Source organism: Canis lupus, chromosome 10, assembly GCF_011100685.1.
Source record: "Canis lupus familiaris isolate Mischka breed German Shepherd chromosome 10, alternate assembly UU_Cfam_GSD_1.0, whole genome shotgun sequence".
Taxonomy (NCBI): Eukaryota; Metazoa; Chordata; class Mammalia; order Carnivora; family Canidae; genus Canis; species Canis lupus.
The window spans coordinates 65623077-65693697 of record NC_049231.1 but is presented as its reverse complement, the minus strand read 5'-3'; the positions used below and the strand labels follow the sequence as shown (position 1 = coordinate 65693697).

Sequence of the window (70621 nt, the reverse complement as noted above, 5' to 3'; positions counted from 1 at the left end):
GCACTGAGCGCATTCAGTGTTGTGGAGCCATTGCTTCTATTCACTTCCAGGACATTTTCATCACCATCACCCCAAAAGGAAGCCCCATGCCCATCAAGCAATCACTTCCTATTCCCCCCTTCCTCTCAACCCCTGGCATCCACTAGTTTGCTCTCTGCCTCCATGGCTTTACTGGCTCTGGAAGTTTCATGTAAATGGAATCGTACAACGGGTGACCTTTTCTGTGTCTGGGTTCTTTCACGTAGCATGATGTTTTCAAGGTTTATCTGTGTTGTAGGGTGTTTAAGTATTTCATTCCTGTTGAGGGCTCAATAATGCTCCACCGCATGAATATACCAGAAGATATCAGATTTTGTTTGTTCATTCTTTTTTTTTTTATTTTTTTAAATTTATTTATGATAGTCACAGAGAGAGAGAGAGAGACAGAGACAGAGAGACAGAGACACAGGCAGAGGGAGAAGCAGGCTCCATGCACTGGGAGCCCGACGTGGGACTCAATCCCGGGTCTCCAGGACTGCGCCCTGGGCCAAAGGCAGGCGCTAAACCGCTGCGCCACCCAGGGATCCCCTTGTTTGTTCATTCTTATGGCCATTTGAGTTGTTTATACCTTTGGCTAGTATGAAGAACGATGCTGGGCACATCCATTTATGAGTATTCATTTCAATACCTGTTTTCAAGGCTTGTGGGTATATAATAACTGTGAGTGGGATTGCCCAGCCACACGGTGATTCTGTGCCCGCACATCCCCTTTCTGGTTTAATGGGAAGTGGGTTTCTTCTCTAGGCAAGCAGGGAGCAGGGAGGAGAGAGTGGGCAAGTGGAGAGATGAGAAACAGCAGAGAGGAAATCCATTCTCTAGAGGGAGGGTGACAGGAGAAGGGACTTTCGGGACAAGCAGCAGGGCATACCGTCCCGGAGACCCACAGAGAAGAGTCTTAGGGCAGCAGTTTCGGCAATCCAGGCCCTGAGAGGAAATGCCCCCCCCCTTCCCCTGTTTGTTTCTCCTCCCCTTCTGGCCAATGCCCATTCAGGGGTGAGCCCACAGGGGGTGTTCTGGGGGGGAGAGAACACATTTTCCTTCTAAACATCAAGGGTTTGTTTCACTGGGGGCCCCCCACAGCTCTGGGAGGACTGACTCCTCCACTGGGACCAGGACCACATCTGAGGGCGGCCAACCTCCTTCCCCCCTGGCCACCCTGCCTGGGACTTGGGAGAGGGTGAAGCCTCTGACCTTAGGAAAGAAATCCCTGGGGCCTCTGCTCCTGTTCCTCTGTTCCCATGGACTGCTGCACCCCTGATGTTGTGGGTCCATTCGGGGCCTTGTGTGTGGATCGGCTCACTCTCATTGGACACGTGTGGAGATTCCCTCCAGGGTCAGTCTCGTCCCCACTGTGGGGTGGCCTCCCCGGGTAGAACGTGATTCTACTGAATCCTCTTCATGTTGAGCCCTCTGTGTGTGTGTCGTGTTGAGGAAACCACTTCGGCAACGGGGGAAGGTGAGCTGACCAGGACCACATGATGGCAGGGCGCAGGGAATAGAAGTGACTCGGGGTTCCTGAACCCACGCAGCACCCAGCTCAGCGGAGCCAGGTAGATATGCGCCCCACAGGAGACAGGTGTCCACATAAACGAGTGCTGGCTAAGTTACAGCAGTAGGGAAATTTGGTTTTTTGAGTTTTGGGGTTCTTTTTTTTTAAGATTTCATTTATTTATTTATGAGAGACACACAGAGAGAGAGGCAGAGACACAGGGAGAGGGAGAAGCAGGCTCCATGTGGAGAGCCCAATGTGGGACTCGATCCCAGGACCCCCGGGGTCATGACCTGAGCCGAAGGCAGATGCTCAACCACTGAGCCACCCAGTTGCTGGTGGATATATTAGTATTCCCCTTAGTATTTTAGTTAAATAATTGTTTACTTGGTCAGCCCGGGTGGCTCAGCAGTTTAGCGCCTGCCTTCGGCCCAGGGTGTGGTCCTGGAGACCCGCCACGTCAGGCTCCCTGCATGGAGCCTGCTTCTCCCTCTGCCTGTGTCTCTGCCTCTCTCTCTGTGTCTCTCATGAATAAATAAATAAAATCTTTTTAAAAAATAATTGTTTACTTAATTGTATTAATAATTAACATATACTTAGATTTAATAATAGGAATACCTTCACATAGTTTAGGAGCTGAAATCTCCTCTCAATCGCCAGCATCAAGTCGCCAGCCAGGTAAGGGAGCCATGTTGGAAGTGGGCCCTCCGGCCCCTGTCGAGCCTTCTGATGACTATGGCCCCAGCTGGTATCTCGACTAAAACCTCCACGAGAGACTCTGCACCGGAGCTGTTAAGCTAAGTCACTCCTGGATTTCTGCTCCACAGAAGCTGTGTGAGATAATCAACGTTTACCACTGTTAGAAGTAGCAAAGTTTTGGGATAATTTATTACGCGGCAACGGAGAACTACTAGACAACTTTGCTATTATTATTTTCTTGGGTCGGTGCTCTGAGCAAAGAAGCTGGAGAAGGAGATGTTCCGGCTCAGGTGTGCCGTGGACAGTGTCAGCAGCTGAGGGAGGACACCTTGCTCCTAGGTGGTGTGTCACGTGATGGGCTCAGGACCATCTGGACAAGTTCCAAAGCTTCTTTGGAAATGATATGTTTCACACCCATCTGAGGTGTCCTTCCTAAGCCAAAGGTCTCCGGGAGGACATGCCTGGGCTGACAGACCTCGTTCACAGATGACCCCAAGTGCTCAAGTGACAAACAAACAGCAAAGCAAGACTTCTGGAGCTGTTGACCTAACGCAGCTCCCGTGGTGAGGAACTGAACGAGCACTTTCATTAGGAAAAGCAGTTCCAGCCACAGAATCATCTGAGTCCGGCCCGTGTTGCCAGCGTGTGGAAGCTCAGCTCTTCCCACGAAACCATGGTGCACACCTCTGCAGCATTTCCCAGTGAGACTGGCTTCCTTCTCTGTCACCAGGACAGAGCTGCGGGGCACAGAACGACCACATGTCATCAACTCACATGAGCTCATGTCCAAGAAGTCCCCACCCTCTCCCCTCTTGGTACCTGAGGTTCTGGGAAATCAGCTCTATTTTCAGCCTCTGGGTTTCCTTGTTATTATGAGCACTGAGCTCCTCGGAAACAGGAGGCCACAGGGGAGCAGAGAGAAAGGAAAGTGAGGTGAGACCCACACAGCCCCTCAAGGAGACAGTTCTCAACCTGAAAACTCCAGAAACCTTGGTCAAGGATCCCCTCAGCCGCCACCCCTTGGAGACATCGACTGTATTTGGGGTTATGTCTGCTAGGGCTTCTCTCAGGGAAAGAACGGGCAGCCGATTTGGGCCTCCTTCCTTGAAAGAAGTTTGATACAGAACATTTCAAAAGAGTTTTAACACTTCTGGGTGTTTTTTTTTTTTTTTCTTTTTCTTTTATCTTTTCCTGCTTATTCGTTTCTTCTCTGGTTTTGCTGCTTAGAGACAGATCTTAAATTCAGCAACATCCACCTCCCCATGGCTGCAAAGGGAAGCCGTTGAGAAATGGCCACTTTTCAATTTCCCCCGTCCCTTGGGAAGAAAGAACACTGAACTGGAGCTTGAACCTTTTAAGGACCCAGGGGCTTACAAGTCTTTCCTCCTCCAGCAGAGGCCTAGAGACAGTAGAGGAAACAAATCCAGCCGACTGGTTATTTAAAAGCCTTCCCTTAGCATTCGGAGAAGGCTGCCTTTTGGATTCGCCATGAAAATTGACTTCCAAGGCCCGGCATACAGGGTAAACGAAGGCACCAGTGTTGAGACAGTGAAGGCTGGGTTTCTTAGAAATAACCACGGCTGGTGTAGGTAGGAGGGCTCCTCTGCGGTTTCATTGGGTGCCACTCATGTCCTCTGGGGTGGACATCATCAGTGCCAGAGCCCAAGGGTCAATGGGGTGCGAATCAGGCATCCCTAGCAGCGACTTTGGACAAGGCTGGCAATGCAAGGAAAGCAAAAATGAAATCAAAGTAAAATACTGCCAATGCTTCTATTGCAATTTGCATCACATTACCCATAATGATTTGTAATTTTACATTTAAAGCTATTATCTTTTGGCAGACACCTTGACTTTAAATCAGTGTCTGTTATCCCAAGGGGTACAGCAAACTGTGCCTGGCATCCTGCAATGAGCTCCAGGGTGAGGGGTATCCACAGCCGAGCGCACCTGTCCCGGCAGGAGCCACCAGCCCAAGGCTGCGACTTGCCTTTTGGCATGTGCCTGCCCAGGCTTGGCACTCATCATGGTCACTGCCTTGGTGACTGTCATCCTGCCAAAGGCTTTGAGCTACTACCTTTCATCTACTCCCACTTCTTTCTGCATACAAAGTATTAAGGATCTTTCATTCTTTTCTTGGTGCCCTATGACTGGTGTGATCGGTGCACCAAAGGGTCACCCCTTGGTCCTTGACATCTAGGAACCTACATATACTTAAACACAGTAAGAAAGCTCCAAAAGAGCCCCTTGTAGAATGAGAAGTTGGATGGATTCCAACTGGACTGCCACTTCCCTAACCCCACACACTTTTAAGGGACAGGAGACCAAGGAGGGATAGGGGGTTATCACAGAACATGCCAGTCCGTTTGTCAGAGACTCGAAGCAAATGACTATACAGAAATTCAATCAGAATGGAAGAAGCAAGCTGAGGGGTGGGCTGGGAGCTATTTCTCCCCCCAGAACATTCTACACACTAATAAGCACTAATACGATTAAAAGAAAGAGGGCAATTACATAAAGTACAAAGCCAGTGGCTGGCACACAGTCGGTGTATCAGTTAGCTCTTTCTGTTTAACTGTCCAAAACTAGTGGCTTAAAAACAACAGTTATTTAGCTCATGATTCTACAGTTTGGCATATTGAGGCTGGCTCACTCATGCTCTGCCATCAGCTGCCCCGTCACCTAGGGGCTGGCGTGTCTGGGGCGGCCTCAGTAGGGGCAGCTCCTGTGCACAATGAGGCCCCTCGGTTCACGACAGGCTGGCCTGGCCTGTTCCCGTGAGTGCCCCGGGGAGAAGTAGGTGCCTTCTCCTGAGGCCTAGGTGGGGAACTGTACAAACAGTACCCACCGCACTGTTCCGGGCAAAGCAAGTCACTAGGGCAGCCTGAGTTCAAGGAGTAGAAACATCTGGGGACGGCTGGGTGGCTCAGTGGTTGAGCATCTGCCTTCAGCTCAGGTCGTGATTCCCATCCTGGGATGGAGTCCCACATTGGGCTCCCCGCAGGGGGCCTGCTTCTCCCTCTGCCTGTGTCTCTGCCTCTCTCCTTCTCTCTCATGAATAAATAAATAAAATCTTTAAAAAAAAATGTGTAGAGAAATAGCCTCTCGCTATTGGTGGGAGGGGCTGAAAAGTCATCTTGCAAAGTGGAATGACAAAAGATTGTGGCCATTTTGGCAGCCTACTGCTGTGGATACCAGTACATTCTGTGAGTGTGTGTAGTTTTTCAACCATTTCCAAAAGAAATTACATGGACGTGTCAGTTGACAAGCCTACGCTGAAAAGCTGTTTGGAAGAGCGAGACCGCCAGACTGATTAAGAAGGTAGTCAGAGGGGTGACACCTTTGTTAATGTGCTTGTTTCCCCAACAGCCAACCCCCACCCCCAGGGTCCACTGATCCAGCCCCCCTTCTCCCTCCCGTTGGTGTGAGAACCTGGCTGGGCCTTGCCCAAGTCTAGGGGCCTGCCCTCAAGACACGAGGGTGTGCTGAAGGAGACTTTCTCCATCTCCCCGCTCTCCATCTAGCAGTCCTGTTCCCTTGCTTTCTACTGTCTTTTGGGAGTCGTTTCAGTTTCTCTGGGAGGAATGGAGTCTCTACTCTGCGAGTTAGATCTGACGTGCTTATTTTCCTCTTATTTGGGAGTTAGTCACACATGGCCAGGTCCGTGAGATCATCCTGTTTCTCGAGTTGACTAGATATTTGGAGACAAGTGTGAAGAAAGCCAGGCTTTGTCTCAATGTGTACTGACCAGCTTCTGTCACATTCTCAGGTGAGACAAATCCATCAGGGATTTCCCTTCCAAAGTGGGAAACGTGTCCCCTCTTCCTTCTGAGCCCCACCACCAGCGCTATTACATACATATAGACAGTGCGCTCGTAGAACTGCATTGTTCTGTTTCTTCAGCAGAGCAGATACTGTTGCTTCTCATCTTCATCCGCAATTATCTTTTTCATCACCCTTTCTAGCTCAGCATGCTAGACCTATGAGATGTAGGCAAAGTCAGCCAGGTGAGATTTCTGGAAAAGCTTGTTTCCCTGACTTAAAAAAAAAAAAAAAAAAAAAAAAAAAGCAAAAACAAAAGGACGGATGAGCCCTTTGCCCTTCTTCTTTCTTCTTGCCTGGAATATGGATGTAAGGCCAAGAATTACAGCAGCCATATTGTGACCATGAGGACCAAAGTCATGAGCTGAGTGGAATACTACTCAGCCATCAAAAAAATGAAATCTTGCCATTTGCAACAATGTGGGTGGAACTAGAAGATATTATGCTAAGGGAAATAAGTCAGTCAGAGAAAGACAATTATATGATCTCACTCACGTGGAATTTAAGAAACAAAACAGGATCATAGGGGAAAAGAGGGAAAAATAAAACAGAGGAAATCACAGAGAGAGACAAACAGTAAGAGATTTTTAATCATAGGAAACAAACTGAGGATGGCAGGAGGGGAGGGGGGTGGGATGGGGTAACCGGGTGATGGGCACTAAGGAGGGCACGAGATGTAATGAGACCTGGGTGTTATATAAGACTGATGTGATGAGCACTGGGTATTATACAATAAGTTGGCAAATTGAATTTATTTATTTTGTTTTTAAGATTTTTTATTTATTTATTCATAGACACGCAGAGAGAGAATGAGAGGCAGAGACACAGGCAGAGGGAGAAGCAGGCTCCATGCAGAGAGCCCAACGTGGGACTCGATCCAGGGTCTCCAGGATCATGCCCTGGGCCGCAGGCGGCACTAAACCACTGCGCCACCGGGGCTGCCCAGGCAAATTGAATTTAAATAAAAATTTAAATATTAAAAAAAGATTAACCTCTACTTCTGAAACCAAGAATACATTATGTTAATTAATTGAATTAATTTTTAAAAACAGCGAAACAGCAAAAAAAAAAAAAAAAAAAAAAAGAAAAGAAAAAAAAAGCCATGAGCTGAGAATGGTAGGGCAAAATGATAGAAGAGTCCTGAGTATCCGACAACTTATTTGAGCAGCTGCACCAGCCCTGGGATTAAGCAAGTTAGTGTAAGTCACTATAAGTTGGATTTTCTTCTTATTTGCAGCCAAACTAATTCTTTGCTGATACAGGCAGGATCCTTCTTGGTTTCAAAGGGAAGTAAGTTCAGGATCCCTGGATGGCTCAGGGGTTTAGCACCTGCCTTCAGCCCAGGGAGTGATCCTGGAGTCCTGGGATCAAATCCCACATCAGGCTCCCTACATGGAGCTACTTCTCCCTCTGCCTGTGTCTGCCTCTGTGTGTGTATGTCTCTCATGAATAAATAAATAAAATCTTTTAAAAAAAAGGAAATATAACTGAGAGAGCTGAGGATTTCTAAGGAAGTCCCAGGGATCCATCAGTCAGAGAGATCATGGTCTGTTTGAGGCTTCAAGTTTCTACTGCAACGTGCCTGGAAGGGAAAGAAATCAGTATCAGGGAGGGTTAGGACGCCATCACCTGAAACATATTATTATATTTTATTAAACCTCAGGTGCCATCGATTGTAAAGTGCAGCATTATTTTATGCATCACTATGCAAGAAAAAATGTTCTTAGGACCACCAAGAATGATAAGATGCATCTATTCTGATTTTAGGGATTTAAAAATGCTGGGGGCGGGGGAGGGCATCCTAGAATCAGTGAAATATGGCATATGTTTGCCTCTTTCATGATTGCTTGCCATCTCCGTTAGGTCTGACTTGTTCTCCATACCTGGAATCAGGCCGGGTACAGAACAGGCTTCATAGATACTTATTATTGAAAGCATCGGGGAGCAAGTCCCTGCCTTTCCCATAGCTTCTCATGCCACCCTGGCTGAGCAAAGCATTTCCCTTTGTGCCTCATTTCATCATAATGTGGTTTAACTGAACCTCCTCAGAACAGGAGAAATAAAAAGCCCCACATGGATGGCAAGTGGACCCACACTCCACATCACCATGGCGATGCCTCCCAGCACCTCAGATGGTTGCAGAAAGGCCTCATTCTCCATCATGGGCTGGAAGCCCTGCTTTCCCCAGAGCCCAATTCCTTCTAAGGCTCTGGGATTAACCCTTTCCTGCCAAGACTTTTCCAACACTCTGGGTTATTAAATGTGCTCCCCGCTAATGGACAAGGGCCGAAGAAATAGGCAAGAGCCTTCAAGCACAGAGATAGAGTTTTGCAATTTGCCGGAGTTTCTCTAGGAACCCAACACGCCAGCGTGTCATTGGACACAAAATACTTCTAAGTACCTCAGCCCTGAGTGTCTCAGAGAGATAGTCTTGCCTAAACAAAATTGCTGAGCTGATGAAGAGGAGGGCTAGGCGTGCCCTTCCTGCACCTTATTCAGAAATAACAAGGGTAATAGTAACAACTCTCACGTAATGAGTGACAAGCGCTTTGTGTACGTCTCCTCATTTAAACTTCACCAAAAACTTGTGGGATAGGAAGTATCATTACCCCCTTTTATAGGTAAGGGACATCGAGGCACGGAGATGCCAAGTCACAGCTAGTAGCATAGCCTGGCTTTGACCTCACAGTCTAGGCTCATTGCCACTATGCTCTACCGCTTTGCGGCGGCCTTACCCTGGGCACCATCGATGCTAGGCTCTGCGCCTGGCAGCAAGGCACAGACAACAACGAAGCCCAGCACCTGCTCTGAAAGAGCTCGTGCTCTGGTGGAGAAGACAGACCTGCCGACAGACCCGGGCAGAGAGGGGTACACGAAGGGCCCTGGGAGCAATCAAGGAGGGCGGTGCAAAGGAAGTGGCTTTGAGGAAGGGATCGGAGGCAAAGTAGGAGTCTGCTTGGTAGGCAAAGGAGGGGCGGGACATCCCAGGGAGAAGCTTCAGGAAGGCTAGATGTGGGGAAAGGGTGGAGGCAGAAAGCAGGGCTGGAAACAAGGAAGGGGCTCCACAGGGAGAGTTTCCCTGCCTGGGTCAGGAGGCCTGGGAAGGATTTAATCAGCAGAGGGACAGGCTTGCTTTGTGTTTTGCGAGGAGCTCTCGGGTAGTTGAGCAGGGGCTGGTTGTGGGGAGGAGGGGACTGGGAGTTCTACATTGCGGGAGCAGCACCATGCAGTGGAGAAGGGCGGACACACATTGGGACCAATTCTGGCTTCACCTATAGAAGGGAGGGGACATCCTTGCCTACAAAACCCTCACACAATCTGCGTAAGCCTTCCATTTGCCCACGTGGCATGACGAGGTCTCTACTCCCACTTCTAAAATAGCCCCACTTCTCTCTCCGATGCCTAAACTTCCACCTCCACAAACTACTCCTCGGTGAAACACTGACCTTTCTTTTTCAGAGTTTTTCTGTTTTTTTTTTCCCCCCAAAGTGGTTCTTTTAGTTATTTTTTTTTAAATTTCCAAAGTGGCACACCTTTCTTACAGAAAAAGACAACTTAAAGACATCCCAAAGATGTCCTATATTTCCTTCCCATCTGTGGCTGAGATTCTGAGTGTTCCTTAATGGCTCTCCTTGCTTCTTTTTTTTGGGGGGGGAGCCGGGGGGGGTTGCAGAACTTAGGTTATATTCTGGGTGGCAATGTGTCTTCCTTAAAAAACCCCTTCCACTTCCTAGACTTTGTTTGCAGCTAGAGGTGACCATGTGACTAGATTTCGGCAATAATATAAGCAGGAGTATCATGTGGGCCTCCCAGGAAGGCTGCTTAAAGGGAGATGACTCGGCAGGAAGTGGGAGAGAATTCTAGTCTTTCTTTTTTTTCCTCCCAGCCTGCAGCCCAATGTAATGTGATGATGGGTGCTTCAGCAGCCATCTAGGATCATGAGGTAAATTTGAGGATGGAGGTTCTGGGGCCACCATTTTCGGGCAGCCACAGTGGGGCCAATAATTGAGTGAAGAAAGCTGGCTGCTGGGAGAAAAGGCTGAGGTAGACACAGGCAGGCAAGTGAGAGGGAGTTGGAGAGGGCAGCTATCGAGGACTTTCCCTTTCCCTTGAGGCCACAACTATACTACCTGCAGTCAAGTTTCATGTGAATCCCAGTTTCCTATTATTAATGAGCCTTTTCTCTTAAACCTACATCAGCTTGAATGATGCCCTGTCATTTCCTTTTTCACGTTCCAGATTCCCTTTGAAAATACAAATGCTCCTGAGGAAGTAACACGTACATCACTCACACCTGAGGATAAACGACTTGTGTCATCTTCCCGAGTGGAAGAAGCAAAGGAGGAGGCAGGCAGCTACCAGCAGCTTCCGGGGAGCAGGTGCCCGAGGCGTGGGCCGTGCCCGCGAGCCGTGCTCTCACTGCGCTCAGGTCTGCAGGAGTTGGCCAGAAAGTTCCTGGAGAGAGTTGTTCTAAAACATACGGGGTATAATGCAGAAGGTAAAGAATGAGCTGGAAGTCTTATCTCTTCAGCCTGGATCTGCAGCCCATACCTAATTCTGCAGAAATTCCAGACTGTAAGATATTTTGCTCTGTCTAAAAGGGTAGGAGTTTCTTTATTTTGTTGCACCCAAAACTTGCCATCCCTCAACCTAGTAATTTCTCCCACCTTCTCATATCACAGGCAACAAACGATTCTTTAACAATAAAAAAAAAAAAAAAATCAGCATTCTTAGTTTACCTACCTAAACAAGTGGCTTTTTTTAATGGCTGGCTTTCGGGAAGGCCATCTAAAACACCTACACCCCCAAAGAACCACCAGTAGCAAGTGCCAAAGCCACATTTTCCCTTACTTGAACTTATTTATACCCTTTCTCGTTCCACAAGGGATCTGAGGGGGCTGCGAACTCTCTGTGTCATCAGATCATTACTCTAAACTTACAATGCACGCTGGCTGTGCACAGAGGGCTAGAAATATGACAATGGCAAAGGCGAATCCAACACTCACTGCAGGCAAGACACTGTGCTAAGTGACGGGCTCATTCGGTCTGTGAGAGGGACCACTGTGTTTCACCGAATTGACATCACCATCGATGGTGAGTTGCACCATTACGAGCAGCTAAGAAAGAAAAAAAAATCTCGATTAAACTGGAAGAGCTGATACTGCTCAGGATATGGGAGATTGTGTGGTCAAAACAGAACCCCAAAGTTCAATGGCTAAAGAAGAAAGGTTTATGCTCCTCTCCCCTTAAATGCCCAGGGGCCCCACCTGGTCTCCACCGTGGGACCCAGGCCCACGGAACAGCCTCTATCTGGAACTTCGCTGGCTGCCTTTTAAAGCTACAGCCAGGATGTGATACATGTCACTTCCCTGCACACTCCACTGGCCGGAGCAAGTCACATGGCCACCCCTGAGCTCTGCAGAGGGGAGGCGGGCTCCTGCAGGGAGGGGCATTGCAGCAAATGGTCGTACAGTTCCCGACGTCTGCATTGATTGGAAGACATATCCTGCATCTCCCAGTTTCAGGGATTTTATTAAAAGGTAAACACCTGTACATCCTGGAATGGATGAGATGCAGAAGCTGTCACACCCACTATTCAGGTGAGGGACGGAGGCTTAGGTGGGTCACATGAGGATGCCCTTGAGGCCTTGGAGTGGAAGAGCTAGGGCTTCAGCCCAGGTCTCACCCGCTCCACCTTTACCCTGGCCCCACTGAGCCCATGTGCAGGTGGCCGGATGTGTCAGGTGCTGGGGAAGCCTTGGGGTGGGGGCAGGGGCGGGGTGGCCTAATGACCCTCCACGCTGACTGTGCTAGGTACAACACTGAGGAACAGGTCTTCAGTTCCTTTAAACAAGGTGCCCCAGGTCAGCCAGGGGTCAAAAGGAAGATTCACGGAGGCCAGCTACTGGCTGTGGAGAGACAGGCACGTGCTCAGAGGCGAATACACGTGAGCCCTTCCACTACAGGGCTGGCCGCGGCCCTGGTAAATCAACCCGTAAAGAGATGACTCTTGACTCCAGGCAGAGGCCTGGTGGGTGTGGGTCGAGTGCCAGGAAGCCAGTGAGCTGGCCATTGGAATGTGAGTGTGGGTGGGGTGGGGGGAAGTGGCCACCGGCCTCCACTGAGTCACAGAGGACTGAGTGGGGGAGGGCGGCCGGCCCCACCTTAGTGCAGCAGGAAGGAGCAAGGTCGGAAGAGTCAGAGGTTAGGGGGGTAGACAGGTGGGCTCGGGCCCCAGCGGCACCCTGACGTGGCTGGCAGACAGGCCTTTGGTGCAAGCATTGCCTCAGTGAACACCGCCCCGCATCCAGTTGGTGATCCAGAAGGCTCCTTCTGGGATGTAAATCAGGTTTGCCATGAGAACATCCAGAACCCTGCCTTTGTCTGGGGAGCAGTTCCAAAGCAGCAGGCCAGGGAGTCCCATGCAGATCCTGAGAAGTAGGGATCTAGGGTCCCTTAGCTGCCCTCCTCCCCAGAGCGAGGGTCACAACGAGGAGCAAGCTTTCGGACATTTTCAAACACGGTTACCAAGTAAAGGCGAGGGTTAGAAGCAGGTTGAAAAGGAGAGAATGGCTGGAGGAGATGTGGTCAACATCAGAAGATGAAATAAAGCCAGCTCGAGGCCGGACTGCTGGCGCGTCCCAGCTCTGCCTTCAAAGGGAAGGGGATTAGGGTGCAGGGAAGGGGGCCCCTCTCTCTCCTCTCCACCCCTCCAGGTCCTCCTCCTGAAGGACTCCCGGCCTCGCCGAACAAGGACTGTGTCCCCTCTTCCTTCCTGGGGCTCCTCTGACGGGGGTGGGGGGGGGGGGGGCCTGGCCTAAAAGTAGAACGGGGTGGGGGAAAGTGTTGGCTCACCTGAGGGAGCAAAGACGACTCCCTCAGGCCTCACGGGCCGGGCCGCGGCCGAAAGTTGGGCCCAGAGACGGGCGAGCAAACAGCAGACAGACCCGTTTCATCGAGTGTTTGGTGCCCCACGAGCCTTCAGGAGGAAACGAGGCGGGAAGAAACCGGGGTGTCTTATGCTGGGTCTGAGGAAGAGCTCAGACAAGGGGGAAGGGGCCTGAGGGCCGGCGACCTGGGGGAGGCCTAGCGCGGCCTCTCCGCAGGGTTCCTCTCCGGCCCCTTGGCCCTTGTCCGCAGAGACCCGGAGCTCCCTTCCCGGGGCGGAGGGCGGCCTCACACGGGGTCCGCGGGTTCCGGATTCCTTCCCGGGAAGAAGGGGGCGCCCAGAGTCATCTTCTGGCTTCCGCTGTTTTCTCCAAAACCCTCAGCCTGAAATATTCAAGGTGCCGAGATGCCATATTTTGGGGGCAGCGTGTCCTTGAACCTCATCGGGGAGATGGAGCCTGTGGCCTCGGTGGGGGCGGGGGGCTGACCAACGAGAGACTTAGACCCGGCGTCTGTCTGTCCCCGCCGGTGCTCCCCTGCACCTTTATCTCTTTGGGATCCTTTCCTCCTCTCAGGCTGGCCGCCCCTAAGGCCGGAACATGGCCTTGCCACCCGGTTCCTGCCCTTACATCCTCAAAGCCAGGAGGGGCCGCCTCTTCCTCTGCCGCCCAGCGGAGTGTACCCTGCGGAGTGTGTACCCCAGCAGTGTACCCCGGGGGGTGGGTACCCCAACGGAGTGTACCCCGGGACGTGTACCAGCAGAGTGTGCCCCTGGGGGGTGTACCCCAGCGGATTATACCCCGGGGGGTGTGTACCCCAGGGGGTGAGTACCCCAAGGGACTGTACCCCGGGGCGTGTACCCAGCGGAGTGTACCCCGGGGGCGGGCACCTCAGTACAGTGTACCCCGGGGGCGGGCACCCCAGCAGAGTGTGACCCGGGGGCATGTACCCAGAGGAGTGTACCCCGGGGGCGGGCACCTCAGTACAGTGTACCCCGGGGGCGGGCACCCCAGCAGAGTGTGACCCGGGGGCATGTACCCAGAGGAGTGTACCCTGGGGGCGGGCACCCCAGCGGAGTGGATCCCGGGGGGCGTGTACTCCAGCGGAATGTACCCCGGGGTGTGTGTACCCCTGTGGCATATATCCTGGGGGGGTGTGCCCTAGCGCAGTGTACCCTGGGGGGCGTGAACCCTGGGGCGTGTACCCCTGCGGCCTGCACCCCGCAGCCTGTACCCCGCAGCTGTACCCCAGGGGCATGTACCCCGCGGTGTGTGCCCCATAGCTGTACCCCTGCAGCCTGCATCCTGCGGCCTATACCCTGTAGCTGTACTCCGTAGCTGTACCCCTGAGGCCTGCATCCCGCGGCCTGTACCCCGTAGCTGTACCCCGTAGCTGTACCCCTAAGGCCTGTACCCCGCGGCCTGTACCCTGTAGCTGTACCCCTGAGGCCTGTACCCCGCGGCCTGTACCCTGTAGCTGTACCCCTGAGGCCTGCACCCCATAGCCTGTACCCTGTAGCTGTACCCCTGAGGCCTGCACCCCGCGGCCTGTACCTCGTAGCTGTACCCGGCGGCCTGCACCCCGTGGCCTGTACCCCGGGGGCATGCACCCCACGGCCTGCACCCTGCGGCCTGTACCCCTGTAGCTGTACCCCCGGGGCATGCACCCCGTGGCCTGTACCCCTTAGCTGTACCCCTGAGGCTGCACCCCACGGCCTGTACCCTGTAGCTGTACCCCTGAGGCCTGAACCCTGTGGCCTGTACCCCATAGCTGTACCCTTGAGGCCTGCACCTCATGGCCTGTACCCCGGGGGCGTGCACCCCACGGCCTGCACCCTGCGGCCTGTACCCCGTAGCTGTACCCCCGGGGCGTGCACCCCGCGGCGTGTGCCCCGAGGGCTGGGGCTGTGAGGTCTGAAGGGAACATGGGCACAGCCGGTGCAAGGAAGGCCGGGTGGCCCGAGCCGCTCGGATCCTGCTCACCCACCGTCTAAGGCTGCAGGTGCTAAGACATCAGCTGCACTGTGACTCCCTCACGGGGGCTGTGGCCTGTGCTTGGGCTGCTGCCCTCCCCCACCCCCCACGCCCCTAAGCAGCCCTCAGTCAAGGTGCGCTTGCTGGTGGACCAATTCTTAAAACCAATGAGCCCGCTGGGCCGCTGATCACTAAAAAGAGACCCCACCGTGAAGCCCAGAGTGGATCCAGAATCTTCAGGATCTTCCGGGCTCCTTGGAAATCCAAAATCATCTGGGGGTGGGGGGTGGGGTGGGGGTGGATCCAGACCTCCTCCTGCTGCTCTGCTGCACCCAAGGACAGAAAGGCCCCCCATCCCCCCAGTGCCCCCACCCCTCCCAGGGCCAGGAAAGGCAGTTTCCCTACGGAGGACTCTGCAGCTCTCTGCCCCCCACCAAACATCTCGGCCCCAGGGCCGTGGTAAGAGTGGCCAGTGACGGGGCTGCAGCGGGCGCAGTCCCTCCTGCAGACACGATACCCACGTGCGCCGCCCAGACAGTCAGGGTTATAATTTGTCATTTAACGTGTCCGTTTGAGGGGTGATGATCTCTGTGGCTTTCAGCTTTGTAATCGCTCGTTCCCCACCCCAGGGTCCCGGGGCTGCCCAGCAGGGCCTCTTGGGTCCTCCGCCAGCCTCCGCTCCCACCTTCCCCAGCTGTCTCTCCTGAGGGCTGCAAGATTCAAAAGCAGGGCCGTTCCGCTCACTCCTCCGTCGGTGAGCATTTATTGATTAATCCATCAGTCGATAAGTACTTAGTGAGCATCTGTTCTGTGTATCAGTCATTGTGCTGGGAGCTAAGAGGACCCCTGAGAAGTGTAAAATTGGACCCACTCTCCGGGAGCTATGTCCACACAGGGAGCTCCCTGAAGACACACGATACTGGCCTGGATGGTCTTAAATGTTCTTGAGGGCACTGATATTATGTGGTTACAGACTAAGTGGTTAGGTTCGGGGCAGGCCGTGACGGATGGGGGGGGTCTGGCTACCTGGTAGGAGGTGGTGGGTGGGGGACGCTGTATTTCGGGGGCTGGAAGTAGGAAAGTACAGAGTGTCCTCCAGGGTCAGGGGGTCTGAGTGCTTGGGTGGAGGATTTAGGAAGATACGACAGAAGGTTCACTACAGTATCGGTTAGAGCTAACGGGCACGGATAGATGCATAACGCATCTCAGGCAGGAGAGAGACGGTGAGAATTTGAGCAGGTGAAAATCTAAAGTCGAGAAGAGTTTTTATAATAGCGTTCACACCCCACTGGGCCACTGTCGCCTCTCTGATGGACACTGCCGCCTTTGCCCTCCGCAGCCACCCCTGCTTCTTTTTTTTTTTTTTAAACGGAACGTCTGGGATCCCAGATCTCAAGTGCTAAAACTGGAACCACCCTGGGTAAACTGGGATGGAGGGCAGCCCCGTTAGGGCCTCTTGAAGCTCTTGGGGAAAAGACCCCCGAATGAGCTCACCGGCCGTTCCTGGTGCACCGTCTCTAACATCGGCCAGCCTCCCCTGCTTGGGCAGTCCTGGGCCCAGCCCGGCTCCCCGCCACCCCTGCCCCCTTCTCCGCAGCAGTGGTCTCCCGTCTCACCATGGCTCTCGCTCCAACTGCCTACCCGGCTCCCAGCGCACACCCTTTGCAGCTGACTTCTAATTTCACAGGAAAGAGAGACCGTTGGCCTGTAAAACCCCTCACGCTCAGAATGCTTGTCCTTTCCTGCTGCTGGAGGAAGCCTTTCTCTGTCTCAGTGCGTTACTCCTCAGGAACCCAGAGGCCACCCCCGCCACGCCCCGCCGCACCTGTCAGGATCACCCTCCCTCGCTCCTGCCAAGGCTCACCTCTTTCTCACTATCCCTTCATCCTGGCTTCTGCCCTTACCCTGCTCTTGCAGGACCCGTCCCTGGGCTCCTTGGGGACCCATCCCTGGGCTCATCTGAAGCCACAGCTGCCGGCTCAGGGTGCTCCTGTGGACACCTCCTTTTTGAAGCCTGCCTGCCCTCCTCCCTTGATATCGATATCACCCCCTCCTACCTCTCTGGCCTTTCCTGTTCAGTCTGTTCAGGGACTTCTCTTCCTTTGCACTGTAAATACCTGTCTTTCCTTCCCTCCTCAAGTGTACTGGCTTCTTCTGGATGATTTCCGTCTCTAACAGTGGTTTCGGCGATTATCAGATCCTGACAGCTCCTCAATCTGTAGCTCCAGCCAAGACTTTTGTTCTCTGCCCTGACCTGTACGTGTTATGAAGTCATCAGTGTGATGGTCAAGGCCCGTGATTTTGGAGTCGGACAGATCCAAGTTTGAGTCCTGGCTCTACCACTTATTTACTGTGTGACTTGGGTCAGACGTTTACACTCTCCGTGCTTCGGTTCTCTCAGTTGTAAACCAGAGATCAGAATATACTTACCTCGTGGGGCTGTTGAAAAGATTAAATGAGATTATGCAGAATGCTTAATACAATGTCTGGCTCCTAATAACAATCAATGCACTTATTTTTATAGCATTATTTTTGTGTGTGTGCCTGTATTTCCTGAACTACTAGCCCCTAAGCGATTGAAATCATTCAATTATTAAAAACAAAAAATTTGAAACCCGTAGGGTAGGTGTTATATACTCTCTACAGGTGAAAAAACGGAGGCTGACAGACAGAGCAACTTGAGTCAGGTCACTGGCTGGCAGAGAGGCCAAGCCCAGCTTTGAACAGATTGATGCCGAAGTCCTCCTTCTCAGCCACTGTAAGAACCCACGTCTCGTTGTACCCAAATCAACATTCATTCTCTTTTCTGTGTCCCATGCTTGCCCTTCTGCTTAGAGTCCTGTTGTGCCAGAAGGATGTAGCACTAACCCGGTCAGCAAAAATCAACTGGGGGCGGGGGAGAAGGGTGTGGAGGGTGTGTGGAGACAGTCTGCTGGCTCCTTCCCTGGGGCTACTCCACCCAACCCTCAGGGGTCCCTTCCCGCATCTCTCCATCCACTGCCTCTGCCCTCCTGCAGCCCCTCCACATTTTCGGTGGGGCACTTCCTAAAGCCCCCTGCTAGAGCCAGCACCTACGAGAGTCATCAAATAACCTCTAAGGATCCCTGGCTGGTCTTAGCCTTGCCACCAGGTCCACCCTTTGCCCTGCCCTTAGGGTCTCAGTGCTAACACCTAACCCTGTTCAGTTCATTCTCCTGAGGGTCCCCCATTTCCCCAGGACGAAATGTCAGGGAGATTCAGGCAAAAGAGAAATTCCCGTATGAAAGGTTTTGGGGCCCCTCGTTGGAAAGGGGATTGCCAAAATGTGAGCCTCTGGGGTCTAGGGAAGATCATCCTCCTGCAGACATTGGGTGTAAGAACCTGGCAGTGGTGTCCAGGTAGATGTTTTTTGTCTCGGCTGCCGCCCAGGCCTCCCCGAGCTGTCCCTGTCACCCCAGGAGGGGTCAGTAGCGAGCAAAAGGTGTTGCTACCGGATGGGACTGGTGACCTTGCTTCTGTGCTGCCGATCCAGTTTCCCGGGCAGAAGTCCGAAGAAAACACTCCGGCCACACAAGTGGTCTTTTATTAGCATCTTTTCTGGCAGTCTCGGGGAGAATTTAGGGCTGAAGCGACTGGAAACTAGATGCTCCTGCCCCTGCCCCGCCTCCCCCTCCTGTCCCTGGGGCCACCAGGGGCCCCGGACCGGAGGACAGGCTGCGGACTTGGCTGGCTGGCCGGGCCTCGGGCACAGGCCTTGCGGGAGGGCCTCCGCGGTCCTGGCTCCTCCGGGCATCCAGCCTCCTGCAGCCCCCCCTTGCCGTGACTCACACGGTTCCCTGCGCGGCAGCGGGAGGGGGCCGGGGGGTGCGGGGTGAGGGGGTCCGGAGGTGGCACCGGCCCTGGTCAGGCTGGGTGGTGTGGGGCTGGCTCCGGTGTGCAGGAGGCCTCTCTGAGCTTTCCCTAGGGTGTCTCCCCGTCCCCCGTGCAGGGAGACCTGAGTCTGGGGGAGGCAGAGGGTATGAGGGTATGGATCGGGAGCCCCAAGCTGTTAAAAGTTGGTGGGAAGGGGCGGATGAGAATACCAAACAAAGGGAGAACCCTAAAGACAGAGGCTTACCTGCCCTGCAGCCCGGGGCGTGGCTGGATTGGTGGGGCCCAGCTGCGGGTTGCCTCTTGGGTACTTGCCAGAAGTCCTTGGGCTACTTTGAGATTTATGAGCATCAGCTTCTTACCTACTGGAATTCTGGAACTTTGGAGCCAGAGAAACCAGACAGAGCACCCATAGTTGTCAGTTCCTTACTTTAATGAGGAGGCCTGGAGGGCTAGGTGGCCTGGCCTGGTCCGTGCTGTTCCTGCTGTTAGTGATGAGTCACCCCTGGAACCCAAGTCCCCAGCTCTCCTGACAGCTGTTGTCAAAGGAGCATCTGCTCCTTGCCCTACCTGCTGGGTGGAGGGCTGGTGGCGGGGGGGGGGGGGGGGGGGGGGGGGGGGGGGGGGGGGGGGGGGGGGGGGCTGGTTGGTGTGGGGTACACCGCCGGGAGCTGGCATTAGGGAAGCATTAATCGAATGAATGGGGTCTCCTGTGGGTTAAGAGCGTAGTGGTGGGCAAACGGTTTCGTGTCGCAGCTGGAAACTGGATCATCCGTGCCCCTCGTCTACAGCACAGCCTCCAGGGTCGTGAGATTCAAGCCCTAGTCCCACTCTTCGAGCGGGTTTGCAACTCAGTAAATTGTAGGTGGTAATTGATAGACAGGTAAATTCGGTCCTATAGGTAGAGATTTGACTTCTTCCCACCCCCACCACGTTGGCAGGAAAAAAAAAAAAATCCATTCCAGTCTTCATTTGCAATTCATCTCAACATTCCCTTAACTCCAAGTAGATTTGTGCTGTTTTGACTTTTCCTTTGAACCAGTTATAACATCTACCTGCCTGGCTCTGTCCTATCATTTGAGCAAAATAAATTCTTTTTTTTTAAATATTATTTATTTATTTATTCATGGGAGACAGAGAGAGAGAGAGAGAGAGAGAGAGAGAGAGAGAAGCAGGCTCCACACAGGGAGCCTGATGTGGGACTCAATCCCGGGATCCCGGGACTCGACTCGATCCTGGGACTCCAGGACTACACCCTGGGCCAAAGGCAGGCACCAAACCGCTGAGCCATCCAGGGATCCCAGCAAAATAAATTCTTTAGCACGTGGTTCATGTTTTGAATATTTCTACGGAAGTCCCGATTTTACCTTGAGACGGCGTCACAGCTCCTCGGTCAGGCACAGCCGTCCCTCCGTGTGCTGTGGGGAGTCCCTGCCCGATGAGTCTGTCCACACGACCCCAACCTCAGTCACTCTTCTCCGGGTTTGCCTGGGGGCGGACAGAGGGGTTGACAGGGCCCTGCATCTCCACTCGCTGTTTCCAAAAACTGTGTCAGAGAGGAAGTCGAACCCAGTGCTGAGGACACGAAGGCGTCTTGGAGGAGAGGCGGAGGGCCGGGGAGAGAGCCTGGCTAGGGGCCTCTTCGGGTCATCTGTCCAGGGTTTGAAACTCTTTCCTCTGTCTTCTTGCTCATGGGTTGTTAGAACATCGAATAACAGAAGTACTTGCTTACTCTACTAAAAAGAGGGGGAGGAAGGGAGAGGGAGATGGGAGGAGATGAGGGAGCAGTGAGAGACAGAAGAAAGGGCAGCAGGGCCCAGAGACGTCTCATCACGGTCCCCTGGGCGACACAACATGATCCAAGGACAGGGCGTTAAATCAATAACGTGTTGAGATTATCCCTTCGTCGCTTCTGATGCTGTGAAAGAGAAGGCCTCAGCTTGGGGCTAGTCTGTCTTCGACACGTCTCTTAACATTTCCCATCTCCCCCCATCACCAAGGTGGGTCGGCCTCCAGCTCTGGGCCTCCTGCCCCGACCGACCGACAGGATCCAGCCAGAGTTTCATACCATTGCTCTGTTTTCGTTGTATATCTCTTCCTGTTTTATCATTTCCTCCTGCTTATAGCAAGGAATACTGATTTTTTTTTCACTGATGGAAACCTCCTTTTAAAAGTAATTGTATTCAGGTTTTTAAGAGGGAGTCAAGAGGGGGAAAAAAACAGCAATGTCAAAAAAAATTTAAGTAAATTGAGTATATGCAAAAATCACGAGGGCGGCACAAAATGACTGGAATTTTGGCCTGAAATAGAGAAGAAAAGGGAAGAAGACAAAGAAGAAAAGAGAAAGAAAACAGTAGGAAGGAGAGAAGTGAAACTGCTGAGGGGAGGGGCGGGGAAGGAGGTAGGGGGGGGCGGTCAGAGGGGGGTGTGTGTGGTAGGGGTGGTGGGGTTGGGGCCTGGGGCCGGGGAGCCCTGGTGAGGCAGCACAGTGAGTGCGGAGGGCCTAGAGGCATGGAGGAGGTCCGGCTTTTATGTTTGGGGTCGAGGGGAAGATGGGGTGTCTCAAATGTATCCCGACAGCTTCAGAGGCTGGGAAGTTATTCAGGGAAAATGTGAGTGGTTTAGGGTGACTCTGACCTTCAAGAAAGGGAAGGAGGGGGTGGTCCCTGCCGTGGGCTGCCCTGCAGATGAACTCTATACTCTCTTTCTGCCATTAAATAGCTACTGGAGTAGACTTCACTTCATTTTTTCTTTCTTCATTGGTATTCATTAGATATTTTTAAATGTCTAATTGCAAGAGCTCATTTCAGGAAGCTTGAATGTTCATGCCGTGGCATGAAATTTGTGTCCAGTAACTCAGAGCCTGTCTGCTTCACTACTTAATTTAGAGATATGCTGGTTGGTGCAAGGCTTCTGGTGCCAAAAAAATCTCTCATTTCTGAAGACTTCTAGCCAAGCTCAATGAAAAATACAGCCATAAATACTCATTCCAACGACTCCCCAGGCCATAGTCACAAAGCTTTTACACTGCATTTACTCAGGGCTCCCCAGCCAAAATTATCTCTCTCATTCTTCTCCAGGGTCCTTGGAATCGTCTGTGTCCTCCCACCACCTGCCTCACTGTGTACCCCGTTTTCTTGCAGGCCATGTGTCTAGTGCCAGGTGGAAGCAGTGGGCCCTGATTTCCTGCAGCGATAAGCCTCTGACTCTCTGGCTTACTGGGAAGTGATGCCCTGGCCAGAGGCATTGGAGGCCGAAGCCTCGGATTCTGGCTTTTACTCTGGGAGGCCCTTGTCATTGGGGGTTCAGATATCCAGGCAGAGGTGAGGGGTCCCTGGGTGCTGGCCTGCAGGGTGGGTTTGCAAAGTTGATCCCTTTGGTCTAGCTTCCTGAAGGCCAGGCGTAGACCAGTCACCGGCCAGCCCACACAAGGATGTGCTTGTGTTTCTCAATGCTGGCTACATATTAGAACTAACTGGGGAGCTTTAGAAATATTGATGCCTGAGCCCTGCCCCAGATTATTTAAATCTAGAATTTCTGAGGGCTAAACTTGGCCATTGTTTTTTTTTTTTTTAATTTTTTAATTGAGCTATAATTTAAATAAAGCAAAGTGCACAGGTTCTAAGGATACAGCTTCCTGAATTTTTGCACCTGGGCAACTACTACTGAGATCAATATTCAAGATGTGAAAGCTTCTAGCCCCTCCAAAAGCTCCTTTCTGCAGATGTCAAATATCACACAGCCCATCAGATCAGGAGCAGGTGCAGCCAGCACCTCTCTTGAACTTTTCTAGTCTTCCCAAACTGCTGGGGTAGGAGAGGAAAAAAAATTCTTCCCTCCATCCATCTCAAGTTCAGTGGCTGGAGCTCTGTAAATCTGACTCACAGAAGACAGAATAATGAGAGAAAAACAGAGGTTTACAAACAGACACATCGTGCATAGCCATGGAGCCCTCTGCACCAAATCACAATGTATTTTTCAAAAAGAGACAGGACAAAGGAGAAGACTTTGAACTTCTAAGGGCAGAGTGTGGGAAGGCAAATAGCCAGGGAAACGGAGGAAGATGCGGGCTAGTATTAGCAAGGTGTGTGATACAGATTCCTCTGGTGCTGTCTCTGGGCTACCGAGGGTCTAGAGAAGCCTCCAGGGACTGACTTGTGTCCTTCCTGACAGAGAGGGCGGGGGGGAGGGGGACACCCATACAAATCTATATCTTCCCTTTTTAGGCACACAGGGGGAGGACAGAGAGCTTGTCTGTATCTGCTTCTTCAGAATTATCTTCAGCTCAAATTAGTCCTCAGGCCCAAATGGCATGTATCGGGGAGGCCTATTCTGCTCCCCTTCCCGGGAGACCCCTGTCCAGTGCTCTAGGTCACCTCTTGGTCCCTGCATGAGGCTTGAGGGGAAGGGGAATGGCCGGGACTCCAGAGCAACCCTCTCCCTAGGGCCTTCACCACTAACATGCAGAAGGAGTGACTCAAACAGGTGCCTGATGCCTTCAGGAAAGTGGAAGCCTGGTGGGTTGGTTTTTTTTTTTTTTTTTTTTTGCTTGTTTATTTCTTTGTCTTTAGAGCCTCAGGCCTGCCCCTGCCTCAAGTGTTTCTGTTTTTCCTATTTAACCTCCTACCCAGAAAGTTCAACACCTTTCCTTTAAAAAGCTGCTTTTGTCACCATTTATTTTTTAAGATTTTATTTATTTATTCAAGAGAGACACCGAGAGAGAGGCAGAGACACAGGCAGAGGGAGAAGCAGGCTCCCTGCGGGAAGCCCGATGCAGAACTCGATCTTGGGACCCTGGGATCATGCCCTGAGCCGAAGGCAGGCGCTCAACCACTGAGTCACCCAGGTGCCCTGTCACCGACCTTTTAAAAGTCCCAGATCACCTCTCTGGTATTATTGTTCTGTGTATGTAGAGTAAAATATACATCACATAAAAATTTCCATTTTAACCATTATTAAGTGTGCAGCTCAGTGGCATTAACTACATTCACATTATTGTGCAAACCATCACCCCACCCCTGATCTGGAAGTTTTTCAGCGTCCCAAAGGGACCCTTGGTACCGACCCAGGCATGACGCCTCTCGCCCCGGCCTCTGACCATCCTCCCTCTGTCCCCGGAGTTCGCCTTCCCTAGGGGGCCTCATGCCAGTGGAATCCTACGATGTCGGTCCTTCCCGAATTCCACTAATGATGCCACGTCCTTAAGGCTCAGCTGTGCTGTAGCAGATTGCACGACGTCCTCCCTTTTGAAGGACGAATAATAGTCCATTGTTTGGAGATATCACCTTTCGCTCCTGCGCTCATCTGGGGCCCTGACTGTTCCCACCGGTAACCCGGTTAGGGAGGCCGGGGCCCCGCTGGCTGTAGGAACCCTACCGCGTCCACACCTGTCCATGCACTTCTGCTGACGCTAGTGTGCGGCAGGGTCAGGCTCTGGCCCGGAGGCTCCTCATGCATGGTCCCTCTTCTCGGAGGGACCCCCCACAGGGCAGTTGGAGAAGCCAGGAGGTGGGGGCGCCAGGCAGGCCCTGGTACCATGGGGACTTCTGATTGATCCCGGGTCACAGCCGGTGCTGCCTCCTTGGAGGTGGGCAGGCTCCTGCTCCACCCAGCCACCATAGCATCCTTGAGCCCCAGAAAGTTCCTGGACTTTTTTGCAAGTTGGCTCTCCTTTTTCTCTTGAGATCAGCTCTGCACATGAAGAGTGGTAGAGAGGACCTTGTCTTCCACAAAAGATCCTGCTGCACTTTCCCCCGCCCCAGCAGACTCCACTAACACGACCACAAGGGGCCACTCCAAATATCTTCCTAGAACAACAAAAAAAATCTGCTCCAAGATGATTTCCGGCTTCTATCAAACCCCGGAAGCAGCTGGCAGCCCATAAATTGTCGTTTCAGGGGCTAAAAGGAATATCAGCTTTGCTTAGCCAAGCACCGCACGGTAGTCACAGGCCTGCCAGGTGACGAGATCTGGCCGCGGGCCTGCACTGCACAGGGTAGCATGGGTGCAGTTTACCTGGTCTGCAGGGCCCGCTGTGCCATGGGGGCTGGGAGAGGTCCATTTCACTCCACCCCAAGGGGTACCTGGTGCGGCGCACTGGGGAGTGGGGACCTCGGGGGTGAGGGCTGTAAAGCTGGGATCTCCAGGGCTGGCAGCCGGGGATCCTGGGGTCAGTGCTCTGGGCTGCCACCTTAGCCTCTCTGGCAGGAGTGGCAGCGCCAATGCTTGCCTTGGCTTCCAGGGCCAAGACAGTGAGCTCACGTGCTCCTCCTAAAATCGGCACCAGAAGAAGCCGAAGTTCTGGGTTACGCAAGTGGGGGCCGAAGCCAAGGAAATCTGAGTTTTTATTGCTAATGGGGGTCCCTTTGGGGCCTTGGAAAAATTCTCCTTCACCTGGGTAATCCTCAAATTCCCATCAACAAATAGTAGGACTGGTTCTTAGAGAGGTAGCTTCAAATCTCCCCATTTCCCAGGACTACAGTCAGCCTAATTTGAGTTTCACCTTCCCCGACTGTCCCTGCTCCGGGGGTGCTGCTGTAGAGTAAAAAAGGGTTCTGGACACAAGGCTCTAGAGGCAGGGTGCACACAAACGTGGATTGTGTGCCTTGGAACAAGTAGCGAGGCTTATCAAGACTTTCCAGCCTTCTGCTTTTCATAAAGCAGTTCTTGTCCTGAGGATGAAACAGAGAGACAGCAAGAGCCCAGTAAACTAGGTCTGCCTGCTGGTGGCCAGAACGGGTCAAGCATTTCTGGGGCCACCACCTTCTTGGGGGCTTATTAAGGTCAAAGTCTTTTCTAATAAGGGCCAGGCAGCTGGTGAGCAGTAACTGCCTTCTCTTCATTGTAGCAGGAGCTGGAGCCCAACCGAGGGAGGCAGGGCTGGGACCTAGTCAACCCTGGCCAAGAATGGGGTATTAGAGACTCACAAGTTTTTTATGTTCTTCTTTCCCTTGCTAGGCTCTGCTCCCCAGCAAGCTTCAAGGGAGCACCAATTTTGTACAAGTCATTGCCCCGAGGGAAGAGAAAGAAAGAAGATAACAAGAAATTTACCATCTGGTAGAGGAGGGAGTCAGGCATATAAAGAAAGGAATCGATGCCCCAAATAAAGCATAAGAAGAGGAAACTCTTTCCCTCTACCCTCCTAGATTTGATAGTGGGGTCAATGAAATCAACGACAAGAGGCAGATTAGCTGGAGAAAAGATAAACACATTTATTAATTTTTAATATTACATGGACAAGGGCATCCGAGAGGGAAAAAAAGCAAATACCTGAAAAAAAAAAAAAAAAAGATGAGATTTGAGAACCTATGTACCATCTTAATGGAGAAGAGGGGGGAGATGCAGGTCACGTGGGGGAGGGTAAATGATTGGGAAGGATGAACGGGCCCTCAGAAGAACGGATGGGAGGTGTGAGGGTGTGGTGTGGACTTGTAGTCTCCTCTCCTGGGGTGGGAGTTCGCTAGAGTTGATGAATCTCCCGGGTTGGGGACTTAGGACCATGGAGACCCTTTCAGAGGCTCTGAGTTTAGAAAGATGAGGGCAGTTCAGAGAGAGCCCCTCCCTGCCTCTGCTGTTTTTCAAGTGCCTTCAGCTCAAAATAATCGATAGGGCCAAGCAGCATGTTCTTGATCTCCTTCAAAAGCATGAGTGGAAAATGCCGAGTTCTGTTCACAAAATAAGTAATCCTCAAGCTGTGTGGAATGCTGTTCTGTGAAGCCTGCGGCATTGTTTTCATACAAGTTCAGTATTCTTTTAAATAATGGCAGAACCCTAACAAAATTTTATTAGGGTCAGATGTGTGCTAAGCACTCCGCGAGCATTAGTTTGTGTAGTGGCTGTGACGACCCTGAGAGGAAGGTACTGCCATCATTTTCTCCATTTTACAGACCAGGTCAGAGATGGTTAGAGATGTAAAATTGTATCCCTGTAGGAAGGGGAGCCAGAACCTTGACCCAGTTTGGTCCGACTCTAAAGCTTGAGTTCTGAATGCGATGCTGCGCTGGACGTCCAGATGCATCAATAGGCATTTTGGAGGGAGCTCCAAAAAAGCGGGAGCTGACTGGTTCTAGTACTATCCAGCCTATAGCCCTACGTCAGTATTTTGCCTCAAAGGCTACGGTTTCCTTCTCCTTTATTTTAATGATTGAACCAGATGACTACAAATGCACCTTCCATTTACTAAAATTCCCTCAATCTAGGATGTTTAAGTTCCTACAATGAAACTTTCTCATGTGCACTCCCTTAAGTGCCTTAATTCCAAGGAACAAGGCAAGCAAGCTACTGTTGTACTTACCCACTCTCGGACCTTCGGGAAGGTTGCTCAAAAGGCCGAATGCAGTAGCAGGGTCGATCAAGGGAGTCCAAGGTAGGGAGCCACAATCACTTTAGGAAGGAACTCAGTACTCCTACCCTAACACACACGATGTGTATTAGAGTTGACTGCTACGTCAAACAGCCAGCACGTATCAATGGCTTAACCCAAGGAAAGTTTATTTCTCACTTAGGAATAGTCCAACCCAAGTGTCCTACTTCTATGGCTCTTCTCCAAGGGGCTTCTCAGGAACCCAGGCTCTGCCTATTTCCTAGGTCCTCAGAATACTTTGGCTCCAGTTGCAGAGGATCCCCTGAAAGGCTTTTAGGGAGCAAGAAGTAGCATCTTACTTCTACCCCATTCCATTGGTCAGAATTGGTCGAATGATCCCACCTGCTTTCCCAGGAGGACTGGGAAATGTAGTCTCACCGTGTTTCCGAAAGGAAGCTGACTTTGATGACTATACAGTGGTTTCTGTAGAAGACTGTAAGTAGTCAAGTCAATCTTTAAAAAGACAAGTAAGGAGGAAATTTAGCCTCCTAGTCGTGGAGGCTCTCCATTGCCGTCCTCTCTGGGATGCCGACAGCGCACCTTCCCACCATGACTGCTCATAGTACTAACCTGAGTGTCCTTTGGTAAGAATAATGTGACCCATCTTTTCCTTCTTGGTTCTCTAAGAAAGGGTGATAGGCCCTTTTTTCTTTCTCTCTCTCTCTTTTTAAAAGATTTATTGACCTAAGACAGAGAGAGAGAGCAGGGGGAGGGTAGAGGGAGAGGGAGAGGGAGACAGAACCTCAGGCAGACTCTGCACTGAGCTCAGAGCCTGATGCGGGGCTGGATCCCATGACCCTGAGATCATGACTTGGGCCAAAACCAAGGATCACATGCTTAATGACTGAGCCACCCAGATGCCCCTCTATCTTTCTTTTTCAAAGAAAAGTAGAATGTCACATGCAGTGCCTCATTTAGATGTGTCTGGAGTCTTGGAAGCTTGACTATCCTACGTTCTCCTACAAATGGACCTTGAGAGCTTGTTCAGAGTTTCCAGCAGGGGAGTGCAGCTGGTCCTAGGCCCTTGACTAAAGAATAGTTCTCTATGGGGGAGGGTCATCCTCTTCAGCTGAGTGTACAGCTTTGCGAGGGACACACCGAGTCGTGAGGGAAGAAGGGGACACCCACGTAGCTAAGCCAGATCAGCCAAATCCACCCTGGTGATCAGCGGGATGATGCATGTCTCAGCCAGATCCCCCTCACATCTGGTAATAGGCCTTTCTTCGAGTGTGTAATAGGACTTTCCTCAGTGTCTTGTCTTGGGACCAAGGGAAATAACAGTAACTAGCATTTATTGAGCACATATTATATAAACCAGCACTTACATCGTCACCTTAGTGGGGGCAAATCTCACCCTAGGTCTGGATGAGATGTGTAGAATTGAATAAATGGTTTCGACTTCTGTTTTTAACACCCATTCTGCTGGGTGTCAGAAAGGTCATTTCTGTTGCTTTGGCTTCTGCTCTATAACCAGATTTTGTCTTGAGTTTCCAGGGGATGGATGGGAAGTAGCTGGGATTCAATGTTCTGGTGTCCATCGGTCCATGGTGGCATCTGCCATTACATCCTGTCAAGTGACAAAACTAAAACAATTGGAGTTTAATGTCATTTATTCAAGGCAAAAAAAAAAAAAAAATCCCTGGGCCAGGGGAGGTGCCTCACAAGCCGTGGAGCTGTTCCCGAGGGCGTTTGGGCCAGAGTGAGCTTCACAGGGCCTTAGGAGAGGCAGCGCGGGAAGGCCGGGACCGGGAAGGCCGGGACCCACGGGGCAGGGGCAGGGGGCAGGGAGGCTGGGCCGCAGGGGAGCGCAGGACTGAGGGCTGTGATGGCGTCTGTCTGCTCGCTTTCCCTGACGGATGGTTTTCCCAAGCTCAGGCTGACTTGGGTTGAGCTCTGTGACGTAGCCTCCACTGGGTGGGTCCCGATGTCCACATGAACGTCATCAGTCCAAACTGCCAGGCTTCACGGCCCGTCAGGCCCCCGCCTGGGTCGGTGCTCCGCTCACACCTCAAAGCCACGGTCGTCTCTGCTTCTACTTCACGTCCACCTCCCCCTTGACCAAGAACAAGCCACGGTTTCCGGCACCTGGAGAGATCCTGACACTCCCACCTCCTGCCTGACAGAGCCACCCCCTCCCCGCGCCCTCCCCCGGGGCAGGCCTTTCTCAGGGACCCTGCTGCCCGCTTGGTGGCTCTCCTGCCTCCATAGCCTCGATAATCCTCCTCTGCCTTGTCCTCTGAACTCTGTGTTCAGTATTTATGCCACAGAGGTGACGTGTTAAACTTTGCAGAGCCAAAGGGCTCCTTCTTACCACTGCTAAGTAGTCCTGTGGCTTTTGGGCCTTATCGCTCCTCCCCTGAGGCAGCAAGAGCCGCTGACTTCAGGCCAGATAAGGAAACACCACAGACGGGTCAGGAGGAGGCCAAGGGGCACTAGGAAGTAAATACGCTGTTACAAAAAAAAAATTGCGAATTTGTCAAAATATTTTCCTGTCCCAATCTCACTGAATTCTCAAAGGCCCGTGTCTGAGGCGGCCGCCCTCACTCTCTACGGCACCGACGGAGACACTGAGTTGTACTCCTGGGATCTGCTGTGCCAGGATACGTTTTGGGTGTGTGGGGGATGGAGGAAGTTACTGCCGATTTGAATTGGTGGAAAGTTCGGAGAAGGGCCATTGCCAAGACATTCGCCCTTAGTACCCTGAAGTGCGGACACAGATGAACTGATACGAAATCTCATCCACTGGAGACGAGCCTCAGCCTTGCCTTTAACACATACCTGAGGCGCACTTGAAAATTGTAAGAAGCCTATTATTCGGAAGGGGGGGGGGGGGACAAAAGGTTGGCGAAGAATCCCTTCAATTAAGTTAAACTCCTTCTTGCAAATCTCGTCTAATGATTTGCTTATTAGGAAAATCCTTTTATTTACCAACAGTGTGAATGTAAAGTTTGCTCAGTCATTCAATAAATATCGACCGAGGCCTTTCGAGGCCGAGTGCAGACAGTAATTAGGTTTTAAACTCTCCAATTTGCAGCATTGAGATGCTCTAAGCTGCCTCCTCCCCTCAGATTTGAAATCTTTCTAAAATTCAGTGAATCCTGGGAGCAGAAGGAAGGGGGTTCTGGGAGCCCCACAGGGATTGGGGGGTGCTGGGAAGAGGTGCTTAGAAATGTGGGAGGAGACGAGGCTTGCAAGGTCTGAGGGAGGAACAGACCCTGCAGGGGAGCAAAAGGGATAGAACACCCCCCAGTCCTTCTGGGGACAAGGCCTCCATTTTCCATAGATGCTCCCTTACTGACCTGTGTTGACTAAATCTCCACACCCAGGATGACGGGGCTTCTCTTACACCCCGGTGAAGCCCATCACACCGTGGTCTCATAGTGCCAGACAGCACCGCCGAAGAACCTGGAGAAGCAAAAGACGCAACAACAGGCGCAAACCAAGGTAAGTGTCCGGTTGGAGTATTGTTGGGACAGGGGCCAAGGTGGGTGGCAGGGGCTCTCATTTCGAAAAGGAAAAGGAACCACAGTAAAGTTATTTTTGGAGCTCGCCAACCTTTGCTCAGGCTTCCAAATGGCACTTACTAGAAAGCCTCTGGAAAACGCCTCCTCTACGCATCCGGGGTCAGGGGTTCGACGAGGGCTCATCATCTTCTGGTGGAAGAATTAGCGGCCTCAGAGGCCTTGCAGGCATGGGGTCAGCGGTTCTGAAGGCACTCCCTATTGTTAGAAAAGACGGCAGCGTCCTGTGGGTGGTGGGAAGACTGGGGCCCTCTTGAGAGAGCTGGGTGCGGCCTGCTGGCGTCCTTAACGAGGGGCACGTCTCAGTGGTGTTGGTATCGCCACCTTCTCCGACACCAGCAACAGTAAGGGCCGTTTCCAATAGTTGAGCAGGTTCCAAGTCAAGCCTGAAGGTGACCATCAAGGAAGGAGTCAGGTGACTTGGGTTCAAATCCGGACCTTACCGCTTTCCAGGTACAGTAGATTTGGGGTGGCTGCAAATTCTTTGCACTCCTCCTCCCATTAAGAGATAGAGTCCAGGGGTGCCTGGGGGGCTCAGGGGTTGAGCGTCTGCCCTTGGCTCAGGGACCCGGGATCCCAGAATCGAGGCCCACATTGGGCTCCCTGTGGAGAGCCTGCTTCTCCCTCGGCCTAGGTCTCTGCCTCTCTCTCTGTGTGTGTCTCTCATAAATAAATAAATAAATAAATAAATAAATAAATAAATAAAGTAAAAAAAAAAAAAGAGATGGCCTCCATTCCCCATCTTCCTTCTCTAGGCTGGGCCTGTGGTTCACCTTGACCTGGAGCCTGGGGTAGGAGTAGTGCTAGGCTAGTGCCACAGGGGACTTGCAGCTTCTGCCCTGGCCTCTCGGAATGCTCACTCTCAGGACATTCCCTGTCAGGCTGCATGGGACACTTTGTAGAGATTGAGAGACCTTGAGTGACTGCTCCAGCTTTATCTGTTCAGCCAAAGCTGTGCTGGGACATGTGGCTCAGTGGAGCCTCCACGTAGCTAGAGCCCCAGCCAACGTCTAACTGCAAATGCATGGGACTCCCCCCCCCCCCCCATGAGATCTGCCTGCAGACGCCTCCAGGGAACCATAAGAACCAAGGCTTCAGGCTCCCATGTATGGGGGTGTGTACAGAGTAGGACCTCAGCTGAGGTACCTCACCACTCAGAGGGGTAGTTTCCTTCTATAAAAATGGGCAAAAGAGCGGGGGCTACTTCAGAGGTCTGAATGTGAAAATGGTGCAAGTGCCAAGCACAGTGGCCAGCACACAGTAGGTCTTCAATGCATGCCAGGCTCCTTCCCGCCCTTTCTCCAGGAGGTCCTACCTACGGCCCGGGTGTGAGTCAGTATAGGCTGCCGCTCTGGACCTCCTGGGCAAACACCCGACTGCCCTCAAAGGGAATGCCTGGGATTGAATCCGAAAATGGGGTTGGAGAGAACTTGATTGTTATCTTTCTGGGGCAATCTGCATCCCTCCACCCACCCACCCCATCCCCTGCCTTTAGGAAAAATATTACCATGTTGTATGAGGAAAATTGTAAGTTTTAAACACAATTTTTCTTCTCAGTTTAAGAGATTGAGAGATTAGGTTTTCGCCTCTCTCTTTTTTTTTTTTTTTTTAGCAAGAAATATGCTTGCTCACATTGAAAAGTACCGGCATGAAATAAAACAACTCCCCTTCTGTTCCCCAGCCAGCAGGTTTTCTTCAACACCCCAGCCCCGGAGAGCCACAGATTGCACAGCGGGCAGACTTTGTTGAACAGATGAACAACTGTGGCTTAATCTGTTTGGGGAAAGGAAAAAAAAAGTCCTGAAGCAATTGATAAAGAGGCTGAGAGGCTGAGGTCAGTGTGAAGGAAGAGTAAATGAGGCCAGATTGGGGAACGTTGAAACCTAAGCCTCTTCCCCCCACCCTCCGCGCCTCTTCCCCCCACCCCCGTCCTGAATGGGGTGTGTGGGTAACACTCAGGACTAATCTGCTGGGAAAGGAGCTGAGAGCCTCCCGGACCGCCTAGGTCGGAGTCCTGTTTCCATTATTATCCAAAATTATTTATTTCATGGATTCATCTAGTTTATTACCCAAAACATTTTTTTTTTTTTGAAAACTGTTATCAGAGTGTAGCATAGGATAGTACAGGAATCCTAAGGACAGGCAAACGAGGGTTCATAAGCCGAACACATGGGGTAACCCGCACGCAGGTGGGGAACACACCCCCAGCCCCCCACTGGCCTAGTCGCTATCCCAACTTAGAACCTCAGGATGTCTCGGAGCTCATACACGTTCACGTGTGTCCTTCTAGAGACGATCTGCACATATGCAAGAATACGGATGTTATTATTTTATACAAATGTAGTAAAAAATGTATTTTGTAAGGTACATAGTGTATTATCCAGAATAGTCCGCCTCTGGCTTTTTTTCACATTTTTCTTGGTGATCGTTCTATATCACTATGTGGAAAGTGGCTACTTTCTTTAGTGGTTGCATAGTATTCCTTTGTCTAAATGTACCACAATTATTTAATTTTATTAAAAGGCAAAGAGGGGGGATCCCTGGGTGGCTCAGTGGTTTGGTGCCTGCCTTTGGCCCAGGGCGTGATCCTGGGGTCCTGGGATCGAGTCCTGCATCAGGCTCCCTGCGGGGAGCCTGCTTCTCCCTCTGTCCGTGTCTCTGTCTCTTTCTGTGTGTCTCCATGAATAAGTAAATAACATCTTTAAAAATAAATAAATAAATAAAAGGCAAAGAGGTTGTGTTCAATCTTTTTGGAGCTTTGGAGCTGGCTTTTCTTTTTTTTTTAAGTATTCTTGAGGTATCTTTGTTGTCCTTCATATTTAAGGTGGCAGCTAGGCCTGAAAAATACTACCAGTTCCTACTCGATTCTGAAATGTGTTGGGTGTGGTACCACCTGGGGTGGTCGCCTATTTTATTGCCTCGTCCTGTTAGGACTCGGTTGTTCCGTGTTTGAGTATGTATCCAGGAAGTAGAAATAATGTCCCTGACCCCCCACTTCCCTTTCTGGCAAATCAGCATCCGGTGAATGAGTCCAACTGCTTTCCCCCACGCCCCTCTCTCAGGCCCTGGCTCCCCCAGCATTGTCCTGGCCCCGGGAGCTGGAGGTTTTGGAAGACAGGCCTCCAGCTCTTCCAGGCAGGACCAGTTGGAGGAACTGTGTTCACGCTGATTAAGCCGGGCCCTCCTTTCCTGCCTGCCTCCTCCTTCCAATGGTCTTTTTTTTTTTTTCTAAGATTTTATTTTATTTATTCATGAGAGACACACGCAGAGAGAGAGAGGCAGAGACACAGGCAGAGGGAGAAGCAGACCCCATGCAGGGAGCCCGACGCGGGACTCGATCCCGGGTCTCCAGGACCACGACATGAGCTGAAGTCAGACTCTCAACCGCTGAGCCACCCAGGTGCCCCCCAAGGGTCTTTTCATCCCTCATCTCCCTCCCTGTCATTTACAGGAGCTCTCAGAGTCATTTACACTTGGTGTGACTTCACGTGGGTGCCTACCTCTTTCTCCAGCTGGCATTTGCTCTCGAAATTTCTTCCCTACCATATTTACAGCACACTAGTCTTTGCCCCCTTAGGGCCTTTTGACACCCTGACAGCAGGAGCAGTGATACACTTGGGGGGTTGGGGCAGTCTGCTCCCCTCTCTCCGCCGCCACCAGAATCAGGCCTGTGCTTTCCCGGCCCTCAGGGGACAGGCAGGAAGGGGTAGGCCTCGCTGGGCCAGGACCTCCGGGGAGGCAGGACGGTCCCAATATCTGTCACCTACAGCAGACGGGCAAATGCCACGGGCTCTGTGCAGAGGGGCGCAAGGCTGAGCTACGGAAGCATGTCCTCCAAAGGCGGGGTCGCAGGCAAGAGTCGGGGTTGGGGGCGCCCTCGTTCAGTGTAGGAGGAAGTCCTCGGGGTGCGACGCCAGGAGGCAAGCATCACTGGCTCACCTCTGCAACCGGCAACCAGGCCTCCCCGAGCCTCCGTGAGGGCGGTGACCGTGACCGCCTTGCAGAGCGTAATCGAGATGAGCTGAGCTGATGTGCAGCCACGTAAGCACGCCTGCGACCCTGACTGCTGTTCCAGGTGGCCCTGGTGCGGTGGCCCGGTGCTGGTCACCTTAGCCCAGGCCCTGCTCCCTTTGTCCTCCCGGGCCTGGCCTCTCTCCTGGCTCCCCTCGCTGTCCGAGCCTGTCCTGGTCTCTGCTCCCCCTTTCCCGCCCCCACCCCCTGCATGCCTGCTGCCTCCACCAGGAAGCCCTCACTCCTCCCACTCCCTCGGCCCGGCCCTCCACCCACGAGGGGGCAAAAAGCCCACCGCGAACCGAGGAACATACACCAGCTTCTTCCTCCAGAGCTTTTGTGTTTCGTTTGCCACTTAGTCTCTGCACTGTCCAGGCTCCTTCCAAACTCCCAGCTCCAGGGTCTCCCTGACCCCCCACCTCCTCAGGTGCCCCAGGACGGTCTGGAGGGAGGGAGCAGGAGGTGCCATCCTGAGCCCTGGGGACTGCGGAGACCAGCCATGGCTAACACCCTCTCCACGGGCCTCACGTCTGTGCGTCTGTGCGGATGGTAAGAACCACGGAACGGAGCGATGTCCTGTGAGGGCCTGCTCCAGAGCCGGGCTGTTCCAGGCATTTCACGTTTTACTCTTCCATGTGATCCCCACAGCAGCCATCTGGCCAGGGTGTCAGCAGCCCTCTGGCCGGGGTGTCGGAAGCAGCCTCTAGATTTTCAAGCTGCAGCTCGGAGTGGGTCCCTATCAAGGTTTCATCACTGCTCAAGTAGCAGAACCGGGACTTGAACCCGGGCCTGCCTGACCCCAGGGTCCAGGAGGACTTCTGGTAGTAGTAACGCTTCACACTCTGTTTTGTAGTTGGCTCACCTAGGCCAAGAACCGGTGTCCTCGACTCTTGAACTTGGCACGCACCCCGGACTAGCTGAGGACCGCAAGCTTTGTCTTGTCCACACGCAGATCTGATGTTGAAAGAGCCAGATTGTACATATTTGGAAGTAGCTTTGCCAAGACTCACGTGGGCGCGAGTGTTTTCCCAAACTTCTGAAATACCTTCCTCCATGAATGAATCTCCTGGGAGATAGTGGGTGTTAGAGAGGTGGTGTCGAGGGGCCCCCCGCCGCCCATGGGGACCTCCTCGGGACGGACGCGCATTACAAGAGGTATGGACGGGAAAACCAGTGGCTAGCGAAAGGTGCTCCTAAAAGGTGCTCCATGCGAGCTCCTAAAGGGCTTGAGAGTTTTCCTCAAAGCGAGCAGTGCTCCCCTTCAGGGTCAGCTGAGGGCAACAGCGCTCACAGCCTTCCCGTGGCCCAAACCTCAGGTTTATGGATCGCGTCCGTGGAGGCGCGGTCTGACCTTCCACCCGAAGTCTTTCCAACCCCTTTTTTCCTTGAGGTTTGGACTCTTCTTCCTCTGGATTTTTGCCTGCAGCTCTCACCTGAACGATAGCCTAATGATATCCCTAGTGTCCTAGCATTAAATAGAGGGGCTGCTCTGGATCGAAGTGTGTTCCCACAAAACTCACATCCACCCTAGAACCCCAGAATGCCGCATTACTTGGAAACTGGGTCTGTGATTGGCTACAATGAGGTCATCCCGAAGGAATTCCACCCCAAGAGGAAATCCCCTGCCTGGTGTCCTGCTAAGAGAAAGGAAAGGGGGGACCACACGGAGCCCCGGGTGAGCCCGGAGGCCGGAGCCTGGAGTAACACGTCCCCCAGCCTGGGAACACCACGGGTGGCCGGCACCCACCAGGAACTGGGAGAGGCGGGGGAGGATGCTCCCTAGAGCCTTCGGGGGAAGCATGACCCGCCCACACCTTGAGTTTGGACTTCCAGCCTCCAGGACTGTGAGAGAATACGGATCTGTCATTTGAAGTCACCTGCGATGATTAGCTCTGGGAGCCCTAGGACACTGGTCCAGGGACTGTCACATGACTCTCTAAAGAAGATACTTTTTTGCTCATGAACATTCCATGGGCTTTGTCTTGTTTTTAAACAAAGCTCGCCGGGCCTCAGTTTTCTCACCTACAGGTGGCTTATTAGTCAACTCCGACTGCATTAAAAGTACCCCAGCCTCGGTGACACAAGGCACTGGGCCTGTACCACCAGGCTCACGGGCCCGTGGGGAGGCTGGTTGCTCTGCTCCACACATCTCTCGCTCTTTGAGAAGAAGTACAGGCCTCCCGGGCCTTCTTAAGGCCAGTGCAGAAGCCCCAGTGGGGAAACCCCGTGTGAGAGCACCTTGAAAGCCTCTGCATGTGGCACATCTGCTAGCATCCCTTGGCCCGAGCCAGTCAGAAGGCTCTGGAGGAGAATCCGTCTTCTTTCCTGTCTTGTTTTCTAGAGGCTGCCTGCATTATTTGGCTTGTGGCCTCCTTCCATCTTCAAAGCCAGCAGTGGCCGCCCAGACATCACTCTGACTCTCCTGCTTCCCTCTTAACTCCTAAGCACCCTGGTGATTTCGTTAGGTCAGCCGGACAGTCCAGGACGATGTCCCAGCCTCAAGGTCAGCGGACTGGCAACCTTAATCCTCCTGTGCCACATAACGTAAGATATTCACAGGTTCTGGGGACTAGGACGTGGGCATCTTTGGGGGCCATTATTCTGCTGATCGCATGGTCAAAACTAGTGTCACAGACTCGAGGGGAGGGGACGTAGACTCGACCATTTGCTGGGAGGAATAGCACAGCTTCTGTGGCTCTCTTTAACCACCGCAGCATGCATTGACTCACGCAATCCTCAGAGCAGCCCCACAAGGTGGGTACTAGAATTATCCACATTGGAAAGGAGAAAACTGAGAGCAGAGGTGTTAATTACGGGGCTAAGCTGAGCCAGCTGGTAAGCAGGAGAGCCGGCCTTCCATCTAGGCCGTTGGGCCGTGGAACCAGAGCACTGTCGTGCCTGGCATTCCCGGGGCTCAGCAGATGTGTATTTTCTCCTCTGTTGATCCCATTCTCTCAACCTTTCAGGAGCAGGAAGCTGGCCTGTAGCTCATGATACACACTCATCTCTCACACATACACTCACACACACGAGGGCTATGGTAAAGTCCTCTTAATAATCGGGGTGGTGGAGTGATACCTATTTAAGTCAATAGAAATTTCATGTTGATCTTCCAACCCTCTTCTTTTTTTAAGATTTTTTAATTTATTCATATATGAGAGACAGAGAGAGAAGCAGAGATACAGGAAGAGGGAGACGCAGGCTCCCTGCAGGGAACCCGATGTGGGACTTGATCCCAGCACCCCGGGATCGCGCCCTGAGCCAAAGGCAGACGCTCAACCACTGAGCCACCCAGGCGTCCCTTCCAACCCTCTTCTGACTGGTTATTAGTTTTCTTGCGATTTCTCTCTACCATGGAACTGCCACCCAACTTCCATACTCTTGACTTTTTGACTCCAGCTCACTCCTGTCTGCTAGTCCCTATTCTCAGATGTTGTCTTAGTAATATGTGGGTCCCTTCCCCTCTCTGGTGTGGTGCCCTGGCCCCGACACTTCCCACCCCCACCCCAAGCCCAGGGTCCTCTCCCAGAGCAAACCTTTCTCTGTTGAAGCTGGAACGTCGCACAGTGCAGGTCCCAAAACCAAAGGCAATGGGGCGATGCCCAGAGGGAGTGGGAGCCGCAACATCTAAAAATCAGCATCTTGTTGGGTTGCCTGGCTGGTTTAGTCCGTAGAGCAATTGACTCTTGAGCTCGGGGTCCAGAGGTCAAGCCCCATATTGGGCACAGAGTTTACTTAATTTAAAAAAAGAAAAGGGGTGGGGGGCAGCCCCGGTGGCTTAGCAGTTTAGTGCTGCCTTCAGCCCAGGGTGTGATCCTGGAGATCCGGGATCGAGTCCCACGTCGGGCTCCCGGCATGGAGCCCACTTCTCCCTCTGCCTGTCTCTCTCTCTCTTTGTGTGTCGAAAGAAAGAAAGAAAGAAAGAAAGAAAGAAAGAAAGAAGAAAGAAAGAAAGAAAGACCACCCAACATCTTGTCTGAATACATTCAAATTTACGTAGGTTTTGAGATCAATGTATATGAAGTACTAGGGATCACGGGTGGGAAGCATTAGCCTAAATAATCATGCGATTTGCACCAAATTCTCTACGTCCTACCCTAGAACCCGTAAGAGCCTGGTGTCAAGACAGTCTGCAGACAGAAGTGGATGCATGCCTTTTAAATAGAGTAATGCTTTTGGATTCGTTCACTTGTCAGACAAATATTTATTAAGTACTTGCTATGAATCAGTCACTGTGCTAGGCATAGAGCACAAAGATGAATAATTTGGATGATTCCTGCCCCAAGGAGTTCACAGTTAATTACAACTATTATCCACATTTTATATTATCTACGTTTTATACGTGGGCATGGAAAGTCTAAAGATATTAACCACTATATGTGTCTGTCAGTTAGACGAGGTATTTTTCCCAGGAATTATCATTCAGAAAAGAGGGAAGTACTTGGAAGAGAGGCAAGATGGTGGAAGAGATGGTGGTCCTCGTTTCATGTGATCCCCCAAATTTAGCAAGACGAAAGTACTTCATCTTTGGGCCTACAAATTCTATACTAAATACTAAACACACTATAAAGGAATAATACAAAGTGTCCCCTTTACTACCCTTAGTCAGTACTTCTGACGTTTCTGGTCACCAGATGTGTGGATTTTCCACACTTCAAGCCATTGTGACACTATCTGGGTGTCCTACAATTTACCTCAATTCTGACACTCTCCCCCTGGAGATAGATCCCACAGGTTAGGGGCTCGGCCCCGTGAGACCGTCCCCCTCCCCCCTCATCTCAGTTCAGACACCAAGCACAAGTCCAGCTTGTCACCTGGGCTTCTGACCACCTGGCTGTAAATCCAGAGGCTCCCACAAACCCCTCCTCTGGTTGATTTGTTAGAGTGGCTCACCACACCCAGGAAAGCACTTTGCTTACTACACGACCAGTTCATCATAAAAGGATGTAACTCAAAAAAACAAAAACAAAAACAAAAAAACCTTAAAAAAAAAAAAAAAAAAGGATGTAACTCACAACAGGGAGATGGAAGACAGGCATAGGGCAAGTTACGTGGGAGGGGGTGCAGAGCTTCCACGGCCTCTCAAGGTCCCTCCACATGTTGACCAACCAGGACGATCTCTGAACCATGTCCTTTTTGGGTTTTTATGGAGGCCTTGTTATATAGGCCCGACTGATTAAATCATTGGCTATTGGCAATCAATTCACCCTCCAGCTCCTCTCCGCTGCCCCTAGTCAGACAGGTCAGGGGAGAGGGGTGGGACTGATTGGTTCCTCCAGCAACCAGCCCCCATCCTAAGGTCATCTTGGGACTTTCCGAAAATCACCTCATTGATATAAACTCAGGTATGGTTGAAGGGGCTTGCTATAGGAATAACAAAAGACACCCATTTCTCCTTTATGGCTCTAATCACTTAGGAAATTTTGAGGTTTTAGGAGCTCTATACAGGAAACGGGGACAAAGACCAAATATACATATTTCGTAATAGAAATCCCAATATCATAGGATCCCTGCAACGGCTCCCATGTTACATCAATGCTTTCTAAATTGCTTTTTATTTAACAACCGTGTTACAGTTTTGAGGAAGACATTAGCCTAAAATACCCCTCGCCCACGCTAGCTTTGGAAGCTTCTGGAGATCATTGACTTGATACAAAAGGGGGACGAGGAAACGGAACAGAGATTTGTTAGTTATTCCAGGGGATGCGACTTCACATTGGCAATGCTGGAAGTTGTCATAAGCAAGCCTTTTAGGATCACTGTAAAAAGCAGAACAGTGAGTAGTTATGTTGGAGAGACTAGAGAACACAGGAGCCGACCAATGCTATGCAGATGGGCACTTTGTAGTCTGGGATAAAATTTCCAGCGACAGCTTCCCCTACAGGGTCCCTGAGAATCCCCAGCAATCCCGGCGGAAGTGAGGACGCCTAATAAGTGGCCCTCATGACCAGGAGGACACAGGTGACCAAGAGGCGCGTGAACAGTTGGAATAGATCTGGTTCACGAAACAGGAGAGTGGGAACAAGGTGGTCCTTACAGATGAAATATTTTGCATAAATTAATTCATTGCATGAATGATCTTAAATATGTGTGTGTAACTAAACTCATACATCGAGCAAGCGTATCCCAGTTAAGTCTATGCCACAAAATGTTTTCTGTGCTCACGTTGGCCAATGATGTGGGAGGATTTCCCCTCTGGAAAGTTTAGGGCTGCCTTGTATTTGGTGCCAGCTTCGGTCTGGGCACACGTGGAATCTTTGCCCAAAGCCACCAACTAGGAGGGCAGAGCCAGATCTAATGGGTTTGCCTTAATTCTTCAGTCACGCCAAGCTTCATAAAATCTAAGACACTGGTCCCTGGCCCTGTTGTCCATCTATGTCATTCCATTTAACCTCAGAGCATTTATAAGCACCAACCCCCACCATGAAGGATTTGTTCTTCAAACCCTCGAATCACTTTTAGTGCAGAATTAAGAGAGAAGAGCCTGACTTTTAACTGAAGATTAAGGAAAAAGGAATAATTTGTCTACGAACAGCTCTAGATTCTAGGGTTCTGGGGGCCCCTTCTCCCTAGTATGCAACCTGAGTTCTAATCTTCCCTGTTCTCTCACTTACTTCCTGAGAAGGTTTGACAAATGCCTGTAGGCTCAGCCCCAGCAGGACAGCCTGCAAGGAACAAATCAATGAGCAAATTCCCTTTGTCATCTTTAAAATAATAAACCAACAAACCCCATTCGTCTCTCTGGGTAACAGGATTTTACTGTTTTTTTTTTTTTTTTTTTTTGATACTTTGCAGTATCATGTTCATTTTCTACATGAGCATGTTCTTTAATAAGAACCCAAAATCTGAAATGTTCTTTATTTTTTCAGAGAGACGGAGAGCGAGAGAGCGAGTGCACGTGCAAGAAGAAGGGGAGGAGGGCAGAAGGAGAGAGAGAATCTTGAGCAGGCTCCCCCGCTCAGCGCAGAGCCCGGCCTGGGGCTTGGCCTCAACACCCTGAGATCAGGACCTGAGCCGAAATCAGAAGTCAGAAGCTCAATCAACTGACCCACTCACGTGCCCCTGAAACGTTCATTTTTGGAAACATGCAACTATTCAGCTACAGAATTCCAATTTCACTTCCCAGAATTGCCCGGAGCCCACCTCACATTTAAGTTCTTTCTTTCCAATTAATCTGGCCTAAGAGAACCAAACACTTGCCCATGGGAAATACATTCAGAGCTCCCCTCTGTTGGGATCTGCCTGCCACCCAACGCCACCTTCCCCCAGGACGCCAAGAGAGGTGTGAGTAAAGGTAAAGGGACAGAGATGCCCCAAAGAGCTTGAGCTTTATATTTTTTGTGTGTGTGTGTGTTCAACATTATTAGGTCTCTCTGAGACTTTCCTTTAAGGCCACATACTTACACATCTATCAAGTTCCTAGAAGTTCTGTGACATAGAGTAGAAGACCCTGTATGACTCAGAGCAAGCAGTGCAACCTCTCTGAGCTACAGTTTGCTCATGTGTAGAACGATGGTTGGATCCAAAGGGAAAAGGGGAGAAGAGCATGGCTTAGGGAGACAGCAGGACTGGATTCAAATCCCGATGGCTTATTGCTGGGCAAGAAGTTGAGCCTTGGCTTCCTTATTTGAAAGGAGACTTCTTGGGACCCCTGGGTGGCTCAGTGGTTGAGCATCTGCCTTTGGCTCAGGTTGTGATCCTGGGGTCCCAGGATCGAGTCCTGCATTGGGCTCCCTGCAGGAAGCCTGCCTCTCCCTCTGCCTGTGTCTCTGCCTCTCTCTGTGTCTCTCATGAATAAATAAATAAAATCTTAAAAAAAGAATGAAAGGAGACTTCTTGTCAAGATTAAATATACTGTATAATATATCCTGGTACATCTTATATGCTAAAAAAAAAATGGTAGTGCTGGTTGTTTTGATCATTACTACTACTACCATATATGCGAAAGGGCCTATTTCTCTTAAAACCATAAAGCACAAGGCTGTCAGCTCAGCTGCACAAGCTGTGCACTGCACAACTCCAGGGTGCCGTCCACATAGAACACAATGTCTAGGGCACCCTGAGAAAGCACTCTACAGATTTTAAATATTGATTTTATCGAGAATAACAGAGGTAACACAGGACTTCTCTTGTCATGTTAGGTGCAAATGAGGCTCTCTAAATGATAAAATAGGTTACAAAGGCGCTGGAACTTCTGGGCAGGACTTGTTAAATAGAACAACAAAACACGGAAAATCTACCGGTCACCCGCCTTTAAGTGATTTGTTCCAAGTGTTAGTAATGAAGACGCTGGGGAGAGAGTTGCCCTGGCCTCCTAGGCATGTCCCTTCTGCTTAAGGTACCTGAAGGGACCCGGTGGGCTTGGTGTGGGCCTCCGACAGTTAGGAAGGCGGGATAAGTTCCAAAGAGAGGCGCCGGCTGCCTTGCTCCTCGCTGGGCCGGGGACACTGCAAAGCAATCAGCCTCCGTCGCTCCAGCAGGATGGGATCAGATCGGACATATGGAAAAAGAACTGGCTTGAATGATTTTCCAGTTTCTTTAAAAGGCTTTTAGGCTCCATTTGCCAGGGAGGCCGAGCACGGGGGTGGGGTGGGGGGTGGGGGACAGCACATGCGGTGTGGATGCCCCAGGAGCAGAGGCTGGACCGAGGGGGAGTTTGGGTAGTGGGAGGGGTACAGCCCCTGCGAGGAACAGAGTGCATGCCCAGCGCCCCCAACCCAGGGTCCCTCTGCCCCTCTGCTCTGCTCGTGTTCTCTCTCTCTCTCATGCTCTCTCCCTCCCAAACAAATACATAAGATCCTAAAAAAATAAATAAAGTAAGTGCGAAAGCAAGGGCTTGAGGCTGGGCTAGCTGGAGACTCTTGAACAAGATGTGAGCTGAGGCTGGAAAAGCAGTGGGATGTGCCTTCTGAGATCCTCCAGAGGTGGGGGGATCAACACAGCAGGTGTTTCCAGCCTCGAGTCCACGGGCCTCACTTGATTCACCAGCCTACCGTCCTTGGTATTTGACAGGGTTGCCTCTGGCCTCCACCTCTCTAGATTCTTCCCTTCTACTCCTCGGCCAGGATAACCTCCACCTCCCCGGATGGACTGTGCTTAGGCCTCTCCAGCGAAAATGAATGCCCCTGAAGGCAGGGACTGTGTCTGGCCTTGTCCTCGCCCTCAGCGCCAAGGCCACGAGAAGCGTATTATTGAAGAGGATGAGAGGGCCTCGGTCCCAGAACAGAGGGATGGGAGGATGGTGGTGGGGGAGCAGGAGGGGGAGGGTGGACAGGAAATGGAGGTGCCGCACAGAGCTCATCCTCCCCCTTCATCTCTGGGACAGCCAAGGACTACGCCATTAGATTTTAGGAACAAGGAGAAATCATACACTGCCACCGTCATCTCTCCAAAAGCACCCTTCCCCGACTTAAAAAATTCAATTAGAAATTTAACAGCCCTATGGTAAAAGCTTTATTCCTCTGACCTTTTATTCATTGGAAATATCCAGTTTACTACCCATCTACCCTCCATGAGGTTGACTGTTGTTCTAATGATGATGCAACGCACTGGAAGTTTCCAAAGTCCTGAAGTCCTGTTCCGCCAAGACAGTCTGAGTTCCGCGACACGACAACTGGGTGTGCGGTACACACCGCGCGTGAAGTCTTCCAATGGTCGCTCTTTGTCACTTGGTTAGCCTGAACATCCCACTGCCCGAGCATGTCACATAACAAACATTTCTCGTTCTTGGGGGTCAGGCTCACCTCTGAGAGATGGAGCATGGACAGGGAAAATTCGCTCCTTCCATCGCTCAGGTAAGCCTTCATGCCACGTAGATCTCTCCAGGGCGGATTTCAGACGAGTGATGTTCAAGGTGAAACAAAGCGATGAGCCGACATGGAAACATATATCGCTTTCTCCATATGTTTATAGACAGATCTCTCTCGAACTCAAGAAAACAGCTTTCCCCTCCACCGAAATACCAACTTCCCTCCAATTTCCTGGCAGTTCACAATCAGAGCACGCCGGGGAGGCTGCAATATTTTCCTTCGAATGTGTAGAAACACCTTGTTCTCGGAGAGCTGTGCTCAAGCCTATTGAGTGCTGTCTCGTGTGATCATCGGGGCCGTCCCACTTGTGCGGTAAAATGCTGGTTTATTCTTCTGGACGTCACAGATTCACTAAATCCAAAGTCAATGTCCATACAGAAGTTGTGGGTTTGTTTGAATGACATTCTCAGGCACAGAAACATGAATGTCCATGGTGGATTGATATAGAGGAAATTATTAGATGTTGAGGGGCAGGGTGGGGGCCGTGGGAGGAAAGTTCAAACAAACAAACAAACAAACAAACAAGGAAGGAAGGAAGTCATCTCAGAGAATTAGGAAACCTGGAGCTTTCCTTTCTAGGCCTCGGATCTTTGTGGGATTCCATGTGGCTTTCATTTCCAGTTCCTTGTCTCCTAACAAAGAGAATAAAGATGGTTTTTAAAGTAAATGCGAGCCCTTCCAGGAAAAAGAGAGCTCCTCCTCCCTTCCCCTCTTTAAGTCCTAGTAGCAGAATTTTCTTTTGCACTATTAAAAATGGCGTGGGCCACCTTTTCTCCAAAAACACACGAAGCTGCGGCATAACTCTTTCCCAAATAATTAATCTTTCCAGTGGAATCTTTCAAAGCCCCACGTTTCCTGTTATTTTATACAGCTGCAATTTGTAACTGGAGCTCCTGCCCAGTGTTCCACGGGCAAAACGCCAAATCCACTACATTTCACCTACCAAGGTGCCCTGCACAAATAATCCTTAACCGCAAGTTAAACAGTTAGGTCCTGTTCTAGCCGAAAAGAAAAGCCCAAGGAACAAAAGACGTTTAACATACTTCTGCGTGAAAATTCTAGTGGATGCTCACAATATTCTACTTTCCAGGGTCAACATTGGGAGGCATCATCAGGATGCCACAATAAAAGAAGAATTTTCAAAAACTGATCGATTCTTGCGTTAAGCTATTATTTGTGAATCACAAAAATGACATCCTCTTCGTTATCCGGAAGCCAGAAACTCTGAGTTGCTGTATCAGACCCACCTTGTTTGCTTCCTTAGCTGGAAGGCCAGAGCTAAGACCGGCTGGAGGGCAAGTAGGGAGGCAAAAGGTAGGGCTTTGGCTGGGACTCCCTTCCGTCTCCTGTCTGCGTCTCCCCTCTTCCCTCCACCCAGTAATCATTTCTCCATGCTGCCCATGAAGGAAGTTCTCTCAAGATCACTAAGCCGGGGGTTTCTTCTATTTCAAACCCTTTCCACTCTTCTTCCCACTTTTCCACCCCCACCACACATTTCTGCATTTCACCTGCCTCCTACTTTTCAAAAATTGAAGCCATTGACCAAGACCCTCAACTTCCTGCTACAGCCTCACCTTCTCTGGCGCCATCCCCCTTCCTTTCCTCCCATCCTGGCTGAGGCTTCCTACCCTGAGGTCAGGCCCTGTGTTCTGGATCCCAGCCCCTCCTGTTCTCTCCTCTCCCCTGTATACTCCACCCTTCCCTGACACTGAATCCTTCCTCTTTACACTGAATCATAAAATTCCTCTTAAGATAAAACAAGAACACCCTCAACCCACAGCCCCTTCCTGCTATTATTTTGTCCTTCTCTCCCAGTGAAACTTCTGGAATAGGTTTATACTACATCTTCCTTTTCATCATTTTCCCTCACTTCTCAGCCCCATCACTTTGGCCACCGGTTAATGGCCACCATGTTGGAAAGCAAAGGACTCAGTCCTCACCTTCCTGGCCACTTTGGGACCTTCCCTCCTGAGACCCTCTTCCCTGGGTTCTTCTTGTTTTCCTCCTACCTCTTCCCCGCTCTTTCTCCGTCTTCTTTTCCTTACCATCCTTCTCCACAGAGCCATTAAATGTCTCAGTTTTTTTTACATTTCACTTCCCACTATATTCCCTCACTACCTTAAACAGCTACAGCTCCAATAATCAGGCTCATACATTCAGTCACCTACTCAAAATCTCCAGCTCGGCTTCTCAAAGCCACAAGTCCAAACCCCAAGTCACAATCTTTCCTCCCAAACATGAGTCTCTACCTCAGATTCTTATCTCAACAAATGATGCCACCATCTACTGGTTGCTCAAGTCTCATAAACCTGACATCCTTGGTAACTTTGCCTAGTTCTCAAATCTGACCATTCCCTTAGGCCTGCTGTTTATACCTGCTAAAATCTCTCATATTCATTCGCTTCTCTCCATTTCCACATCCACCACCCCAACCTTGGGCACCATCTGCTCTTGCCTGGACCATTGCAGTAGCTTCCCAGCTGGTTTCTGTACATCCTTTCTCAATGCTCGTTACGCAGTTCTCCACAACGTTGCCAGACTGTGGCACTCTCTTGCATGGATTCTTTTAATGATACAGGACACAAACTCTGTATGCTTCTCGGATTCCCTTAACAGTATCCTTTTATTTCTCCGGGTTGGTGTTCCCCGTATGCCTCAACCTCCAGGTTTGGATGAAACGCCTTTCACCTTGGGCACGACCACTGAAGAGGCTGGGTGGTTTGCTCTGAAAGCACAGGGGAATTAGCTCTTGTAGAGTGAAACAGGAACAATGGATGATGGAAGATGGGAGAATACTAGGCAGATGAATCACTCCCTCCTTTCTCCCTGATAAGAATGGCTCTGAAAATGTGATTTTCCTTATAAGCTTTCTAGAGAAATTCTGTGTGCGGCACAAACGCACCACTTTAGTCTTTAACTCAGAATTGACTTCCTAGCGGTCCCAGATAAGACAAATGTTTAGGATAAAGACCAAAATACTTATCCAAGACTACATGGATTGATTCCTGTCTACTTCTGTAGCCTCTCTCATCTCCTACCACTTTCCTGTCATTTTTCTATCTCCGGCTACAGTAGAGAGGTTTTCATTCGTGCCAAATCCTCACGTGCCAGAAAGTTTATCTGGAAAACTCTTCCTTTCCACACACACCACCCTCCTCCCCCGCTTCACCTGGCTAACTCTTTTCCCAGCAGATCTGTTTTACTTCCTTCACTTCCTTCCAAAGGAAATCTCCATGGCCCTCCCTCCTCCCTCCTCCCCCACTTCTCCTGTTTCCTCCGTTGCTAGGGACTCTAGATGATCTGTGTGGGGTTTGACTAGTGTCTACCCCCTCCCCACACTGATTGTAAACTCCATGAGAGCAGAGACAGCACCTGCTTTGGCTCTCCTTTGCATCCCCAGAGCAGAGCCTAACACTCCAAAAAACACACTGAGTAAATGAACTCATCCGATCCAACACTCCTGCTGGAGAAGCTAAGATCAAAGAGATGAAGGGATTCATTCAAGCTAACCAGTCAGTGGTAGAGCTCAGTTGTTCTTCTACCTTCTTTTTCAATCGAGAATCATCCTTCTTAATTCTGAAAAAGACAGTAACAGACAGATCAATGAAACAGAACAGAGGATCCCGAAATAGATCTAAATATCTGCTTCACATACGAAAAGCACTCACCCTCATTCATAATAAAATAAATGCAAATTAAAAATGAGGGGACTTTTTTTTATCTTTCCAGTTGGCAAAATTCACAAAGTTTGGTAATTTCCCCTCTTATGAAGGCACTCAACAGTAAAGAGCCAAATATATAAGAGTAAATATATAAGTTTTTATGGAGTATTTAAATTGTCTTCTTCCATGGGAGACAGTTTGACAATAGTTATTTGATTATAATAAGTACAAAATCACAAGAGCACATGTTCTCTGCGATTCAACCTAGCACTTCAACTTTTAGGTGTTTATCCTACAGATATATTTGCCCAGATGGGAAATAGAAAACATGCAGTTATTCATTGCAGCATTATTTGTAATAGCAAAAGATTTAATGTGTATCACTTGTGGACAGGTGAAGTAAATTGTGGTATTTTTATGCAATGGAACAATATGTAGCTTTAAAAAAGAATGAGATGGGATCCCTGGGTGGCTCAGTGGTTTAGCGCCTGCCTTCGGCTCAGGGCGTGATCCTGGAGACCCAGGGTCGAGTCCCATGTCAGGCTCCCTGCATGGAGCCTGCTTCTCCCTCTGCCTGTGTCTGTGCTTCTCTCTCTCTCTCTCTCTCTCTCTGTGTCTCTCATGAATAAATAAATAAAATCTTAAAAAAAATAATGAGGTAATTCAATTCTCTTGACTTCCATATTCCTACCTGGGACTATTGCATATTCCCTTTGTAGAAATATTCCATATTCCTGTATATTCCATATTTTTATATATGCTATTATGGAACCCTTCCTACGATATATAAGTAAAACCCGAAGTGTACAGTAGTTATATAATATGCTCCTATCTGGTTAAAATGAACAAAAACCACAAATAAAGCCAACTGGATTGTAAACTAAACTTGGTGAGGACAGTGCTTTCATACAGTTTGTCTTTCTTACATTGAACAGTGAAGACTTCATTAATATTTTTAATTAATTTCAATGAGAAGAAACGTCCTCAGTGATAAGGGAAAGGAAGCAAAGGGCAATGGACAAGTAATCATTTGTTTGCCAACTGGATGAAATCTCACCAAAAGAGAAAGTGAAATCTAACAGTCAAAGATGCTCATGAATTGGCAGACAGCTTTGTTCATATGCTAAAGAAACAGGTATAAGTTGATTAAATCCAAGGTTCCTTATTGATGCCTGCATGTTCTTTTGGAAGATGTATGACTATAAAGCTTGGACCTGGGAAGTACTAACTGTGAAATCTGGCTATTGCCAAAGTAAATATCTGCATGTTTTCCTGTCGAAATGCTCAGTGTGTGTGCTCACTATGCCTCAGTGGGGACGTTATGGCTACAGAGGCATTTATGATATTTTTTCCTTGAAGGCTTTTTTCTAAATAGTATTCAAGTGTGTCAATACAAAAAAAAATGTTTTCTAGTGTGACAAAGGCCCAGTGATACTAATAAAATCAGGAAGCTGTTTTCTTATCCTGAAATCACTATGTTAAAAGCAGTGAGAGTCTTTTCCAATCATCAGAGAGCAGGCAATGGGCTTTTTACAGGACTAGCCTTGACCCTTTGGCTTCATTTCAGATAGACAGATAGACAGATACACAGACAGACAGACATGGAAGATGGATACCTAAACGGTACATAGATAGAGCGGTGGAGAAGTCTGGAATGATGACTACATTTCTCAGCTTCTCTTGTGGTTGAGCAATAATATGTAGATGATATTTTTGTATGGATCTTCCAAGGACCTAAAAGAAGCTGAATCTGCTGGGATTTCTCATCCTTTGGGTCTGATGGCCTGTTAGAAGGCTGCCATAATGCAGAGATGAATAAGCACGGTCCCTCTCCTCGGGGCATTTATAATGAATTACACATTAAAGGTATGAAACAGAATACAGAAGGAAAGGGAATTGATTCTGTGTGAAGGAAACCCACAAGGCTTCACACAGAGGATGTGATCTAAGCTGGGCTTTACAGAATGGATTACAGCAACAATATCTCAGATTTATTGAAGACTCACCACATGCCAGGCAGTGTATACATGCTTTACAGGCATTATCTCATTTATTCTATGTGACAACCCTGGGAGGAGGGTACTAGGATTATTCCATTTTACAGATGAAGGAACTGAGGGACAAAGAGGTTAAGTGACCTGCCCAAGATTAGAGAGCTAGTAAGTGGCTGAGCCAAGGTCCAAACCTCAGCCCATCTGATGTTCCAAGGCTCAACCCCAGGATTCATGCTGCATGGTGACTGACGTGGATGGAAGGGCAGGGAGAAAAGTGCTCACTCTCATCATGAACCAGTAATGGTCAGTGTGGGCAATTCAATCCAAACCGGTAGTTACGTAGAGATGAGGCCAGTATTTTCTCAAGTATAGTAGCGTATTTGGCAGGACATTCATCTTTTAAGATGCTCTGCAGAGAAAGTAACAAATACAAATAAACGAAAAGACTTATACACACACTTATAGGATGTGTAAAGGTCCTAAGAAGGCCTATGGTAAAAAAAAAAAAAAAGATTAATTTTATTTTATTAAAGCTTGGATTTCTCAAACTTATTTGACCACAGAACTTTTTTTGCATCATAAAAATTGTTGAATGTAAATAAAAGTGGAAAGATCATGTATATACTCATTATCCAGCTTGGGCAACCACTGCTTTTCTGTCATACATGTTCTGTCTCTGACCATTTTGCCCCCTTTCCTTTTTTGCTAAACTATTTTAAAGGAAATTCCAGACAGCGTGATATCCTACCCTTAATTACCTAAGTGCGCATCTCCAAAAAAGGGGGAGATTTTCTTATGTAAAGTGTGATTAGCACACCTAATAAGAGTAGAATGTTCTCTTAATATTTTGTATTCAGTTCATATTCAATATTCCTGATTATCTAAAAAACAAGGCCCCTTTTCTAGTGAAGACGATTGGAACTCTCCGATTATTATATTGACTCAGTTTTATAAGCAAGTGCCAGTACCAAAGAACACATGTTTGAAAAATATACAATCATTGATAGTTCTTTTCTAAAACACCGTTAAAGAATTGAAGGCCTCTTAATCATTCAACCTGAAAAACACTGGGCGGATTGTGTTCAGTCCTTTACCCTCAAGATGTCTCCTGGCTGGCAAAGATACTAATAACTGGATTGAGCCACCTTTTATTTTTCCACTTGACTTTCCAAATGGCAACAAAATAGAATCCTTTTAGCATCCCAGGAATACATATTCTGAGGAACGCATTTTGGGAAAGCTTGATTTAGATAGAACAACCAGTTGAAAGAAGGCTTCACTTGACTTAGCCCTTTTGGTATTGAAGAGCTATAGCTTTGGACTCTGATTATCTAGGTGGGGTTTTTTTTAATTAAAAAAATTTTTTTAAGATTTTATTTATTCATCAGAGACACACAGAGAGAGGCAGAGACACATGCAGAGGGAGAAGTAGGCTCCCTGCAGGGAGCCCGATGTGGAATTCCATCCCAGGACCTGAGCCAACCAGGCAAGGCAGACACTCAACCACTGAGCAACCCAGGTGTCCCCAGGTTCTTTGTTTTTTTAAAGGCATCACATTGTAAAAGGGAGGACTTAATAATCAATCCTGGTTTTGACTCCAACTACACTTGTGATACTAAAACATGCACACACATGTCAACATACACATACGCATACAAAATAATACAAACGTTAAAACAGAGAAGCACGGCGGCAAAGTTAAAAATCAGATCAAAACCGTATGAAGCAAGTAACTAGGTTATTCGAGATCTGTTGGAAGGAGATGAATCTAAAAGAGACGCGTGCAACATGGATATGCAAAGTGACACAGTAATAAAACATAAAGCACAACAGCAATTTGGTTTCCCCATCTATGACAGTAGCTAAAATAAACACCTCATACCACTACACTGCCAACGGTATCTTCTAAATTAAAGAACAGAAGAAATGATTTCATTAATTGATGCTTCAATGGCTAGCTAAATATTTATACACCCCACAAGCACTGTACTCAAAATTTACAGTAGCAAAGCAGCCTGCAGCAACCAAAATATTGATTGAGTCATAAAAACTCAAGGTTATTAACCCAAATATCTTCTTGCTTTGTATAAAACTAATTGCTAGACCAGGGAATGCAATTTCTGAGACAATTACCAGGAATGGGGGCTTTAATGACTTTCTCTTACTCTTTGCATAAATAAACAGGAGCTGTCTAATCCAGGACACTGGATGCATTTCCTTGTGCAGCTCAGGGTTAATCAAATGTATTTCTCACCGTGTGTCCAGGTGATTCTTTACCGGACGTTAGACCCAGACACGTTCCAAGTTTAAAATGTGTGTTCTTGAAACAGTATACATCCTCAGGCCCACGTCGTACCTGGTGGTACATTTTCAACCGTAAAGTTGTGGAAGGAAAACAAATACAAGTGTAAGTCATCAAACAATGAAATGTCTATCTATTATGAAAGCCCAGCCTAGTCATTTGCTGGTTTACGCTGCAGGCAGAAAATCTGGGCCGCTTCGAGGTTGGCTAGGGAAGGTGTCAGGGAAGACTTGGTAGTTATATGTGTTTCTTGCCAGTAGCCAGCCACCCTTCCTCCACATATCTTAGGACACAGTCAGTCCCTACAGAACACGAGGGACAAGAAGGAGTCAAGACCTAGAAGCAGAATTTCCTCCTAGAGTGGGAGGCCCAGCCAGCTGAAGGGGCAGTGAAGGTAGAGGCTGACATCTGGAAGGTGTGGTGTGGGGCAAACTTTGGTAGTGCCGGCAAGGGGTCTGCCTTAGCCAGCCCCACACAGAGCAGTGGAGGTGCCCCCAAAAGACAAACAAAGTATCGCAGCCAGAAAACCTGGCATTGGCGATATTCAGAAATCCGGGAAGATGGTTGTCTACCCAGGGGAGGTAGGTCGGTAGAAGCCAGGATGCAGGCATAGGCTGTAGGGATGACTTACGGGCATGTAGAGGCTCCGGTTATCAGAACAAGACAGAACCACAATGTTTTAGTCGGAGTATAAGCTGGGTAAGGCTGCATAACAAAGACACCCAACACAGCATGCCTCAAATAAGACAGATTCTCATTCCTCTCTCATGAAGCTGCACAGCGGGGAGGACACCACAGCTCCATGAGGTTGTGCGGGGCCCCAGGAACCCTCCTCTGCTCACTGCGGCCACCTCTGTGCCTGAGATCGTCGCTCCAGCTGTCGTCTCCTCTCAGCCCCAGCATGCTGACCGGCACCGTGATGGCCTTCCAGGCTGTGGGGAGGGGAAGGAGAACGTGGTGGGTGAGAAACCTTATTGTGAAACCCAGGAAGCAGAAATTACACACATCATTTCTACTCACAGGCCAAATGGCATCACGTGGCCGCTCCCAGGTGTCGGGGGGACTGGGAGATGGAGTCCCAGCAAGGCGGCCACATGCCCAGCTCAAATCCAGGGAGGAGGGTGCACTGGTAGTAGTTTCTTGTGGCTGCCGTAACACATTACCAAAAACTTGGTGATTTAGAACAACAGAAACTTATCCTCTCACAGTTCTGGAGGCCAGATGTCTACCATCAGTATCCCTGGACTGGAATCAAGGTGGGAGGGCGGGTCTCCCTGTGGAAGCCTTCCTTGCTTCCTGCGACCTCTCGTGACCTCTGATGCCTGCCGGCCTCCAGCATTCCGTGATGTGTTCCCCACACCATTCCATTCACCATTCCACTTCTGGAATCAGATTACCTTCTCTTCTGCCCAGGTAAAAATCCCCCTCTATCTCTCTTTTATTTTTTATTTATTTATTTATTTATTTTTATTTTATTTTATTTTATTTTTTTATAGCTCTCTTTTATAAAGATACATATAATTGCATTTTTTGGGTCCATGCAGGTCATTGAGATCCTTAATCACATTCGCAAAGATCTTTTTTTTTTTTTCCCCCAAGAAAGGTAACACTTAGAGGCTCCAAGGATTAGAACTTGCTCTTTGGGCTGAGGAGGGGGCTGTTACCCAGAGCATTACAGGGGTACTCGATGCAAAGAGGAAGAAGGAGAAAATGGCCTCGGCATCACTCAGGCATCAGAATCAGGGAACTGGTCAATGCAGGGAACTTCATTCAGTGCTGAGCACCAAAGAATGTGTCTCTGGCTCTTCAGGTTTTCCTGGCTTGTCTAGCCTGGTGTGGAGCTTGAGCTGGGCTATGCCCTGGCTGGGGCCAGTCAGCCCTGGCCATGGGGAAAAGACAGCCACTACGCAAAGGCACAGGGGCCGGGCAGTGTGTGCCTTGAAAACAGAACCACCGTAGCGAGAAAGCTCAGGGACTGCTACCTAAGGGCACGCCTGAGGTCTTGCATCAGTAAATCGGCACTGAAGCCTTGGCGAAGCCCTGTTTGCAGATCACAGCCCCTTAAGACAGAAAGATACCTTTCACCCCCGCCTCCCCTACCCTCCTCACCCCCAAAATGCCCAAACGTCCACATGCTCATTAGCGAAATGGCGAAACCCCCTTTCACCTACTTCCCCAATGTCACTCCCCAGAAGTAACCACTGTTAACAATTTGATCCTTCCTGGCTTTTCTTTTTCTTCTCCCCAATTTTTCTTTTTGTGTTTATAAACACACACACACACACACACACACACACACACAGAGGGAAATATAGTGGTTCCTTTTTACGTAAATTGGATTGTGCCAAAAATGTGTTTTATTTATTCACTTAATAATATATCACAGACATCACTGCTTGTCAGTAATAATAATAAATTCAGCGCTCACGCTGTGCTGGGCAAGATGCCAAGCATTTCCCACATTTTTTATGTTATGTCATTCTCACACCACCTTATTAGGTAGGTACTATTATTTTCTCCTCTGAGCGATGACAAGCATTCACAGGTTGCTCAAGGGACCGGCCCAAGGTCACACAGCGGGTGAAGGGCTGAGCTAGGGTTTGAAGCCAGATGGCCACTACCTGGACCTCAATCCTTGCTAGCACCCTTTGCTACCCCGTAGACATCCCTGGAAATGCTGTCAGGCAGCTCTTGCACCGGGAACTAATCAGCTGTTGCACCAGACAAGCTTAACTTTTGCATCACGACCTCTTAGACGTCCCTGGAAACTGAAGTGGTCTCCCTGGGTACTGGATTGCTGGCTGTCTTGTAGAGCACAAGGCTTCGGTGGCCCCAGTTTGTGCGGGGAGGGGGCCCTCTGTTCCATCCCAGCCGTTGCACCTGCCCTGGTCCCAGCCCCTTGACACCTGCCCTTGGTCCCTACTTTCTCTCTTCTCTCTAAAGTTCTCTGAAGCCCTAGTAGGTCTGGCTCAGCATCTGTCACCCCTGCTCAGATAAGCTGGCCAAGGGGCACCTTCTGCGGGGAAAATCTATGGTGGTGAATGAGTTTTTGAGGCTTCCTTGGGGCTCCAACCTGGGAACTCCTCCTCTCTGCTGCTACAGGCAGTAGAAAGTCTGTGTAATCGTCAACCTTTCCTTCTGGTCTCCCCGTTGGCGGTGAGGCCCTGGTGCCCGTGAGACCTCTGCTCCCCTTCTGGACCATCACCATGGAAACAGGTGCCACAGAGGAACTACGTCCCCCTTCCCGTCTGTTCACACTTCCTGGGTGCTTACCTTCTAGGGAGCTCAGTCCCTCTCAGTTTCCCCCACTGACCTTCCTACCATTGAAACCTGTCTCGTGCACGTGCAGTGAAAATGGCCTAGAAGGTGGGCCCTCGGCCCCGGGTCTTCGCTACGACAGCAGGACCCCCGCGTGAGCAGCGGTCCCCGCTGATGCCCACAGACCCGGGTGCTGGCGGCTGCTGGTGGGGCAGGGCGGCAATCGCTTCAGAGACTCTGAGGCTTGTGGGCCGATCCGTGGCCTTTGGAAGCTAAGGGCTTGCCGGGGCCGAATGAGTTGCTCTGAGGTGCCAGGATACAAGGCCTCCCTTGGGGTGCTACTTGCGGGGAGCCCCGCTCATGCGCACATCCTTGCCGAAGCTGCCTCCTGGCCTGCCAGCTTGAGGGCTCAGTTCTTTGGCCTAGTTAGTGGCCTCCGGCCTCAGCAACCTGAGGGCCGACAAAGCAAAGAGAGCAAAAGGGTTGCCACAACATTGGTCACACAGACGCCACGGTCTCAGGTGGTGTTTCGGGTGGTTTCTCACAGGCCCGTGGATCCTCCTACCTGCCGAATTCAGATCTCCACAGTGGGACCCACAACGTGTCTTAACAAACCTCCCAGGTAAGTCTGAGGCTGGCTCATGTTTGAGAACCATTCTCCTGTGGTTCTTCTGGATTCTCTCTTTCCCCAGAGGTAACAGGTCCACTTCCCTCACAAGACTAAGGTTCTTTTTCCCCTGGGTAGCTGTGGTTTGTCACTTTGGACAAGGTGGCCAACCCTTGTCAGCCCGTGCCCAGATCTGTCTTGGGCCGGGAGCCAAACTTTTCTGTGCTCTGTTAGGAGAAGTCAGGTATCTACGAACGATAAGAAAGGTGCTTCACGTATGCCCCTCTCGGGGGTACTGGTGTTCTATGAGGTCAATGATGCTAACAGTGAAGCCTCAGGCTTTGGTTAGGAGAAGGATTTAGGGGAGACAGCACAGGTTTCCTTAAAACCATCATGTTGAGGGATCCCTGGGTGGCGCAGCGGTTTAGCGCCTGCTTTTGGCCCAGGGCGCGATCCTGGAGATCCTGGGATCGAATCCCACGTCAGGCTCCCGGTGCATGGAGTCTGCTTCTCTCTCTCTCTCTCTCTCTCTCTCTCTCTCTCTCTCTGTGTGTGTGACTATCATAAATAAATAAAAAATTAAAAAAAAAAAACATCATGTTGAGAGGGCCCTCTTGTTGTCAGAGAGGGGACCAGACTTTGTAATGCCTCACGTGTACAGTCTCGTGCCACTTAGGCTGAAGTCAGACTTCTGATAACCACAACCTTCTAGAACTCGGGACTGGAGCGGGATCCTGCTGGGGCCAGATCATGAAAGGCCTCGAAAGCCATTTCTAAAAGTTGGTCACCCTAAGAATGATGGAGGAGTCATGGTTGGCTTTTAGGCTTAGGAAAGCCACACTCAGATTTGAATGTGAGAGACAGCTCTGGCTTCCTCGCGAAGAATTGGATTGGGGTGGGGCCGAGTAGGGTCAGAAAGAGTGAATGCTGGAAAACCAGCGAGGAGCACAGGTGAGAGAGCATGGCAGCTTGAGTTAGGGCATGGGCTGTGGGGGTAGTGGGAAGTGGACAGATTCTAGAAATATTAAAGGGGGAGAGGAGAAGGAAAAAGGAGAACGTACCTCCGTCGTACTTACTGTGTGCTAAGAACTGTCCCGAACATTGGCATGTAAAGCCTACAGTGACAGCCTTATGAGGTCTGTACTACTGTGATCCCTGTTTTACAGACAAGGAAACCAAGCCCAGAGAAGCTAAATAATATGGCCAAAGAGTTTCTGACTGGATGGATGTTGGGAGAGAGGGAGGGAGGGAGGGAGGAAAGAGTAAAAGGTGACACTTGGTTTCTGATCTGAGCACCAAGTGGGTATTTGTGCCACTTGCTGGGATGGACAACATGTGAGGAGAAGCAGGTTTTAGGGGGAGGAGAGAGAAGGAGCGCTCCCTTGCACTTGGGTTCGAGAGATGAAGCTCTCCAGCTGTATCTCCTTGGTCTTCTTTCTCAAAAAAGCCCCTGTGATGCGACGTACACATTTTTATCAGAAAGAATTACGATGAAAAAAATATTCAGGTGTTGGGAGGGGTTGAGTTTCAGGAATGTGGAGTTACTGGGACAGATTATTTTTAGGGCCCTTGGGTTCAGCCCACGCTTTAGGATTGTTATCCCTGAATCATGAACGATAAAGCCTTTGTTTTTTGTTTTTGTTTTTGTTTTTTCCATGCGTAGCCACTACCTTAGAGCATTTAATTCTCTTGTTCTGCATGTACAGCCACTTCTCTGCAAAAGGATTCTTCACCCAGGAGACCAAAATGAATCAAGTAAATATGTGTTTAGACTGTTTCTAAAAAATCTGTAGTTTAACCCAAGAGACCCGCAAGGTTGCTGTCTCCTAGGTAAACAGCAATTAAATGGTGTATTAAAATGTATATTATGTACCCGATTGGTCCACGGGGTAATTATGCATTTCAGGAATATTTTGAAACATGTGTTCTGCTTCCCTCAGCACTGTTTCAATCCGTCAAGTAACTGTATACTTAGAACATGTGTTCTGCATAGTAAGAGTGGTTTTATAAACCCCTCGTTAAAGGGAACCAAACTAAAAGGCATTAGCTGCAGACCATTTTTTAGAAGTGTTTATGCCAGCCAAATGTAGACAAAGGAACCCAAAACCCAAGAGGCAAAGTCGGCCGCCCCGGACCCTCCCAGACTGGCTGCAAGAACTCAAGGGCCATCCTGGACGGTGAAGAGCAGATGTTGGGGCTCACTCGGACACCTTCGAGAGTGAGGTTAGAAGATGTCAAAAAAAGCAAACAGGGAGAAGGGTTCAAGCGCAAGCACAAGGGGAAAATTCACACTTGCCCTGAAGAGAATGAGAAGCAGGTGTTGTCTTGGCTGGTTGGCAACTGAGAGGCAGTGGGCCGAGGTCCAACTCCGGCGAGTGCGTCGTGTCTGCCAAGGGGTCGGAGCTGTTGGGCACTGGGGGTCGCTGGGGATGGGGCTGTGGGGGGGCACAGGGGGAGAGCGAGCGGCAGGATCCCCGCTCTCAAACCTGAGGCCTGAGGCCCGAGGCCGCTGGGTCATCCAGAGCCGCCGGGGCCGCTGCGCTCCCGGGGCCTCGGCCCTATTCCCGGGCAGGCGGGGCCGGGGCACTGGCTTCTTCCTGAGCCACTGTGGCGGCGGGAAGGGACCAAGGATGCGCTGCCGCCTCCCTGGGCTGCACCTGCCCAGGCCTGTGGCCACTAACCCGAGGAGCCGGGAGCCAAGGGAGACGAAGAGCTTGCTGGGCAGGCCTGGGCGGGCAGGGGTGAGCCCGGCTGGGCGGGCAGGGGTGAGCCCCACAGTCCTGGGCGGGTAGGGAGGGGCTCCAGGGGTGAGCCCCGCAGGGCTGGGCGGGCAGGGGTGAGGCGGGCTGGGGAGGGTGGCCAGCAGCGGGCGGGCGGGGCGGGAAGCAGAAAGGTGCAGAGGCTCCCAGGGCTGATGGAGGGCGGGGAGGGGCAGGCGGCGCCCTCCCTGTCCGCAGGGCCGAGTGGCCGCAGCCCTCCTTCCTCCTTCCTCCGTGCTGCTAGCCCAGCCGCAGGGCCCATTATTTGGGGACCGGGAATTCCTTGACATTAGTTTTGGACCCCGTCCTAATCAGTTTTAAAGCACGACACAGACGTGTTCGTCTAATGTTTGATGCGTAGGGTCAAGGCTGCTGCGGACCGAGGGAGGCAATGCGCCGCCTGAAATGCCTGGTGGGCCGGGCAGGTGGTGCAGGTGCAGCTGGGCAGGTGGTGCAGGTGCAGCTGGGCCGCGGCAGGTAAGGCCACCAAGGGGCCCGAGGGCGAGGCAACAGGGACACCTCCGAGGCCATCAGCGCCATCCTGCCCCGGGTGGGGGGTGGCAGGCGGGGTGCAGGCCCTCGTTTGCTGGGCTCACCTGGTCCAGGCCTTCCCGCCCCTGCGCCACACTCCTCAGCCCTGATTCCCATGACGGGGGGCGTGGGGGGGGGAGGGCTCTACCTGCTTCATTTGACATCGGGGAGATCTAGCCTGATCCTGGCCTCCCGGGGGACTTCAGTCCTCGGGGCTGCCTGCACCACTACCTGGGAGGTGCCCTTGCTGAACTGCGTCTTCTGGGCTCATTCTTCACAGGACTCCGGCTTGTCACCCACCTGACTTTGTTCCTGTCGGGACAGCAAGTTGTGAGCAAAGCAGATTAAAGGAGCCCTGGCAGGGGAGGGGTCAGGGCCAGGACCCTGGAAAGGGCCCGCCCCCCAGGGTCCACTTGGTCACCTGCCGCACGTCCAAGGCCTGCCGGACGCTGCATGGGACACAAGGGGATGTTCACGACCTGCTCTGGAGGTGAGTCATGAGAAGCCACTGCATCAACCAGTCGGGGTTTGCAGAGCATCTGTTCAACGACGTGCTGGACAAGGTCGCTCCTGGGCCCTGGGCCCTGGGCTGGGGCTGCGAACAAAACAGACCAAAGTCCCTGTCCTTAGGGAGCTCTAGTCCGAGGGGACAAGCAGAAGAATATCTAACATCTATACACAGTAGACAGCAAGACAGGAAAGGGCCGCGTAAGGGGAGGAGGAGCACAGGGAGGACCTGGGAAGGCGATTGCCGCGCACACATCTGAAGGGAGCGCGGCCACCAGGTCGGGGAAGAGATGACAGGCCAAGGAAACAGCAACGTGGGACGGGGAGGCACAGGAGAGGGGGGTGGGCACCGAGTCCAGAGAGGGTGAGGCCAGAACGGGCAATGAAAGGTCTTGAGTGCAAGGGGAAAATGATCCTAATTTTTTAATCAGCTCACTGGCCACTGCGTTGAGAACCGTCTACACAGTTCTTAGGAGAGCAAGGACTGATGCCAAAAGACCAGTTAGAAATCTCCAGAAGTCCCCGAGTTTCTAGCCCTCCTTCGCCTCTTCCTCACCATCTATCTAATCCATCACTGAGGTTTAATGATTCTAACCCGCATTTCCCACTGGCCCTAACCCTAACCCTAACCCTAACCCTAACTTCTCCCTGAACCCCATCGCTGGGAGCCTGGGAGGATCTTCACCCCCCTGGCCTCTCACCCCCCAAGCCTTCTTCACATTGCTGCCAGCGCCGTTGCTTTAAGACACAGGTGGGATAATGTCACTTCTCTAGACAGCTTCGACCATGCCAGATGCTGGGGAGGTGGGAACAGGATCCCGGCCCTTGAGGAGCCCACAGTACAGGAGCGACATACCGAAGCCATGACCTGCTGATGTGTGCCACCAAAGAGGAGGGCACCAACCTCTGCCAAGGGCGAGAGGAGTGCAGAATGAGTCCTTTGGCAAGGCCCAAGAGGGAGACAGAAGGACGATAAGTACATCAGGCCATAACCGGTGAGGAACAAGTCTTTGGTGGAAAAGAAAAGAACAACATTTGAGGCAGGAAGAACAATCTGGGTCCATTCACTGCAGTCCAGGTTGACGGGCAGACCTGGCACACTGTGGGGGTTCCAGCTCTCAGAAGTGGACTCACATGAGCTGGACTCACAATGGCTGATGTAAACGCTTCAATCTGGATTTTTAAGAAATAGATTCTTCTTTCTTTCTTTCTTTCTTTCTTTCTTTCTTTCTTTCTTTCTTTCTTTCTTTCTTTCTTTCTTTCTTTCTTTCTTCATGAGAGAGAGACAGGCAGGGGGAGAAGCAGGCTCCATGCAGGGAGCCCGATGCGGGACTTGATCCTGGGTCTCTGGGATCACGGCCTGGGCTGAAGGCAGTGCTAAACCGCTGAGCCACCCGGGCTGCCCTAAAAAATAGATTCTGTATTTTTTAAAGCACTTTTAGATTCATGGCAAAATGGACAGAGATTTTCCATATACGCCCTGCCTCCTCATACACACTGCCTGCCCTACACCAAAATCCTGCACCAGAGTGATACATGGGTCACCCTCTAGGAGCCTATATCAACACATGATGATCACCTGAAGTCCCGAATTTCCCTTAGGGTTCACTCTTGATGTTGTACGTCCTATAGGTTTTGACAAATGTACGATGACACTCGTCCACCATCACAGGGTCACACAGAGTAGTTTCACTGCCCTAACATCCTCTGTGCTCCTCCTATTCATCCCTCCCTCCCCACAACCCCTGGCCACCACCATCATTTTAATGGGTCCATGGTTTTGCTTTTTCCAGAATGTCACAGAGCTGGAATCATACCCTACCATACCTGCTTTCTCAGGTTGGCTTCTTTTAGTTAGTAATATGCATCTAAGGTCACTCCCTGTCTTTTCAGCACCAGATAGTACTCCACTGTCTGCATGCACCACAAAAAAAATTTTTTTTAATTCATTGACCTACTGAAGGGTGTCTTGGTTGCCTCCAAGTTTGGGCAATTCTGGATTAAGACTGCTAGACACAGGACAGCCCCGGTGGCCCAGCGGTTTAGCGCTGCCTTCAGCCCGGGGCATGATCCTGGAGACCCGGGATCGAGTCCCACATCAGGCTCCCTGCATGGAGCCTGCTTCTCCCTCTGCCTGTGTCTCTGCCTCTCTCTCTCTCTCTCTCTCTCTCTGTGCCTTTCATGAATAAATAAAATAAAATCTTAAAAAAAAAAGACTGCTAGACACATTCCTGTGTACGATTTTGTGGGGATACAGGTCTTCAACACATTTGTGATGGTCTTTGAAATCCCCTCCTTTTCCTCTCTGACACTGTCCACTCCCAGTCCTCCTAAGGGGTAGACTGCCCTTCTTTCATCTCTGAGAGACTGTGAGCTCTCCTCATTAAGTTATGAGTGGTGATTCCATACCATTCTTTATTAATTTGAAAAATATAAAGAGCTTACTTCATACAGGACAGCATGCAGAGCTTCTTTCCCTGAAGTCTCTGTATAGCTTCAGAGGAGGTTTTGCGGGCTGCTAAGCGCTGATGAGAGAAATAAAAATTAGAAGGGATCCTGTCCTCAGAGAGGCCTTCCCAGATAGCTCTCTCTAAAAAGAGTCTCTCCTCCCAAACACACGGTGCTCTAATTTATCCCTTTGTTGATTTTCTTCCTAACACATCAGTGCTTGTCACTGTTTGCTGTTTGCTTAGTTTTTGTCCTCCTGGACTAGGATAACATACTCAGGGAAGGCAGAGACAGTAGATCTCCTGTCACTGCATCATCTCATGCCCCAGGACACATTATGTAGTATATCTGAGGTTCCTGGTATATATTTAGTGGTCAAATTTTTGTTTGTTTTTTCAAAGATTTTATTTATTTATTCATGAGAGACACACAGAGAAAGGCAGAGACACAGGCAGAGGGAGAAGCAGGCTCCATGCAGGGAGCCCGACGTGGGACTCGATCCCATGACCCTGGGATCATGACCCAAGCCAAAGGCAGATGCTTAACCACTGAGCCACCCAGGTGCCCCGGCTGAATTTTTTAAATTAATGGAATGAATGAATGAATCATTTGTCGGATGCAGTTCTTCCTCTCATCATAGGTAAGGGGGGCCTCTTCTGAGGGGTCTGGGACCATGTCCTCAGGCCACTGTCATTGCAGAAAATAGATGATGATGTCCACCAAACACATGCCAGAGTCTCTTCTTTCTCCTGCTCCTCTTCCCCAAACAATGCTACTTCTCTTGTGTGGGTTCTTAGTCTATACCATACAATTAATCACAGTTGTTCTAATAATTCAAATGTGTCTTTTTTATGCTCATGACACATTTTCATATTCCTGAGGATTTAGGAATCCAAGCCGTAGACCTTCCTATTATCTCTTGGTATGGCAAGACCACCACTTTGAGCCACATTTATTTATGTATTTATTTAAGATTTTTATTTTTAAGAACTCTCTACATGCAATGTGGGGCTCAAACCTACAACCCCAAGATCAAGAGTCACAGACTCTACTGACTAAGCCAGCTAGGCACTCCTCAAATTCCTGAAAATCTGGTTGTGCACTTGAAAAGTTGAAAAGATTCAACGAGGGCCTAAAGAAGTGAAGAGTGATTGCAAAGCAACGTCTCCCAGTAACCATAAAATTATCTACAGTTCCCACAGAAGTCTCCCCTCCGGCTGTGCATCTATCTCTAGGCTGGCACTGGATATAACTTCTCTAGCATTTAACACATTTCCAGCAAGTTGTACAGAGGTCTATAGCAAGCTGCAATATTTGTTGACTAACATTGTCGTAGGGATTGCACGTCCTGTTGTACCCAAAGTACATTTCACACGTTATTCTGAACTCATCCACCTGTGCGGGCTCTGCAGCCCATCGCTCGTCCATCGGTGTGCTGGTCTCTTGTCTGTCAGTCTTCTGACCCGTGGCTTGAACCAGATGCAGGAGAGCCACCACTGACGCATATGGGGTCCTGCTTGCTCTGTTCCACGCGTCCCTGGGAAGGGGAGCTATGTAACTCTGCAGATGCGTACAGTAGTGTCGCGTCTTCTCTTCAGCGTACTGCTGTCAGGCAAAACTGGCTATTTCTCTCCGGCTGTGTAAGCTGAAAAGGGTGGAAAAGGGAAACTGAGGATAAGCCGGATTGGCCTGGGCCAAAGCAGGAACTGTTCCAAAATCAGGCACAGCCATTGGGCACGGTGGCCACACACAACAATCGGAGTGAAAGAAGATTAAAGGCCAAGCTCAGCCAAGGGTCTGAGTGAGCTCCCAGAGCGTCTCCGCCCACCTGCTGTCTCCTAGGAAACCCATCACCAGGGCCCTCTAATTGTAATGAGGTGGGACCCAGAGGTAAGGCACGACAGAGCCAATGGGGGCAGGATATTCTGTGGTCAAGACACAGTGGCCATGAGGCAGGGTGAGGAGATGCCTGGGCAGGGGGTTAGAGTAGGGAAGGTTCTAGGGCCAAAGAAGAGGGTATATTAGGGCTTAGATCACACACCACATCGCTGAGCTGAGTTGTCTGTGGCTGGTGAGGAGCTCCCTGACAGGAAGGATTACGCAGGAGGTTATCAAGTGGGAATACCGTGAAAATCTTCCCAGATACGTGGCTCCTACCTTTCAGGAGGGGTGATCTTTTTTTTTTTTAATTTTTTTAACTTTTATTTATTTATGATAGTCACAGAGAGAGAGAGAGAGAGAGAGAGAGAGGCAGAGACACAGGCAGAGGGAGAAGCAGGCTCCATGCACCGGGAGCCCGATGTGGGATTCGATCCTGGGTCTCCAGGATCGCGCCCTGGGCCAAAGGCAGGCGCCAAACCGCTGCGCCACCCAGGGATCCCTAGGAGGGGTGATCTTGACAGCTAGGCTTCTGCCAGCCTCCAGAGGATGATCTGGGGAGTCAGAGCCAGTCATTAGGCACCACTGATGTTCAGGATCCATCCCACGTCACCTTGGTTTTATTATTCAAACATATCAATATCTCAGTAGTGGTTTATACGAGCCCCAGCCTCCCCTCCCTCTTCTCACTTCTTCCTTACTTGTGATTTTACATCTTGTACAGTCTTCAACTAAAAAGATAAATAAATAAAAAGTGAGTTAAGGGAGTCTGTGAAACTTGAAGTGGTCTTACTACTGTACATGTACCATACTATATGTGTAAGCTCGGATTTAAGGTATTTTTCCGGGGAGGAGGTTTAAATGACAATAATACCAAAAATGAGATCTCCTCATTTTCCGTGGATTTCAACATGATATGCAAATATCATCCCTCATACCATTAACTATCAAGAATTAACTATAGGAAAATAAGTACAGTTACAGATATAAACAGAGACACATATGCATATATCTCAAGTTTAACACTGAGAAAAGATCATTAGAAATAGATCTATTGTCACCTGCTCTTCCCGAGTTATCTTAACGATGGGAAAAATTGCAATATTTTATACATTGAAATCCATAAATGCTGAAGAAGCCAAAATAAAAAATATTTATTAAAAGCTAAAATGTAAGTTATTTTTAATAATACACAGATGGATTAGAATAGAAATCAGAAATGAGAGACTTACATAGCTATTTACACTATCTCTTTTAACCAAAACAAAGAAACGATTTCACTCACTCATTACTAACTAGATAGTGTAGACAAACTAGGGAATTTGGGCCAAAATTGCCACCTTGTGACCGAGTCTTTCTAAATTCTTGGTCTTCACCAAGCCAGAGTTACTATTCTCCCTCTTGTGTTACACTAGGCATAGGAAAAATGGATTCAATTTCAAAATCAGGTCACTACGTCAACAGTCTTGAAATCAATTTTTATAATTTAATGGCTGATTTCCTCACAGTTCACCAAAACACTAGCTCTTGACCTATTTATTTCTTTCATTTAGATATAATAAAAGGCTATAAAGAGTGTTGAACCTCTTCTCCACTTTTAAGTGAGTTAAATGAGGTTTCTTTTTCTTTTTTTTTTTTTAATCTTTGATATTTCACACAGCTATCCAAGGTTCAGACACATGGCCCTATTTGAACACCATTCATCTATTGTTTATATAAAAGCACAGACATTGAGAGTTAAAGGGATCCTAGGGCACCTCAGTGGTCAGTTGGTTAAGTGTCTGCCTTTGGCTCAGGTCATGATCTCAGGGTCCTGGGATCAAGCCCCACATCTGGCTCCCTGCTCAGTGGAGAGCCTGCTTCTCCCTCTCCCTCTGCTCCTCCACCCTGCTCATTCTCTCTCTCTGTCTCTCTGTCTCTCTCTCAAATAAATAAGTAAAATCTTTTTTAAAAAAAGGGATTCTACAAATAAATTAGTCTGCATTAGTCAGGGATTTGGGGGATGGGATACAAATGACAGAAAATAAACTTAAACCAGGTTAAGCAAAAGGGTGAATTAATTGGAATCAATCCGAGTGTCTCATTTAACTGTGGGCAAGGCAGGGGTATGTGTCGGTCCCAGAGACACCTGGTCCAAATGCCACCAGAACGATCTCTTATCTCTGCATGTTTTAGCTTCTTAGACTTACATGGTGGAAACAACTGCCAAGCGGTCCTGAGCTCCATTCTGCACACTCGACTCAGAAGCGCTGATTCTCTTTTCCCAGTTCCAGTTCAAAACCCAAACCAAAAAACCTCAAGGAAGCGCTCTGATTGGCTCAGCTCCGGACAGGTGCCCCCTCCTGGACCAATCGACTATGGCCAGGAGAGTAGCATGTAAGAAAACGGAGATCACAACAGGTGGGGTGTGGGAAAGAAACAGTTCCCAGAAGAAGTGGGGAAGATGATGGGCAGACTGCCCCCCTTCAACAAAAAGTCCACTGACTCATTTTACAGATGTGGAAATTCAGGCTCAGAGAAATTAAGTGACTCGCTCAAGATTACAACTTGTACTAAGCTCAGGTCGTCTGGCACCTGGTCAAATGCGTGCCTCACTCCCCCACACTGCTGCTCGTTTTGTGGAATCCTCGTTTCAAGCTCTTGGAGCAGGGCAGGTAGGGAGTGGGGTGGAGGGGAGTGGAACTGAGGGTCTTAACGCTACGCCGAGACGTTTTTTCCAGTGTTTGGCTGGAGTTCTAACTCCAGCAGTCTTTCTGTTGTCTGGTTTTGCTTCATTTTCTTACTGGGGGAATGTACACCAGAAGCGGGAATCCCCCTGTTGTCTTCGCCCGAGTTGGATGATTATCACAGAGCACTTAGCTGAGAGAGGACTTACAACGTACCAGGGACTGTTCTCGGCGCTTTGCGTACATTCTCTCATTTGACCCTCCTAACAGCCCTAGGAAAGAGCCATTCACAGCATTGGTATACCCATTTTGCAGATAAGAAAACTGAGGCACAGAAGGTTAATTGGCTTGTCAGGTCAGAGTTGGGAAGGGAAGGAGGCAGGATTTGAATCCAGCTGTCTGGCTCCAAAGCCCCTGCTCTCAAACCCGGTAATTTCCTCCGTCTTAGATAAACACCTCCAGCCTGGGGCTGCCTGCACTAAGCCCTGTTAGTGTCTGGGCCTCTCTGGATGCCTGCTTGACCTACAGTTGGTTCATCTCTGGGGCCTTCGCCAGCCTGTCTCTGCTCAAGGCCCCTCCCCCACTGTAACCCTGCTTCTCCTTCACCACTGCTGAGTTGTTGTGACTTGCCCGGGCCGCCTCATCACAGCTAGCAGGGGCTGCTGCTGTGGCTGGTCCCCGTAAGGGATCTGCCGTCTGGCTGCTGTGAAGAGCCAACTCTGCTGCCCACAATGGATGGAAGCTTGCCCTCCCCGCCCCCCAACCTTGCTGGCATGGTTTAGGGAGGAGTACTTTTGACCTCTCAAGAAGTCTTGCTCTCTAGGTGGACAGGTTTTCCTTCAAAAAACCAGAATCAAGGTCCAAAGGGGCAAAGGTGAACGTCATAGTGACCCCGTGCAGACTTACACACACCCCCATAAACAAAGACCTGGCCCCTGGAGACACACAAGGAGGAATACTGCAGCCCTCCCCCACCCCAGGGGGAGTCCCCACGACCTCATAGTTGGGGACAGCCTTTATCTCCTGCCCTGGTTGAGAGGGGATTAGAGTGTAGGCTTTGGGGCTAGAACAGGAGTCAAGGGCCCAGCTACCACTCCCTAGCCTTGTGATGTTGGGCGGATACACCCTTAGCCACTACTCTGTTGTTTTCTTATTATTATTATTATTATTATTATTAATTTATGATAGTCACACAGAGAGAGAGAGAGAGGCAGAGACACAGGCAGGGAGAAGCAGGCTCCATGCACCGGGAGCCCGATGTGGGATTCGATCCCGGGTCTCCAGGATCGCACCCTGGGCCAAAGGCAGGCGCCAAACCGCTGCGCCACCCAGGGATCCCCACTCTGTTGTTTTCTTAAGTCTAAAATGAGGGTAGTAATATCTACCTCAAAATATTGTGATAATTAAATGAGATACAACATTAAGACTCACAGGAGAGTGCCTAGCATAACATAAGTCCCAATAAATGATGACATTACCAGTTTTGAGTCTTATTCCTGGGGGCTAGGCCTGACCTGTGGGGCCCCCCAAATCCTTATAATTTTTTGAAGGCGTGAAGGTGGCTTATGTGACTAGGATGGCTCCTAACCTATGTTTTGCTCTTGATCCACCTTCAGCTTAGGTCCAGGCTGGAGAAATGCGGGTTTGGTAATTCAGAAAGGTGGGCGGAAGTGGTGGCAAGATGGTGGAAAGGCCCCTCACCCACAGCTGGTGCTGGAAAAGACCAATCTGCCCGCTACCTTCCACCTGCAGAGGTAGGTGATTTTGTGCAATGTTCAGTCTCCACCTAACCTGAGGCCAGCCCTGGCGAAGCCTGCTGACTCCTGGAAATGCATTATTGCACAACCCTTACTCCTACCTCTCCTCTCGCCACTCACATCCTTTCTCACCTCCTAACATGTTAGCCACAAAAGGTATGCTTTTCGTTAAAACTTCAGCCATTCTTTTGCCTGGCTTTTTTTTTTTTTTTTTCAGGTCCCAAGTGTAGGAGCTATTTCTGATTTGTGTTTTGATAAATGTTTGTATTTTATACTCTATACCAGACTCAGAGGAAGGAGCCAAGAGTCAGACATTTCACAGATGGGAACAAGTGCAAGATGATGACCAAGGAGATGGCTCTCTATGACTTTCAAATACCGTATGATCAAAATTTTGCTTAATAAGTGTGTATGGGGGTGCCCGCGTGGCTCAATCGGTTAAGCATGGGATTCTTGACTTTGGGTCAGGTCATGATCTCAGGGTTCTGGAATAAAGCCCAGCTTTGGGCTCCCTGCTCAGTGTGGAGTTGGCTTGGGATTCTCTTTCTGCTTCTCCCTCTGCCCCTCCTCCTGCTCGAGCCTTCTCTCTAAAACAAGAAACAAAAATAAAAATGAAACTTAACGTATTAAGTGTGTATGTGGAGTGGGGGGAGTGGGGGGATATAAAATCCACATTCAGAGACGATTTGAAAACACACTTTTCTTGCTTTTCCTGCATGCCTTTTATTATAAGTAAGCAGCCCAGCACCCAAGACATTACAGTTTGTGATTTCTTCAGCTAAGATGGCTTGACCTATATATAAGTATAAAAATCCCAGCTAGCGCACACTTTCTGAAAGTGGAACTGTATAACACACGTCCCTGACATAAAATGCCATGAAACCTTCCTGGTTTTTTCCAGGAACCCTTGAGTCCTTAAGAGGACAGAACTTCAGGCCATGGGGAGAAAAACAAACAAACAAACATGCAAATTTATTGTTTATAAAAGAAAAACAAAAGAAAGTAGGAATGGAAGGGAGCCAAATTATGAAAGATTGAAATAAAATCAACTCAGGAAAGGAGGGCAGGGGAACCCGATGGAGGCGCCAAGCAGAAGGGAAAAGAACTGTAGGACTTGGGTGCACACACACACACACACACACTACAATGAAAGGAAAAGTGTAAAGGGGACCAAGTAGTTTGTGTGTGTGGAAGGGAGGGAGGCAGGGAGAGGGGGGAGAGAGAGAGAGAGAGAGAGAGAGAGAGAGAGAGAGAGAGAGAGAGATTGCGATCTGGAGACCTCGAGCGGGTCGGGCTGGAAGAACAAGCCGAGTGAGCCTCGAGCCTGGGTGGGGAAGCCCAGACCCATCTGTTTACAAAAAGACCGGCCCGTGGAAATTCCACAAGTGACTTCGGAGGTTCAGACCCGAAACAGAACAGGACCCAAGTGCACACGCTCCGGGAGTGTTTTCACCGCCGCCCGCGCTCCTGCCCCCTGGGCTCGAGGAGATCCCGGGCCTCCAGCAGGCGCTTGCGGATCTTAGGTTTCCGCAGACCGAGCTCGTCTTCCACGTGGCCGCCCCGCGCCCGCCCCCCCCCCCGCCCCCCACCTCCCAGGGCCGGGCCCCCCAGGGGCGCGCGGTGCCGGGGGCTGCCCCCCGCGGAACTCCCCTGCCCTCCGCCCTCCGCCCTCCGCGGGGGTCTCCGCTCCCCCGCGCGCTCCGGTTATTGTTCTGCCTCCGGCGGGGCGGGGAGGGGGGGGAGGGGGGGACGGGGGGGCGGCAGCGGCCGGAGGCGACGCCGACGGCACCCGC

The 70621-nt window shown here is 50.2% G+C and overlaps 4 long non-coding RNA genes across 5 annotated transcripts; 2 read left to right on the top strand and 2 right to left on the bottom strand.

Moving 5' to 3' along the window:
• Positions 1-28731: 28731 nt before the first annotated feature.
• LOC119873699 lies at positions 28732-31203 on the bottom strand. The gene is made up of 4 exons (XR_005366160.1): positions 30703-31203; positions 30418-30523; positions 29430-29550; positions 28732-29171 (listed from the first exon to the last, which is right to left on the bottom strand). It is a non-coding gene; the product is annotated as an uncharacterized LOC119873699 (long non-coding RNA).
• Positions 29253-42416, top strand: LOC111097786. Of its 2 annotated transcripts, none has more exons than XR_005366159.1 (3): positions 29253-29916; positions 30445-30562; positions 32321-33209. It is a non-coding gene; the product is annotated as an uncharacterized LOC111097786 (long non-coding RNA). The 2 variants fall into 2 exon arrangements; XR_005366158.1 differs by lacking the exon at positions 32321-33209 and adding an exon at positions 41520-42416 and having other exon boundaries at positions 29254-29916.
• Positions 42417-58357: 15941 nt separating this feature from the next.
• LOC119873782 lies at positions 58358-61272 on the bottom strand. Its single transcript, XR_005365250.1, has 4 exons — positions 60936-61272; positions 59994-60167; positions 59721-59884; positions 58358-58668 (listed from the first exon to the last, which is right to left on the bottom strand). It is a non-coding gene; the product is annotated as an uncharacterized LOC119873782 (long non-coding RNA).
• A 5470-nt stretch (positions 61273-66742) lies between these two features.
• On the top strand, positions 66743-69312 carry LOC119873781. The gene is made up of 3 exons (XR_005365249.1): positions 66743-67059; positions 68688-68825; positions 69114-69312. It is a non-coding gene; the product is annotated as an uncharacterized LOC119873781 (long non-coding RNA).
• The last annotated feature ends 1309 nt before the right edge of the window (positions 69313-70621 follow it).